General features: G+C 40.6%; 1 long non-coding RNA gene across 1 annotated transcript; it reads right to left on the bottom strand.

Annotated features, from left to right (window-relative positions):
• Positions 1-13,260: 13,260 nt before the first annotated feature.
• Positions 13,261-46,280, bottom strand: LOC132671295 (uncharacterized). Its single transcript, XR_014138024.1, has 6 exons — positions 46,202-46,280; positions 45,803-45,936; positions 21,901-22,018; positions 20,451-20,597; positions 19,004-19,115; positions 13,261-13,810 (listed from the first exon to the last, which is right to left on the bottom strand). It is a non-coding gene; the product is annotated as an uncharacterized LOC132671295 (long non-coding RNA).
• Positions 46,281-72,089: the final 25,809 nt, after the last annotated feature.

Below are 72,089 nucleotides of genomic sequence, written 5' to 3'. Positions count from 1 at the left end.
AATTATTATATATTAGCATCAAGGAAGATAAGTAATTCTCTCTTTTGGAGATTTATTAGAAATAGTACACAGCTAACATTTCTGCATTATATTAGAACCACCTGCCCAAAAGCAGGGAGATGGCTTCTATGACCCTTTAGGGAAATTCCCGTTCAATGAGCCTATCAAAGTTATTTTACTAGCACAGCTGTGTAAGATTAATCATCTTTGTGAATTCTTAATTGCTGTGGTCAGACAACCCCCAGAGAGTAATCATACACCGTGGCAGAATTCACGCTCCTTTTTCATTCTTCCATGATGAAGGAGAAAGAAAGAAGAAGCAGTAGCTCACTACCATTTGCTCATTAATTCATTCAAGAAATAATTATGGGTGTCTCCTGCAGGCTAAGGGCTAGGGATACGAAGATGGCTAAAGGAACTCAGAGTCTAGTGGGGAGAAAGGCAAGTAAACAGGCGAGGCTGCTATCTCTTTAGAGGTATTCAAAGCTGACAGCTCCTATTTTAAAAGAAATAAGTGACCAACATATCATAGCAAGTACTCAGGAGATATAAGCTATGCGTCAGGCGCTGACATGCGCACTTTACTACTGACACAATGATTCCCAGTAACAACTCTGTAAGGTAGGTACTTTTATTATTCCCCATTTTCACAGATGAGAAGACTGAGCCACAGAGAGACTAAGTAACTTGCCTAGGGCCACACAGCCGGTCTCCAGAGCCCACTGATTTACCACAGTGCCACCCTGCCTCAACCTATCTTCCTACTCCCTTCCCTAATCCCTCCATGACTATCAGACCTAATGATTACAAATTAAGTTATCAGAAGTTCAATGATTCATTTTTAAAGTATAATGAATTATTAGTGTTTCGATAAAAATGGCATTTAAAATCTATAGCGGGGTCGAATTTGTAAACTCTTCCACTTATGAATCGAAATACCAACATGGTCTCAAAAGATGAATACAGATTATTCCCTGGGAGGAACCCCAGCCACTGACCATGTCCCATCCCTGTCTGCATCTCTGCTTCTCCCTTTACCTGGGGCTAAACGATGAAGGAGTCCTCCGCTATACCCACCACACAAGTCACCACATTTTGCAGAGGAAAAGGAACAAAGGGCTGTCCAACAACTACACATTAAAATAGTTTCTACTCTTCTCCTTCAGTCCTGGGACTTCCTCTGGCAGAGTCTGCTGAGAAACAGGCTGGCGTCAGCACTGTCCTCAGTGAAAGAGGGAACAAAGCATAGACAAAAAAATGTTCTTTTCATCCTATCAGGAGATGTAAAGAGCCATGAAAAAATCATTTCTTGTTTGATTTCACATTGCAATGGATCAGAATCAGCATCTAGAATCCTCTTGTGGTGGTTCCATTGCACTATCTAGTATATTCCCTCACCTGTCCAGCTCCATTGGTCCACACTGAATGCTATGGAAATGCTATGACATTTCCATGCCCCATTGGGGCAGCAGGAAAGACTTCACAGAAGATGCTGGCCTTGAAGAACATGACATGGTAAATCCACTGGAGAATCCAAGTCGTTTCCTATGACTGAAGGATAGAGTAGTGGGTAAAACAGAGGGTGAGAGTGAGGTGGGGCATTCCTAGAGATGGGCATAAAGACATAACCAGGGGCTAGATCACTGAGGGTGTATAGACTTGACTCCGAAGGGTACGGAGAACTGCTGGAGAAGACCAACCAGGGAAGACTCCTCTGTCAGTAGCAGTACAGAGGACAGATATAAAGCCCTTTCCCTAGAACTTGTGTGGTGACCTCGCATCAGGGAAATAGCCCTGCCTACTTAGTAGAGGTTCCACATTGCCCCTAATAATAATAGATCGAAATAAAAGATAAGAAGGGTCTTTTTTGTGTTTTCCTTTTCTTTAGCAATGATCATAGACTATGTAGGAGCCTAAGGTTCAAATGTTAACAGCAAAACACAGTGGAATTCACAACTTCCAAAAGAGACTGTCTGGGGAAAGATTAATGGGAATTTGAGATCTGGCCATGAGAAATGAAGATTCTTTCTCAACTTTTTTATAAAGGAATAGATGATAGGCTTGAAAAGGGGCCCGACTGATGACAAGAACGTATCAGAAATGCTCAAACGACCTATATTGGGGATTGACTTTAAGATTGGGTAGGAGGACACAGAAATTTACAGGACTGTAGCCTGTCCTCTCTTCACGGTGGCATGAACACAGATACCATGGGAGTACAGTGCATGGATCAACAGCAGCTTATGATCCTTTGTCTCATAACATTTGATCAGAGGAAAAGTTTTTATGATACTTTCCAGTACATAGTAGTTAAATTGAACAAATATTATGACCACAATAAAACACATTCTCATCACTGGAACATAAATCAGTAATTGCTACATTGTGAGGGAGTTTCCCCCACAAGTGCAGGGATGCTGCTAGCATCGATGAAGGGAGACGTTGAAAGGTAAAACCACAGCATCAAGTATCATCTAAAATCAAAACACCACGAAATTAAAACCTGTTTCCTCCAAGGCTTTAATGCAGCTTTCCAAGCTTTTACAAAAAGTTTTCTCCTCTCCAGCCGATCACGAAAAAGCCACCTACATAAAACCTACTAATAAGGACTCCAATGGAGAGACTTGTCATAAAATCAGGAATGTTTTGGAGCTCAGCGGAGATTCACTCCTGCCACACACAGCTTGGCAGCAACAACGCCACAATCCCAGCACACATGTTTTCAATTACAAACTGGAGATTTCTATCAGAGTCAAAATTAATTGTTTTATACCGCTGGTGTGGGAGAAACCCTTTGAGGAGAGAAAATGTCTACGGCTCACGTGCTTGGACTTCTCAAGAAGATGCACCCCCACACATACCATGTCCAATTCAGGGACGGGAAAGTGTTGAGACTCTGGTAAAGTGAAATTTGTTGTGCAACTTTGGTTTGAATTCCTTGAGTTATCATCATACCTTCCTGAAACAGTGAAATCAAAGTTGCATCTCATGACAATCTAACAAGTACTTCTTGTTTATAGACTCTTTGGAGTATGGCAAGTTCTGGACATTTGGGACAACATCGAATGTTCACATTCTGTCCTTTCTAGGGCTTAAGGCAGTCCAAATAAAACAGCTCTGAAGGCAGTTTGGGGAGCTTCTAAGGAAAATGGGCTTGGGGAGTGATGCTTTTTCTAGATTTGGAGCCATATAGGGTTATGAATTTATAAGGTTGTTATCTCCCTTTTAAAAAAGATCTCATTTTTGTGGAATGACCCAAGATTGAGTAGTTTTGGAGAAGAATTTTTTTTTAATTTTTTTTTAATGTTTATTTATTTTTGAGACAGAGAGAGACAGAGCATGAATGGGGGAGGGTCAGAGAGAGAGGGAGACACAGAATCCGAAGCAGGCTCCAGGCTCTGAGCTGTCAGCACAGAGCCCGATACGGGGCTTGAACTCATAGACCGTGAGATCATGACCTGAGCTGAAGTCGGACGCTTAACCGACTGAGCCACACAGGCGCCCCCGGAGAAGAATTTTTTTAATTCAAGGGAACAAATTCCCCCCAAAACATGAAAAGTGGTAATTCACTCTGTAAATTTCTTTTTCTTTTTTTAAGCTAGAAAATACTGAACACTTACCATGTGCTAGCCATTGTCCTAAGAGATCACTCAATCCTTATAGAGCCCAGTAAGGTGTTCTTATTTTATAAGTGAAGAGGTTAAGGCTTAAGCATTTTAATTAAGTTGTTTGATACAACACAGCTAATGAGGCATGGTGGTAGGATTTGAACTCAACACTGTCTGGAAGTTTATTGCTCTGACATGGTGCTGCCTCATCAGAAATAACAATAGAAGACACACTGGTGTGGGACCTCCATTTTCTCTCTATTGATGCATCGGGGAACAAAATTGCCTCATTACACCTAGCAATATCCATAACCATCATGCCTCTACTTTTTACCGATCACTTCAGTTATGTAAGGTACGTATTTCTAAGGGAGAAGTCACGTTATTGCTTTTGCAATAAATATGTATAAATGAATAGATGTGCAAATGAGATCGCTTTGTCTTTCATCGTACCTTCTAAAACCTGACGCACAGATCACACCTGGGAACTTCAGACAACCAATGTGTTTTCTGGTGCTCCAGACAACCACCGGATTTAGTACATATACCAGGAAGGGCAGTGACTTTACTTTCTTACCTTAGCTTTTATAAGTCTACCTTTTTTCATAAAAGCAAACAAGGCATCGTTTCTGATACACACTACAGAAATATTAATCAATTTTCAAGTTTGAAATAAGGAGCAATGAATTCAGCCTCATCCAAGTTAAGGGAGTAGGTGCAAGGAACCAGAGTTGAGGTGTTCTCCTGAGACTGATTGCTAACAATTCACCTTCAACACCAGTGCAAAGAAAACTGTACCTTTTCCAACACCCATTTTCTGGCTCTACCCAATTGCAATAGTTTACCACCTAACACAGAGTTAACCATATATAATACATTTTCATTGCCCCAGTTAATGCAGAAAAAAAGCTAGAAAATTCTCAGGGCAACCTGCAAGAGGAACTCAAGTCAACCTTGTAAAGAGTGCCCGTCTCTGGTTCTGTACTAATTGCCATGTAAATTAACAAAAAGCACAGCCCCAACCAGCAAGGAAAATGTTTTCTTCACAGACCATCAGCAAAGTCACCCCAGAAGCCTAAATAACATCATGCCTGTTTCTTTAGACAATAAAATGCCAAAGTTTTTCTTTTGCTGTCAGCAAATGATGAATACATGTGGTACCGATTATTTAATACCACTAGACCACCAGGGAAGAAGATTTAGGTGAACTGCGGCAGAACTATGCCATTTATTTTTATTACCATGCATTAAAAATTACGTTTACAGATAATTGTTTTTCTCCTTCCAATAAAGCAAGATAAAAAAAATCCAGAAGAATATTTAATAATACTGGACCACCAGGGAGGAATTTTAAAAGTTGATTTTTTATTGAAAAATTAGATTTGCTTTTTTAAAATTTCCAATTATTTTTAAGTGCAATTTGTGAAGAAATTATTTTAAACCAGGGCAGTATGAATTTTCTGCTGGGGGAGTGTCTCACAGATTAAGTTACTCTTTTACAAGGGTAATTTACCTAATCAAATCACCCCTCAGAACCATCCGTTTTAAAATACTTGTGTAACTGACTGAACGTTTTACAATTCTGTTCTGCCACACATTCTCATGGTTTCTATTAGAGTCAGTGTTTCCAAAATCCCCAGATAAAATAAACTCTTGATTTTTTTTTTCCCAGTAGCATTGTACTAGATTGGGAAAAACTTCTATTTACCAGTTTCTTCTGAAAGGAAAATGAGAAGTAAAAGGAGAAGCAGTACCAGCAGCAAACTGAGAGAAGAAAAGGACAAAATAGAGGGAGGGGGAAAGAAAAAAATCAAAAGGAAATTAAGTCAGGCTTCACACAATAGTTGCAATGATAATCTCTCTACACTTCAACTGGCATATTTACAGTTAGGACAGGAAGTAATTGTTTCTCTCTCCCTCTCCCTCCTCATCCTTCTCCTCCCCCCTCCCTCCCATCTCGTCTCCCTGCCCCCCTCTTTCCCCAGAGTGCAGAACCCTACAATTAGAGGGGACTTTAGCAGCCTTCTGAGCTCATCTTCCATCAATATGAGAATGTCCTCCATGCATCCCTCACAGATGCCAGCCTATCATGTCAAAGCATTAGCTGATTTGCTTAAAAGGCAGGTCATTCTGTTGCCAGTGGACACCCCCGAAAGCGAGAGAAGTTCCCGGTCTCTCTGTCACTCTCACTTTGGGTCCTAGGCTGCTCTTTGAAGAAATGAAAATTGAAAGCAATTCTTGAGACAGTACGGCACACCAATCGGCCAGCCCTGCAGACTAGGCACTGCTCTGTCTTTTTACTAACTGTGTGTGACAAAAGCAGTCCCTGTGTTCTGGGTGAAATCAGTCAGAGAGGAAAAGGGACACACACACACACACACGCATGCACGCACACCCCTACCTCATGTCTGGTTTTCCAAAAGGAAAGCTGCTTCCCAATTGTTCTCAGGATAGAAGAGACCAGGGCCAGAACCGGGCAAAATTGTAAAATCATTCAAGGACATCTTTGGCTCCTTCCAGTCCTACTCCAATTTGTAGGTTAAGATGTTAATTCCCTCATGGTATAGTTTGCCAAAATATCCTAATTGTATTAAATAAGTTTGTCAAAGAGTAGTTCAAATCACCCCATTTCTTGTGGAGTTTGTGCCTCGAATTACACAGAGCCTGTTCACATGATAATTTTCAGGATGGGTCTTGGTGACTCAGGTTTGTTACAGAATTACCAACATGCCCACATGTAAACCAGCAAACTCTATTCTGTGCCCAAAGCTGTGTCTGTCTTGAGAGGCCAAGAATGTTGACCTACGAGGTAGGACAACTTCTGATCACACAGTGATTTCTCTTGGTAACCATGCCACCTTAGTATAATTTCCTTTGATTTTAGGGACAACTTTGCTCCAATGGAAGTTAGCTTGCTGTGCTCCGTTCCTTCCAAACCAGAGAAAGTACAGGCTGGCTGGAGATGGATCTGGTCAGGGCTGATCAGAGTCGAACTTGTTCTGGGGCACCTGGCTGGCTCAGTCAGTTGAACATCCAGACTCTTGATTTCGGCTCAGGTCATGATCCCAGGGTCATGGGATCCAGCCTCATGTTGGGCTGCACAGTGAGCGTGGAGCCTACTAAAGATTCTCTCTCTCTCTCTCTCTCTCTCTCTCTCTCTCTCTCTCCCTCTCTCTCCCTCTGCCCTCTCCCCTGCTCTCTCTCTCCCTTAAATTAAAAAAAAAAAAAATTGAACTTGTTCAAACAGTGTGTAGGCCCCAGTCAGTGGGAGCAGCATGTATGTGACCATGGTAAGGTTGTGGAAGACTTTTGGGCATGGCCCCCTCACACCGGGCCCTGACAACAAGCACTTCTGACTTCAGAGTACTTAATCTTCTCTGCTGCCATAAAGCCAAAAATAATGTACCTCTTTATTATTTCTCCCTATCGAGGAAATCACTTACCCTTCTTTTCCACTAGTCTATTCTTCTGGAACATAAGCCTTCAGATATCACTTCTCTGGTTCCCACATGCAGAGACACAGGAGCTCTGTGGCCCTCCAAGCAAAGGTTCCAAGAAGGAGTAGGGGGGTCAAATGCAAACTGATCTTGTCATGTCATTCTTTTGCTTAACACACTTCTGTGGCTCCCTACTGCCCACTGGAACACCCGCAAACTCCTGCCATTGGCTTACAAGGCCAACCTGTTTGACCCTTTGCCCTCTCCTGTCTCAGTGCCTCACAAAATGAATCCCTCAGGTACTTGGATTTCCAAGGACTTAATGACCTACAAACTTCTGCATGTGCAGTTTCCTTGCCAGGCCTCTGCTAAGATTTTCTCCCCATCTTGATCAGCAGAAGCAACATAAAAATCCTCACAAAGGTAGAGCTCTAAGAAGGAAGTGAATAACTATTGGAAGCAGCATTTTATGTCTGGGACAAAAGTTCCCAGATTTTTGTGTTTGTAGGATTTCATTGCCAGAAGAAAGCAAAGAAGGAAGAAGAGGGGGAGGAGGAGAAGAAGAAGGAGAAGAAGGAAGGAGAAGAGGAGGGGGAGGAAGAGAAGAAGAAGAAGAAGAGGAGGAGGAGGAGGAGGAAGAGAAGGAGGAGGAGAAAGAGGAGGAAGAGGAGGAGGGGGAGGGGGAAGAGGGGGAGGAGGAGAAAAGGGGGAGGAAGAGAAGAAAAAGGAGAAGAAGGCGGCAAGAAAGGGGAAGGGGAAGTGGAAGGGGAGGATGAGAAGGAGAGGAGAGGAGGAAGAAGACAACAAGATAAAACCAAGGCAGGATGAGGGTTTCATACTGGCAATGTCATGCATGTGCAGAAGACAGGGAAGTCCCTGTGACTGCTCAGAGACTTCCTGTGACTGCTCAAAGACAGTATTTGCCTTCTTGGCCACCTTACTATGGCCTTGTAGACTTCAGGAGATGAAGGCGATTTGCAGAGAACAAATACCCTAGAGACCAGAGGAGTGTGTTGCTGGTCAGATACGGCTCATCCTTGCTTACTTCCTGGGGAGATCTGAAGCTGCTGAGTGGTCTCCCCCAGCAGGTTGGGGGGTACCCAAAGAAGGTATCCCATCAATTGACAAAGATATTCTGGATCTGCTGGTGTGCTGCTGGATGTCTGGTTCTCAGGTCCCCATCGGAATGTATGGGCCAAACATTTCCTTATAATCAGCCCGACACTGTTTCCATCTAGCATGAAAAACCTAACATACGAGAACACAGCCACTAAACTGGAAATCAACTACAAATGAACTGATACAGCAATAAAGCTACTACAACAATAACAAAAACCAATGTGCTTCACATTTGAATGGTGCCTCCCAAGTTAAAAGACTTTCACAAATATCATCTCACTTGAAGACATAACCTTGCCTCACAGCCCTGCTATGAAGTAAGTGATCTTCTCCCCACATCGCAGATGAGAAAACTGAGATTTGGAAGCGTAAATGACTGCCTGAGGGCCACACAACTCACAAACAGAGTCAGTGCTGGGCGTCAATGTCCTCACATCAGCTCCTATGCCCTTTCTGCTAGACTCTGCTGATTTTCACCAGAAATGAAATCAACAGCAAAGCAATCAAGTAGAGGTTTAATTCTCTGATTCAAACTCAACTCAAACTCAGTTCAATGAATGTTTGCTCAGCTTTAACTCTGTGCCTACACATGGCAACACCCCAAACATCTCTTAAAAAGCATAAGACCCCTGGGCGCCTGGATGGCTTAGTCAGTTAAGCGTCTGACTTCAGCTCAGGTCATGATCCCACGGTTTGTGTATTCGAGCCCCGCATCGGGCTCTGTGCTGACAGCTCAGAACCTGGAGCCGGCTTCAGGTTCTGTGCCTCCCTCTCTGTCTGCCCCTCCCCAGCTCATGCTCTGTCTCTCTCTGTCTCTCAAAAATGAACAAATGTAAAAAAAAAAAAAAAAAAATATATATATATATATATATATATATATATATATATATATATATATAAAATCATGAGACCCCCCCACAGCATTCAATTGTCCAGACTCCTATTTTATTAAAACAAAATTATTACGCAAAATAGTTCCAAAAACTGAGGCTATTCTAATGCTTAGCATTAACAAATTAATGTGCTGAACATACATACACACAATTACAACGACTGGATATAGATAAGATTTGGACAAAATCTTAGTAGGTCAAGGTGAGACCTTCCTGGCCCTTGGGACAGACTCTACCTGTGCCAGGAAATGCCTAATTTGCTAGAGAATCCAAACATTGTTAGACTCTAAAATGGATTTTAAACAAAGAGATAGGACTTCAGAGAACTTTTATTAAATTCCCAAATTGCCTAAGATTCACAATTAATAAATGCCAATGGGCATCAAAGAGCACTAGGTTAGGAGTCTAGGGACATAGGTCCTGGACCCAAATGTCCCGCGGTAGCCAGGAAACCATGATGAAGCCCCTAACCTCCCAGGGCTCAGTTCTCTCGTCTGTCCATCCATTGCTGGACTGTGCTATGGGAGATGTTTATAGCTTCATGTTCTATGATTTGAGTGCCCATCCCTGGAGAAGCTCCTTCCTGGTCCATGAACTAAAACTAACGATCGCTTCAAGCAAGCAAGACCATGAAACTGTGTGAGAAAAAAGAGAATGTGCAACTCCAAAACAAACAAGCCCTGACTTCAGAGACCAAGCTACACCAAATAATGGGAAGCGGCAGTAACTCGTGGGCTCACTGCACCCAAAAGGGCATTTCCTTTTACATGATACGTGGGATATGTGAAAATGGTGAATTTTCATAAACACCCACGCACAGAAATTTCCAAAGCAAACATTCTTTGGAAATAAAAACTGCAGTCCTAGATGTCATCATCTTGCCTGGGCTGTGAGTCACTCAGGTGACTGGGCCCCCACAGGGGGCTTAAGAAATCTTAATTTACCCAAAGATGCTAATCAAGCCTAGAGGCTTAAGAGTCATGAGCTTGTTGATGTGCTGTGTTTGTTTTAAATCAGACCGCCTACTTGGTGTGAGGCTGATCTCTGTTATTAAATCCCCTTTTGTTCTGCGTGTACACCCATCAATCTTATTTTACAAATCAAATAGAGAAGGGATAGCATGTTTATAATTAATCCCTGTAAGCTGTTTCCAAATATCTAGTCAGTTGCCCTATACAAGTGCGCCCATAAATATCCTTTAGTTATAAAGTGAAGCTTATCTTAATGGTATTTATAATCTCTTTTGCAGTAAAACAATGGCCTGTAATCTCTTCTGGTTTTAATATAATTTAGACTATGGAATTTGCTTTGAGTTAGAGTATTATACAGATTATCTTGATTGTATCCAAGACTGGATAGTCTTATCTAAAATAAGGAAAAGAATCACTTATTTTTTTTAAGTTTTTTTTTTAACATTTATTTATTTTTGAGAGACAGAGTGTGAGCAGAAGGGCAGAGAGAGATGGAGGCACAGAATCTGAAGTAGGCTCCAGGCTCCGAGCTGTCAGCACAGAGCCCGACGTGGGGCTCGAACTCACCAACTGCGAGATCATGACCTGAGCTGATGTCAGACACTTAACCGACTTAGCCACCCTGGCACCCCGAAAAGAATCACTTATAACCAATGCCAGCTAACTTTAAAAATTCCAAACTCATAAATATATCATCATTTGTGTTACTAGTTTGGAAATCAGTCAGAGAAATCAGCCAGACTGTCCCCCAGTATTTATCTTCTCCTTCTTCCTTTTAGAGGTAGATGCCCTATTAGGTTCTGGCCAGGCACAAACCCAACCAGATAGAGACTATATCTCTCAGCCTCCTTTGCAGCTATGTGTAGTCATGTGACTAAGTTCTTACAAACAGGACATGAGCAGAAGGGATGTGTGCAACTTCCAGCTCTTGGCATTTTAAGAAGTCTGAATATACACCCTTCTCTCTCCCCTTCCCATTGCTAGGATGTGGACATGATGCCAGCTTCAACCAGGCAGACATGAGCAACACTTTGGGAACAGAAGTAACAGGAGAGTAGAGTCTCAATCCCCAGATGATACTGGACCCCTGCCTTCCCGTAGGCTATTGTATGAAACAGAGATTGGCATCTATCATCTATTTTGACTGAACATTGCATTTTGTTACAGCAGTTTAGTAAATACTCAAATGCAGAAATACTAATTTAACCTTTTACTGTATAGCCCCTTTCCTACAGAAAATTGTACTCTCCCATGTATTTTTCTTACTATGTGGAAATTCAAAAAAGTAAACATTTAAATCTGTATTATATGTACATAGTGCAGCAAAGTGAGGGTTCTGAAGTCAGGGCCCCAGAATTCAAATATTGGCCACTTTCTAAGCTTTATGTAATTTTGGGAAAATTACTCATCCTTTCTAACATCAGATTGGTCATCTATAAACATGTCAGTGATAATGCCTACGTCATAAAGTTGTAGTAAGAATTGAGTGATAATGCACATTGAGAACATGGTAAGTTCTCAGTAGGTGTTAGTTCTTATGATAATGATAATGTTGTTGCTATGTTTAAGTGACCAATTTAAGAAGCCATATAGGAAAAAAAGTATTGTGGAATATAGCTTCAATTTGTCCAGACTCAGATAAGCCAAACCAAAACTGATGATGCAAAATAGAAAACAAACAAACAAACAAAAACAAAAAGTTGGGTTTTTTTACTCATTGCCTTCCTCCTCTTTTCCCCCAATGAAGCACCTCTTCCCCAGAGTTATTGCTTGTTTCTAACCTGTCATTCAAGCAAAAATGGGTATGTTCCCATCAACCCACAAGTTCGCCTAGGTATTTTTATTTAGAGTCTTTGTTCAGGAAACCCCAAGCAATATATTCTAGGTAAGAGAGGTAACTGGTGGGGCCTCTTACTAAATTTATATTGAAACTTATATTGTCATTGGTCCTTCTTTCTGCCCTGCTATTCAGTTATCATGCATTGTCCTCAAACCCTCCAGCCCTCTTGGACACTTGGCTTGAGGCACAGAAACACATATTAGCTGTTCAGGAGCTCAGCACACAAGGAGTGGAAAGTGTTGAAGAGGACAGAGAGAGAAGTGGTATAATGACCAAACACGGGCTATCCCAGCCCTGGGGCATCAGGAAGTTTGGGGGTGGGAGAGGCAAGAGGAAAGAGACAATGCTGGGAACAATGGAAAACTGGTCTTTATAAGATCCATAACACTCAGTTTTAGGTGGGTTGTTGATGACAGTGGTAAAAATGAGGGAAGATACATGCTGTAGAGTATTAGAGTGAATGTTAACATAGATACCAATGACAGACCCTAGAGTAATGAAAGCAGAGGAGAAAATCCAGATTGCAGAGTTTTATAAATCATAAAGTGTAAAAAATGAGGCATTAATTAATAAGAGTGATGATGATGATGATGATGATGATCACTGAGGCAGACATCTTTGACAATAAGTGCCCTGTCCCACTCCTCCCTGGGTCAGCCGGCTGGCTGGGAGCAATGGTGCTCTCTGAGTCCTACATTATCGCTCCCCTCTGGCCACAGTTGATTAAATGAATGGAAACTTCTAATCCAAGATAGGCCCATCAGATTCCTTCTCTAGGATATATTATTCATTTACTCAATATTTGCTTTCCACTTCTGGCTATGATAGAACAGACTTGTATCTAACCAACCCTCTCACCAAGAACAGCCAAACAAGTTAAAATACCAAACCATGGGGCACCTGGGTGGCCCAATCAGTTGAGCCTCTGACTCTTGATTTCTTCTAGTCAGGTCCTGATCCCATGGTCCATGGGATCTAGCCCTGCATCAGGCTCCATGCTAACAGTGCAGATCCTGCTTGGGATTCTCTTTCTTCCTCTCTCTCTGCCCCTCCCCTGCTTGTATGTGCTTGCTCCCACTCTCTCTCTCTGTCTCAAAAAATTAAGACATAAAATAAAATAAAATAAAATAAAATAAAATAAAATAAAAATAAAATAAAATATTAAACCAAAAAAATTAAAGTAAAATAGCCACCAAGGTAGCAAGACCTGAGATCTAAGATCCTAGAGAGCAGGAAAAGAAAGCACACACACATTAGCCTGACATTCAATAACACTTTTCTCCGTGAGACATTTTAAATAGTGGCCAAGAGACTGGAAAGCTGAGAAGAGCTTTCTGCTTTCAGTTTTCTGCTACTGACACACACACATACACACACACACACCCCCACATCAGAGTTCCGGGCCCACCAAGAATAAGGGTCCTGGAAACACCCCTAAACTTTCCACTGGAATCACTGAAGGATGACACCCTAAGAATAAGAGCTTACTAGTACTGGGGGAGATCATCAAGAGCACATGCCCACCACGTGTCCCCTGAGCTGGATCTGGGCATTCAGAGGCTCCTTACCCCCCACCCTGGTCCTTGGAATGTACCCACTGCTGCCTTCCCCATTCTCAGAAGCTTCCCCAAGGATACAGCCTTGAGACAGTGATGTGGTGTTGAGACCATCTGGATAGTCTACATGACAGAACCCAGTTAAGGCTTCGGCATAAACTTTTCAGATTGGGCAGAGAGGTGTGGAGATGCACTCCTCTTGCAGCCACCGAGATGAGCCTCATAAGTTCTCTTCTTATTTGAACCTGCCACCTACCAGTCTGGAGTGGTCTGCTTCTTTCTTCCCCCTCTCTCTGCCCTCAGCATAAGGGAGCTGGTTTCAGATTATACCCAGGAAGCTTCCGAGGAGGTTGTGAACCAATAACTAGAAACAGTCTCTGTAAAGACTGAAACACAAATTTGAATTAGCTCAATCTCAAATTGGATTAAGGTAATTAGCCTCTATCCTGTTAGTTTTGTCCAAGCATCAGCAGCGAAAGTATATCCTCTCTGGGGGATGATAATATCCAGGACTCCAAACGATCTCTTCAATTTTTCATATGCCATGTTCAGCACTCAATAGGAGACCATTTAGTCAACCCAAGAGATGAAAATATCGAAGACAACAGAAAATATAGGAGACAACAGATGAAAATATAGGAGACAACATCAGGAGATCCAGATATTGGAGTTAAGATTTACTCACCAGTTCACATGTCATAAACTGTGCTAGGCAATGAGAATACACTGATGAGCAAAACAGTTATGACTCCTGCCTTCATGAAGCATTAGTCTGCTGGAACAGATCAATAATTATCCCTCATTTGAAGAGGAGAAATAGGGACGCCAGGGTAGCTCAGTCAGTTAAGCGTCTAGACTTCGGCTCAGGTCATGATCTCACAGTTCCTGAGTTCCAGCTCCGCGTTGGGCTCTGTGCCGACAGCTCAGAGCCTGGAGCCTGCTTCGGATTCTTTGTCTCCCTCTTTGTCCCTCCCCCCTCCTCCACTCGCTCTCTCTCTCTCTCTCTCAAAAATAAATAAACATTAAAAAAATTTTTTTGGAGAGGAGAAATGAAAAGTCAGTGAGAGTCCATTTGATGGTCTTAGGCCTGAAATCATGAGATCATCACAAGTGGTGGCCAGACTCTGTGCATGCATAAATTTTGAAGGAGAAAAACCTGAGAGTCTTGCTAAGAAAGCTTGTCCACCACAGAAGAGAATAGCATAAAAGGAAAGCATAGATGCAAAAATATTTAGGCCCAAATAGAGAACCAGAAAGATTGAGAGTGGCTTCCTGATGGCTTTCTAGTTCCCAAAAAGCCCAGCTACGTTTCCCATAACTGGGTTCCATGAGATTAACGCTATACCATTTTAATCAGCACTACTTTGACTTAACCTTCTTTAAGTGGATTTCTGTTCCTTGCAAACAGGATATCTGACAAAGACAGGAGCTGTTTATGTGACCTGGGGACTATTATGCTAATTGCTATGCTGCAAAAAAGGGAAGAGAAATCAGTTAAATGTGTTGGATTAGGTTGTTATGAATTTCATCTGGTTATCCTAGAAAACTGCATAGGTATGATTGCATTTACCCAGTATAGTCATATGATGAGAATGTAAAACAATGAGAAGGAATAGCAGGTACAAAGCAGTTGTGACTGAGCCCCAACATAAAACTCCAAATAAGTCAAGTTACCTTCCGGACAATTGAAAATCTAAATGCAGTATTTAAACAAGTTTTATGATGTTGCATTCACAATATATGTGCACAGCATTTTTAGCCGTGTAGTTGTTCTTTTTCTTTTTTTTTTTCTTTTTTTAAATACTTATTTTTGAGAGAGAGACAGACAGAGCATGAGGAGGGGTGGCCAGAAAGAGACAGAGACACAGAATCCGAAGAAGACTCCAGGCTCTGAGCTCTCAGCACAGAGCCTGATGTAGGGCTCGAACTCATGAAGCATGAGATCATGACCTGAGCCAAAGTTGGTCACTTAACTAACTGAGCCACCCAGGCGCCCAAAATTGCTCTTTTTCTAAAAGCATTTTATTTTGTCTTATCTGTGCAAATTCCTGTCTTTTGCTTCTCTTCCTTCCATTATGGATCCAGGTAGAATGCCCTTCTATCCAAATTGCACATATTCAAAGCAGTCCAGAAAGAGAGTGCAATGCAGAGGCAGACAGAGCAAGGGTACATGAAGGAACAGAATCCATTGGGGAGATGTGCAGGAAGGTGAAATAGTACTTGGGGTTCAGCAGAACAAAACCAAAAACTAATTTAAAAACAATAACTAGAGAACACTAGGCATATTTAAATTCCAAGAGCCAGAACTTCAGTACTCTTTTGAGACTTTGACCAAATATCCTCTGGCGATGGTAATTATGTTTTCTCTTCACTTTTGGCTTGTTTGCAAGTAGGTTAGATGATGTTCACTTACAGGTTCATGTTATTTACGTTTATTTATGGGTTCATCTGTACATCTGCACATACATCCACAAACACCTACAGTATATGAATTTCAATCAAGTGCTTAAAAACAGAAATGTCGTCTGTTGGTGAATTCAGCATAGCACAGCTTAGAATTTCACCCATAGAAATGTCAGGTCCTTCTTTCCTCATCCAAATCCACAAAAACGAAACAAAAGAACCAAGCCTCACTAAGTAAAATGAGCTAAAATTAGCAAGCAGCAAAGATGATGCCAGTTGCCCCGGGCAACAAATGGTTGATGGATGGAATAATTAAGATCGACAGTAAACTAATCTCTGTTCCTTTATTGAAAACGAAGTCCCCTGAATCAATTAGCCTTGTCATGGATACCTTTTATAAAACAGCTATGACATCCCAACCACTTCTCTTTGTTTACGGATTTGCCCATCCTTCAATAAGTGCAAAAACTAATTTCAAAAGCACCAAGAGATAATAATGAAAGATTCCGATACATTAGGCACTGCACAAACAAACATAGCCACAGCCCTTGAAAACTATAAATATCACAGACAAACTAGGCCCAGAAGACTTCATGGACATTCTCAAAGGCACGATACTGTCAAAGTTTTGCCGCTAAGAAGCTTAAAGCCATTCTTTTGCAGACCATGCATGTACCTGTTAGAATGCAGATCCATTGGCCAACCCACGTAATAGGGTTGGGAGGACAAGAGGTGTCAAAAGGAGACTTCTAGCACTCATGCAGTCACTTTGGGGTCAAGAAACAAGAAAGACATGAAGCTGAAAGGATGGTGTTGGGGTTGGGGGCGGGAGCTGGGTGGTGGTCGTGGTAACAGTCTACACCAAATAGATCAACATGCAGCTACTACAATCATTACCCTAAAGTTAGGGGATAAATCAAAATTATCAGAGATGGCCAGAAAGAACTACACTCTGGCTTCTAGTGTTTCTGTGACCTGAATTTAAGCAATGGCTGCTACAGTCCCTTGAGAAGCTGAGGGACTCTGCAGTTAATCAAAGGGCTAGGGGCAGAGGATTATGACTTAAGCATAAAACCCTTCTTGAGTTATTTTTATAGAAAATTCTGCTCATTTTATTTGTCTTCTCTCCTGCTTCTTTTTCAGAACTGCAAAAGAAAGTCAGTTAATATTTCTTTGATGATGTGGGCTCATGTAGTGCTTTGAAAGCAGTACTTCTGAATACCCTGGTTGGATACATTTGAGAAATACTGTTTTAAACAGAGTTTAAGGGATTTCTTAGTTGCAGAACATTTCAAAAACATTTAATGTGAGTCTATGAGTTGAGAATAGAGTTGAAAGTGACATAGTACATAGTGTTTCTAAAACTTTTGAGGCACAGAATCCTTTTATCAAAAATACGTCATGGAACTATTTATTCCTCAAAATACACTTCTAGAATTTCTATTTGAGAACATAAATGTAAATATGAAAGGCTCATGAGAATAGGCAGAATAGATATAACCTAAGGTTATATCTTGTAAAACACCCATTAAAAACATATATGCCACTGTTACTTTAATAAAGAAAGGAAATAGATTGGAGCTATCCCATAAAGAAATTTTCCTTTTCTCCCTATAATAGTCAAATATCAAAAACCAAATCTTGGCAAAAAAATAAAGAAAATGAAATGAAATGAAATAAAAGCTTGGCAACTTAGGCTATCTAATTACCTGATTACTTTTTAAAATAAGATTTTATTATAACAATAATAACAGTGGCAAATTTTTAAATTTTTTTAATGTTTATTTTTGACAGAGAAAGAGAGACAGAGCATGAATGGGGGAAGGCAGAGAGATAGGGAGACAGAGAATCCAAAGCAGGCTCCAGGCTCCAAGCTGTCAGCACAGGGCCAGATGCAGGGCTCCCACTCACAGACTGTGAGATCATGACCTGAGCTGAAGTTGGACACCCAGCTGACTAAGCCACCCAGGCGCCCCTACAATATTCATCTTTAACTTATCATAGTCTACCTTCCACCATTATGCAACTTCTTTTTTTAGGTTTATTTATTTATTTTTGAGAGAGAGAGAAAAAGAGAGCAGGGGAGGGGCAGAAAAAAAAGGAGAGGGAGAATCCCAAGCAGACTCCACACTGTCAGCACAGAGACTGATGCGGGGCTCAAACTCAGGAACGGCAAGATCATGACCTAGGCCAAAGTCGGGACACCTAACCGACTGAGCCACCCATGTGCCCCGTCGCTGGCAAATGTTTATATGTAGATATATGTGTTGTATGTGTGTGTGCTGCAATTTTAGTTTACAGAATTTTATCACTTTGCTCTAAAATGAAAACGTGAAAGTTTTCACATCAAAGCTAAAACCAAGTGGTTCTGACTTGCCCCCCGAAAGTTAGCATCTATCACAAATACACTAACCCAGGGCATAGGTAAAACGTCATTATTTTCGAGGTGAACATAGACACAGTAATCACAAGAGATGGATAAAGTAGGCTGGGGCCATTTTACCTTCCAACAGAGAATAATAAAAGAGAGTAATAATAGATTTTGCCTCATTGTAAAATTAAAACCTTTAAAACCATCACTGATGGGAGTAGGGTGTTACACTTTATTTTTTAAATAAACACTTATTTTATGCAGATTTAAAAAGTGATATATGCTCACTATGGAAAGCCTGGAAATCACTGGATATTATTAATAGACACAAGACTGAAATAGATGCCCAAGCTTGCCACCAACCATGGGCATTTTGGTGTATGTCTAACACCCATTGTTTCACAGGGTTTAAGATCATACTTGTATATTTGACATCATGCTTGTTTCCTTCATTTATTAATGATCTGTGGCATTTTCCCATGCCTTCAAAACATGTTTGAAATGGCTGGCTGTGGTTTCCCAAGACTTTAACATGCCCATTACAAAGAGTGTTAGGCAACAGGGGGCTCTGTTTTCCTCCTCTCCTAAGACCTCACCTTGGAGAAACCTTCCTGGCTAGACAGCCAGGATCCTGCTGTCGGTGGACAGACGAGCTCTGAAGGCCAGGCCACTGAATATTCACTACACACAACAAGCATTTTCTTTTACACAGTCAATTCCAAGGCCCAAAGCTGCATTTTCCTCTCAAATGCAAATGTAAAATGTACCCGTAGGCCTAAAACACTATTTGCTTTTGCCAACTCACCAAATGCAGGAATCATCTGTGCGATGGCCCAAGACAGACATGGCTGAAGTTCCCTTATGAGCACTGTGCTGTTACAGACCCTCCATGTTGCAGGAAGCACAGCCCGAGAAATCTGTGAATCACGGGGAAGAGTTTTACTACCCATAAGTGATATGTGTCTCTGGTGGTTTAAAGTCCCTCTTTGTAAATAAATACATCCAGTGGTGAAAAGAAAACAAGTCTGCTTATATTTTTCCTGTGATTATGGGTCCCATCAGAAGTGATACAAAAATTCTGTTATCAGTATAGGCGGGGGTAGGGAAGCTTCCACCAACCACTCGAAATGCCACCAATTAACTAGAATGGAGCCGTCTCTTGCAGAGAGAGGGCGGTTCAAGCTGACTAGGCTCTCCTCCTGCCTGGTGGGCTGCGGCTGGAGAACTCCAAACACCTTTTCCTGGGGTCAGGAAGAGCCATCAGTAGGAAATAACTTTGAATCACTACTCGTGTGGGCTGGATATGAACCAGCCCCCTTTGAAAGGCCGATCTGGACAGAACAGCACTAAACTCCGGGCCCTGCCAGCCTCCCACAGCCAGGCTGCTGACACTTTTATTTGCTGGCATTTACAATGTTGCAGCAGCTCAACGCTGCTAATGTGGCTGCTTCCAACACAGCACTTAGGCAGGACTTCTGAGAGGAAAGCAAAAGGATGCTTCTCTAGAGTAAAAGGCCTCCACCAGGCCTGTTCACACAAAAGGGTACTGCATTGACTTAAAAGCAAAAGCTTGGGACTGGTTAGTGTTTTCTGCTTCACAAACAATGTGATTACTTGTCACACACACATACACACACACACACACACACACACACACACCCATTAAGGTATTTATCGTTATTTTTTCCTTCTACTTGTAATGAAGAAAAGCAATCTGCCATTTAAAACCACAGCTGCCTCTGAAGGAAAATGGCCGTGTTCAAGGAAGAATGAGCATCTGCTAACGCTGGAGACGGCCCAGTCATTGGAATGAGCACATAGAGGGTGTCGATCCAGTCTGGAAGTCCGCCTGAGGCAGAGGAGAGCTTACGTTTGCTGCAAGAGACAGAGGGAAGAAGGGGGCATTTCCAGCCGCCATGGCACAGAGAAATGCAGAGGTGTGGACCGTGGAAAAGCAAAGGCACAGGGGAGGAAGGGAAGGGCTGGCAAGAGAGCCAAAGGCCAGAGCTCTCTGCTGGAGAGTGCACTGGGGAGAGATCCTGATGGCGGGAGGGAGAAGAGGACTTTTCCCAAAAAGGGATGCCTCATTTCTCTGCTGTGAGGTAACCATGGGACCTGTCAAACTTCACTGCAGACTCTGCTAAATGCAACAGCCTTGTTTATGTAGTTGATCAGGAGGGCTAAGACTTACTGAGACCTACTATGTCTTAGACTCTCTGTACTTCCCAAGTACAAATGAATTGAATCCTTACCAAGGTATCTCGAGGTACATGCTGTGATTATCACGATCCTTCCCACTTAGCAGTTGAGGAAATTCAGGCAGAGAGAAGTTAACAGGCCAGTAAACGGCGGGGGTGGGATTTGCTGTTGCTCTTATTTTATCAACGCCAAAGTTTTATCTGTAAAGAACAAAGTATGAAAAGTCATATTTAAATGTCCTCTGAAACCCAAAACACCCACATCGGTTTCTCTGCTATGTATGTTAAAGTGCTTGACATCACAATACTTTTTATTATTTTTTATTTTTTCATAAAATATGTATTTGTTCTCACATAACAAAAAGAAGAGCTCAAAGAAGACTTTTTGTGTTGATATCATTTAGCATTCTGAATTTGCAAAGTAAAACCGTCACAGACCAAAACCTTTTCTTTTTTCTCCAGCTGAATTGGAACTGTCTAACCAGGAATGCACATGATTCTAATACCCTCAAACACAATTTTAATTTTGTGTATGCCTATGTCTGTATGTTCGTGCATGTAAGCTTGCATCCCAATACTCTTTAAATTTTTATTTTATGTTCAGATGAGGAAAAAAATCCAGTTCTGATGAATTGTTAACAGTACAAAGAAACACAATATAATTTAAATGCAGATGTTGGGGCACCTGGGTGGCTCAGTCGGTTGAGAGTCCAACTCTTGACTTTGTCTCAGGTCATGATCCCAGGGTCATGGGATCAAGCCGCACATTGGGCTCCGCGCTGAATGTGGAACCTGCTTAAGAGCCTCTCTCTCTCTCTCTCCCTTTGCCCCTCTTCCTTGCTCGTGCACTCTCCCTATCTCTCACTCTCAAATAAATAAACAAATGCAGAAATGTTCATTTTTTAAAAAGATACACAGGGTTCAACTATAACACGGAGGACTTTTTTTCTGTGTTTAATACCTTCATTTGACTGATAACAGGAACCCCTTTCCATACCTCTCTACTGTCAACAATATTCTGTTTGGGATAGACTAGAGCCACACACAAATACATTCAGGAAATTGGATCAAGCATGATTTCCTCCCACATAACACAAGAATGCCTTGAATTCCTCAAACGAAGGGAAACCTTTTGATACACTTTTTTTTTTTTTTAATCTGGTGTCAACTGCTGAATGTGATACATTTCTAGAGCTAATCTTCATTCTATCCTTGAAAGGATGATCAACCCAAGGAAGATCAGGGAGGATGAGTTTCTTCTTGCATTCCTCTGATCTCATCATCAGCACAGCATGGCAAGGGTAGGATTTTAGCTTAGATGATGGAGCTACAGGACCACATGCTTAACCACTGCACCATCGTAAATTAAGGGACAAAAAGGAAATTGGGGCTGGAGGTGATAAGCCCTGAGAAACAGTCAAAATGCCTGAGACAAGGGCATTGAGCCAGTCTTCCACAGATCTTTCTGAGTAGGATGGTCAGAGCTGATGTCTGAGTTACATACCCTTCCTTTTATGTTGATTCATTGATTCCACATATATACAATGAAGCTCCTACAAGGTGCTAAGCAATGCATTTCATATGAAGAAAACTATGAACAAGGTAGGTCTGGCTCTTGCTCCCTAGAGTTGACAAGTTAAAGGAGAAAAAAGAAAGATGGTTAGTCCATGGCAATCAATATCATATAAACCTGCTATGATAAGGGCAGAATATATAGGAGGGGCTCCTAACCCAGACTTGGAAGGCCTGGCAAGGCTTCTTAGGGAAAAAAAAAAATCTAAACTGAGTCCCCAAAACCTGATCAGTTATTCAGGAAGAGGACAAAGAGAAATCCAAGCAAAAGAATCAGCATGTGCAAAAGCCCACAAGCAAGGTAGGCCATAGTTTGGTACAGCTGGAACCATTCAGGAGAAAAGTGGAAAGAAATATATTTGGACATTTAAACTGGATCTCGATTGTACATGCCACATAAAGAAGCTACACTTTATCACAAAGCCAATGAAAATGATTATCATGTTTTAGGCAAAAGAAGGATATGATTCAGTCACTCAAAAATATTTATTGAGCACCTACTATGTTCCAGGCATTGCTCTGGATGCTCAAAATAAATTGGTGAATAAATCAAAGATCTAGGCTTGGGAGTACAGGGCTGGCTAAGTCAGTAGGGTGTGACTGTTGATCTTAGGGTCATGAGTTCAAACCTCACGTTGGGCGTGCGGCCTACTGAAAAACAAAACAAAACAAAAGACCCAGGCTTTACATGGCAGAGTGGAGGGGGGGGGGGTGGGGGAAGGCAAACAATTAATACTAAACATAAAAAATAAATTATGCAGAATGTTAGAAGGAGATAGAACAAATAGAACAATTAAAAATTTAAAAACGAAGCCATGCAGGCTAAAATGGATTGAGAGTGGGGGAGAAGGAAGAGAGCATGGCCAGATGCAATTTCATAGTCAAGGATAGGCCTAATACCAGTGATAGCTAGCAAAGACTTGAAGCATCTTATTGCTGGTCACTCTGCAACTCACAATAGACCCATGCAAACAGATTATTACTAATTCAAAATAAAACTTAGGAGTTTTTCATGTTTGCTCGATGTCAACAGTCTTGCTTACCCAACTTAGAGTCACAGTCCCATTTTAATTTAGAAACATAAAATTACCTTAGACTCCAGAGTCTAGAAATTAACTAAAAACCAGAAGTAAACTGAAATTTAGTCCAAACCTCAAGTATTTTCATAAGCTACTAACATCCTACGTACCCCTTGGGTATCTTTACTTAAAACTTTCTATACCCCTTAAGCCTTATGTCCATCGTTTTTTAACGTAAAGCAGATTAAAAATACTTGATATACATCTATTCTTCCTGTGGCCACCCCAAAGACTTGCTTCCCACTGGAAGATAAAAGCAACCATATTTGGTCAATTTGGTTTCTGTCCTCTCTTTTTTTCTTTTCTGAGTTTATAATTGTCAGGAACAGCTGTGTGCATTGCCAATGCCTTCCCCAAAACTAACAGGGCTCTAACATACAAAACATCTATTCTGCTTCTAAATTTGTTTTTAATTATATTACAAGATGGAAAAAGAAATGCCTTAGCTGTTAACACTGGCTCAGTGGGGCCAACAGTAGACATAGAGCAGACACAAGGAAATACTTCAAAAAAAATTTTTTTTAGTTTGCCATGATTTAATAGCAGATATTCCTGGCTTTGAGTGAACTCTGCAATATCCCAGTGCGACAGGATAAATGATCGTCTACCACTATTAATTTTCGGTCATAATGTCTGAAATGCCGCTTCAAAAATAAATGCAGTATTTTCACTTTATTTGGTCAGGTAAATACTAAACTATTTTGTCATAATAACTTTACAACACTGTGTTTCACCTTGTCTTGCCTTGACTGCTGAAGGTAATAGGGACCGTTTTATTATGTCCATAAATTGAGTCAATTGACTTATCCTTATATCCTGTTTCCTGAACTTAACGAGAGATTCTGCATCATTAGGAAAACACACCATCCTGCAGCAGGATCAAAAGCAAAGGAAGCCTGATAATAAGTCATTTTGATTTCAGGGAATGTTCGCCAGGCAAACTTTCAATATTCTGGCAGAATTAAAACAAATAACTGACTTTGCAAAGCATGGTTTGCTCAGAGCGGTACTTACGCTGGAGACATCCCAGAGGGGTCCACATAAAGGGAGAAAAAAATCACTCTCTCTGAATATGAAGTGGCACTTGTAATGAATCTGTAGATTTAGGTGGTTCAACATATCTATCAAAGAGCGCAAATCAAAATACTGTTTTTACCAGGAAACTTTTTAAAAGATTTTTACAGCCCTAGTTTTTAAAATTCAGACTCACAATAACAATCATATTCTTGGATTAGATCTTACTGTGAGAAATAAATGGTGAAGCCAAAGTATTCCTTCTGGCTTGTGAACACTGAAAGCTGTAGAATTTGTTGTTGTTGTTGTTGTTGTTGTTGTTGTTGTTGTTGTTGCTTCACAGGGCCTAAGACATAGCTCAGTAAACCGTTGTATTGTGGCACTGTATTAACCGAGACAATGGCAGAGGTGATAAGGTCCTCCATACTGTGTTCATTGGAGGATCAGGACCCAACCCACAAATACTGATGGTAGAAATGACTAGCAATCGTGAGTTTAGTAATTAATATCATAGACTGAATATCTGCACTGTGCTAAGCCCTCATCATAGATTACTTGCTTTGATTTTCACAACATTTCTAGGAGCTAAGTTCTATCATCATTACCATCTTATAGATGAGTAAATATAATGTGCTCAAGTTCACACAGCTGTTAGGTGGCATCTGCTTCCAAAGCCCGAGCTTTTGGAATCCAGGGCCCAAATCTTATAGGCTAACATCCAGAGAAGGCTCCCCTGCCAGCAGATAGCCAGAGGAGCCTGGTAAGAAATAAGCAAACACCCCACAAGTGCAGAAAAGTCAAAGACGATGGGCAAGCTTGAGCTGAGCAGGCAGGTTTCTTGTCTAATAATTTAGCTTCTTAGAGCCTGTACCCTCAGTAGATATATATTTGGACCTACTACTCCTCTGAGCCTCTCCCACCTGCTGAGATCACAAGGGAACTCTTCTGCAAGAGCCAATGGACTTATTCATCATTACTTGATAGAATTCCCAGATTCTCCCTCAGATCCCTAGACCAAAGAATTTGAATATCTCCAGCTTCATAATAACAAACACAACCAGAGTAACTACTCTCTGAAGTATTGCCCCAAATGCTTATATGTTGAAGATCCAATTCAAGGCCACTGAGACTGGGTAACCTTCAGGCAGTCCCACCAGACAACAGGTCAGGAGCTACAATATAGAAACCACTTCAAGCTATAGTTACATAAGCCAAGTAATTTAGAGAACTGAGCAATTACAAGTGAATTTCATTCATATTGTAAACCATCAAGGTATATAAGTATTCCCACTCTCCACTATACAGAAGTAAAAGTAAGATTCATTCAGCATTCTGTTGGAGTCATTAAAAAAAAGAATTATAAACCTGGATATGCCTGTAAGGAGCTCAAATATAAATTATTAGGTAATGTCCAAGAAGGACAGTGGCATGATCTGACCTCTGCCAACTCTCCAGCTTCATCTTATTCCACTCCTCCTCGCTCACTGCTCTTCAGCCACATGGAACTACTTTCCATTTTTACTTCAGGGCATACACGCTTTGTTTTTCTGTCTGGAGTGGTCTTCCCACTCACACTCATCACCTAGATAATTCTTGTTATCTTTTGAGGTGTAAATAACAGAAACTCGAACTCAGCTGGTTCACATACTGAGAAACACTTCAAAAAATCTAAAGCTAGGGGTGCTCCACAGTTGATTTATTGAGCTCAGAAAGCTAAGAACCAAGATTCTTTCCAACTTCTTGCTCTGCCTTTGGTGAGTGGGATTTGTCCTCAAGTAAGCTTCACTCAAGGTCACCAGACATGACAACATTCAGAGGAAGAAAGGGTTGCCTCTAGGCTCTAACTTAACACATACCTAAACTTAACATATACCTAACTTAACACATACCTAAACTAATCAATGGCAAAACAATCATTATTAACTCAGATCAATCAAGACCTATATTCTGGGGCCATCTTCCCTGAAGAACATGGCTGTATAGAGGAAGTTGGATACATAAAAATTAAAATGGAGGATGGTAGTCCTTTAAGGAAAGAAGAGGAAACAGAAATTGGATATTTGGTAAACAATCTATAAGGTGCGCTACAAACAACCCATTGGGTTTGTTACAGATGTCACTTTCTCAAGGAAAGACTTCCCTGAAACCCACCCCACACCCAGACTCAGACCTCCCCACTATATGCTATCAAAGAACACTCTACTTTTTATCATAGAGTTTATCACAATTGTAATCAAATAATTATGTGCGTCAGTGTATACTTAATGTCTTGCTATCCCACTATACTCTCTTGTTTATTGCTCTAACCGCAGCACCCAGCATGATACCCAGCAGAGGCGTTTGGCCAAAATAGGGTCTCCTTCCACCATTGGAGCTGTACTGCTATCAAGACTCCCCTTCATCCCTTTCCTTCCAGACCTACAATTTTCAGTAGGTCAACTCCATGGACTCTAAGATGTTGACAGCAGTCAACCAGACTAGGAGTTTGTCTGCCTCCATGCCTCAGTGCCAGCAGCACTGTTGGCCGGTGACATGCCCTGCTCCATCTCCCTTATTCATAAAGGCAGTCTATGTCAGCCCCTGCCAAGAGAGCAGATGGCCAGGCTGTGTCCAGCTTAATCTCCTAAGGAGGTATATTTCCTCTTGCAGCTTACAACCTCCAAGAACAAGTACCCTATGAGACAGCAATCTGGCACTGGCTCATCAAAATTTCTCCAAACCAGTTTCTCAGGTGACATCAGAGTCAGATGCATACACTGTGTTTTATTCCCTTTCAGAAAACAACTGAGATACAAACACTGAGTTCTTTAGAGGTAGAAACACTTTGGAAAATTATTTAATCTTTCTGCATATCGTTTTGCTCATCTTTAAAATTGGAGTAAATCATCACTCTCCCATGATGATTATAAAATGTAACAGATAATAGATTTCATCAGTCTTATTGCAGTGACAGCTACCAGAGGGGAGGTGCGGGGGGGGGGGGGGATTGGATGAAATAGGTGACGGAGATTAAGGAGTACACTTGTTGTGATGGGCACTGGGTGATGTATGGAATTGTTGAATCACTATATTGTACACCGGAAACTAACATAACACTGTATGTTAACTGTACTGGAATTACAATTTTTTTAATTAAAAAATTAAAAGTTAAAAAAAAACTGTATAAGGCCACCCACCAATGATGGAAAATAGGGACAGGTGGTGTTATGGGCCTCTGTTCACTAGAGATAAAACGACAACTTTGATTCTGCCTAGACTGGTTGGCCAGGCCTGGACAGTACTTCCTAAGAAGCTAAGAAGCCTTCTGCATTTAGAGTGATTTGAGAAACTTCACCTTTAGAAATTAAATTAAGAGGGGCATCTGAGTGGCTCAGTCAGTTAAGCATCTGGCTTCAGCTCAAGCCATGATCTCACAGTTCATGAGTTCGAGCCCTGCATCAGGCTCTGTGCTGACACCTCAGAGCCTGGAGCCTCCTTCAGATTCTGTGTCTCCATCTCTCTCTGCCCCTCCCCTGTCATGTTCTGTCTCTCTCTCTCAAAAAATAAATAAACATATATTTAAAAAAAAAGAAATTAAATTAAGAGTAAGTAATTTTAGAAATTAAAACTAACGGGGGCCTGGGTGTTTCAGTCTGTTGAGTCTGACTCTTAGTTTCATCTCAGGTCATGATCTCACAGTTTCGTGGGTTCAAGCCCTGCTTTGGGCTCTGTACTGGCAGCACGAAGCCTGCTTGGGATTCTCTGTCTCCTCTCTCTCTGCCCCTCCCCCACTCGCACTGTCTCTGTCTCTCTCAAAATAAATTAATTTAAAAAAAAAAGAAATTAAAACTGAGAGTAATAGTCCAAAAGTCCTTCCAGTTACAGTACTCTAAAGGAACAGTATCTATCCTAGGAACCATGACCATGAGAACTCAGCAACTTTTTTCTGAAAGCTTACACCTTCCTCTTGTTATCCCATACCTTTCTCATTAAGGGTACTGGATGCTTAAACTCAAAGTCAGCTGGGAGTCAGTAGGTTAAGAACACCATATCTCACTCTATAGCTATCTTCTGGAGAAAAGAACAGCAGGGTGAAATGTGGCTGCTGGTTGCTTTTGCAGAGGAAAGCAGCCTGCATCCCAGGGCCTGCACCAAGGAGGGCAGGAAAAAAAGACATCTCAAGGCCAGAGGAGTGTGTATCCCCTCTGAGGGCTTTCAAGACCATTGCTCCCCAATGTCAATACACCCTTCCAGGCAATGCCTTCTCTTGCCCTCAATGGATGTGGTGATACCATACTGTCTCAGGTCAATCTTAAACTGTGCTGGATGAAGAACGGACATTCCTTTTGCAAATAGACTGCTCCTCTCTGCCCATGGATCCTTCATCCCTGTGCCCTACAGACATGCAGTCAACACTGTAAGAGATCACATTCTATGAATGCAGTGATTCCAACCTGAAGAGTTCAAGAAAAGGCATGGTTGGAAGATGTGTTGTTCCACATTTATGCCATAAATTTAAGAATGACAAATTTTAAACTACAAGAAAATAACTGCCTTTTCCCACATACTCTGGGTAAGACTTACATTTGTAGTCATCAAGGAAGCACAGGACAATCTGAGATCATTGGAAGGCAGTATTCAAGGGTGGCAAGGTAGATGATGTCATATCATGAGTAGCGATATAACCAGCATTAAAATAAATGGTATTAGTTACTGCTGCAACAATAAGATGTATACTATTTCAATGCAAAAAGTTATGGAAAGCCATGTCATTGTAATAACAGTATTTCTACTTTTTTATTGCATGGGAAATATGAAATCAGCCAGGAATAACGCAATTAACAATAAAGAACATAAAGAGATGCTTAGACATGTACACTGATTAGACAATACACAAATATGTAAGTATCTCTTCTATACTATACCCATTGTATATCTAAATATCCATGAACAAATCACTTAACTTCACATAGGCCGTGGATTTTGCAACACATTTTTAATCAAATTGCATAAATAGATGGAGTCCCACAAAAACATATTTGCCCAGGTCTCCACATGCCCTCAAGGAAGCCAGAAGCTGTTTCTTGACATTAGTTCTGCCCTCTACCACAGAAATAAAATTTTAGCTGAACATATATATAATCTCATAAAGATAATGTTTCCCAACCTCCTTTGTTGTGAAGTATGGCCATTTGACACTTCTAAGTTATGCCTCTGAAAAAGAAACGTGCAAGTGTTTCTTTGACCCTTTCCCTGCCCTTGCTGGCTGGGACAGGAAGAGAACTGGAGCACGCTTAGAACCGGAAATGGAGTCTTGGGATTAGGAAGGTAGAGTCACACTACAGGCAATGGTTCCCCTATCTCTAGATTGTCCTAGGAGACAGAAATAAAATCCTATTTAATTTAAGCCACTGTATTTTGAGGTCTCCTTAAGATAGCAATTTATCTAGGTGTTGGTGGGGAAGCCTGTGGGAGAATAAATCCAGAGTTCAGTTTTATTTTACTTTTTTTCCAAGTTCATTTATTAATTTTGGGAGAGAGAAAGAGCACATGAGCAGGGGAAGGGCAGAGAGTGAGGGAAAGAGAGAGAATCCCAAGCAGGTTCCACACTGATAGTATGACACAGGGCTCAATTTCGTGAACTGTGAGATCATGACCTGAGCTGAAATCATGAGTTGAACGCTTAACTGACTGAGCTAACCAGGCACCCTGGGGGTTCAGGTTTATACTTGAGTCTGAAATGCCTATGAAATATAAAAATTATGATATCACATGAATACTTGGATCCACAGTCTGAAGCTCATAAGAGAGATCTGTGTTTATAGACAGAAATGCAAGCCTTGTCAGCAGATAGATTTTAGTCAACCTTATTGAGGTATAACTTATAACAAATTGCACCTATTTAATGTGCTCAATTTCCTGAGTTTTGACTACTGTATACCTCTATGAAACCACTGCACAATAAAGATACAAAACATTTCCATCACCCCAAAAGGTTTCCCTATGCTCTTTTGCAGTCCATCCCTCCCTCTGCCCACAGCCTCAAGCAATGCTGATTGGCTTTCTGTCACTACAGATCAGCTTGCATTCTCTAAAATTTTAAATAAATGGAATCATCTAGTATATACTCTTTATTCAGCCTTCTTTTACTTAGCATAATGCATTTGAGACTCATCCATGGTGTGTGTGGCAGTTTTTCATTCTTTTTTGTTGCTGAGTAGTATTCCATTATATAAATAACACATTTGTTTATCCATTTACCCATTGATGGACTTTGGGGTTGTTTCCAGTTTGGGGCTACTGTGAACGAAGCTGCTACGAACATTTATGTACAAGTCTTTCTGTGGACTTGTGTTTTCCAAATAGATGGGTCTTTTGATCTTTAGGATCTTTTGAATGAAATTTCTCAAGAATCTGAGAAAAAAAGAGAGCCCGGGACCAATTTCTGAGATATTCTACATAGAGTTCGGAGAGAAGAAGAGGAGAAGCTCCCAAAATAGAGTTGGAAAGAAAGGAGGGAGTAGAAGTTAAATGTGTTGCTGAAGCCAAAAGAAAAAGTGTTTCAAAATGGCAGTAATTGACAGTTCTGACAAATGCTGCTGTGAGGTAGGATGGTCTGCAGACTAAAAAGTGTCAATTAAATTTGATAACATGAAAGTGATTGACAACCTTAGTAAGATGAATTTTGGTGGGGAGGTGAGGGTGAAACCAAATTGGAACTGGACAGAGAGCAGATAAGAAGTAAGGAAGTGAAATAATTATGTATGTACAAGTCTTCTCGGACTCTTCACTATGAAAGAGGCCATTGATGAGAAGGTGAAGCTAAGGGAGAGCTCTTTTAAGCAGGGGATACAAACGCACATTTGAACAGTGATGGGAAAGATTTTGTTTGGGAATGGACACCGGGAAGGTGAGTGAATGACTGGGGTCATCCAATATAGTTTTATTACGGAATGAGTCAGGCAAGGGGACCAACGGCCTTTGCAAGAAAGAGGTTGAAATGACCATGAAATTTAAGCAGATTGGGAAGAAACTAAAGATAGGAGGAAGTGGAGAAGTTGATGGACTAGAAGTCTTAGCCACGTACTGCTGTAGCAGAAGCAGGAAGGAGAAGGAGTAGGGGTTGAAGAGTAGCACGTTTGAGTAAGGGACTTCAAAGCAGTGCAGTCTATGGCCATGGCGAGTCTAGAGTGTGACCATGGAAATGAGTGACTTCCGAGTGGAAGAGAAAGTCATTATCGATGTGGAGGTCAAGGAACTGAGGGACAGGGTGCTCACTATACAGGTTGCGCACATGGGTGACGAATTTGCCAAAGGCAAAGGCAGGAGCTGGGCTGGGGAAGAATGCCAGTGCCAAACATGCTTGTCTCTATAAAAAGGTCTGATTCCCTCATCAGGATGCACTGATGCACTGGGCATGAGAGGGGAGAATTTCAGCGGGGGCATGAAAGAAAAGCTTAAACACACGAATACAGGCTGTAAGATGGGAGTTCCTCCTCAAATCCAAAAAGTATGACCATCCATGAGTCAGGGGGCAGGGTAGGAATCTGGCTTTTGTGGAAGCTCTTAATTAGTTCGAAAACCATTCTTGTGGCATTTATGTCTTAACGAAAGAATACTAGAGAAAATCTATGTTTCTTCAATTTCCAGTAGAAGATGTTCATGTAGCCAAAGTACCAGTCCTATGAGATACAGCCACCATTATTTTATATTTATTACTGTACTTAATCTTTTAAGAAAACAGGATTAGCTTTCAGATTAAACACCATGTAAATGTTGCACTGTACTCTAATTAAAATGAATAAGCTAATTAAACCAGAAAAAAAGTCCAAATAAACCCTTGGGAGTGTAGCATTAAAGAATATACCCTTTGTTAATGCTTTGTGATGTGAATAAAGATTATAGCACATTAGAAATAAATATTAGTTGCATTTTGTTATATTTAAGGTCCCTGGATCATATATCATACTATTAATGGCTGGATTATATTAATTATGTCTGCAGACCAAAGCAATATTTGACAATACATGATATATAGTATATTATAACATGACTCAATTCTGAATAACACTGTTCACATAGATTTCAACTCTCATTTTCAAGTTAGATTTCTGGGAATTCTTGTGTTTAGTTAATGCCAATAGAAATGAGCCTTTAAAGGAAAAAATAACAACTTTGTAGCAGTAAAGGCAGAAATGCATTCATTTCATCCTGCTTGTTACACTAGGATCCTAAGTACATGTAACGGTTCCACTGGCACTATTACTACCAAGCAAGGGAAAGTGCCTGGGAGCCCTCAATGAGTGTTCAGTCCACAGCTCATTGCCACTGAAGTCAGGCCATGGTCTGCTGTGTAAACGTGCACTGAGGGGCTCCTTAATGCACAGATTATGGGTACAATAGGCCATTGTTGCTCTTCTCTGCATATACACATTCTTGGGGGAATTTAAATATGTATACTATTGCTCAAACTCAGTATAATTTCTGAAATTGTTCTTATCAGCTAAGTCACATAGCTTTAATGAGGACTTTCTCAATTTGCAGATGAGGGATTTCTCCACTAAACTATTGATATTCCAGTCCACTGAGACTGTCTAAACCCATTTCACAGTTTGTCCTTAATGTGGATTAAGACACTTAGTATCCTGAGAAATTTAACAGAAGTCCATGGGGGAGGGGAAGAAAAAAAAAAAGGAAGTTAGAGAGGGAGAGAGCCAAAGCATAAGAGACTCTTAAAAACTGAGAACAAACTGAGAGTTGATGGGGGGTGGGAGGGAGAGGAGGGTGGGTGATGGGTATTGAGGAGGGCACCTGTTGGGATGAGCACTGGGTGTTGTATGGAAACCAATTTGACAATAAATTGCATATTAAAAAAAAAAGACACTTAGTATCTCCTCACTTAATGTGGATTCTTGACAATTCCTGCAACAGTGTCTTGGTTTTTTGTTTTGTTTTGTCCTGTTTTTTGAGAGAGAGAAAGGGCACCAGTATGCAAGGAGCAGAAAGAGAGAGAAGTGGGGCTCACTCGAAACAGGGTTCGTGTTTAATCTGATGTGGGGTTCATGCTTACCTGAAGCGGGGCTCATGCCCACCTGAAGCGAGGCTCCAGGTCACCCAATGTGGGACTCGAACTCATGAACTGTGAGGTCATGACCTGAGCCGAAGTCAGATGCTTAATGACTGAGCCACCCAGGTGCGCTGCAACAGTGTCTTTGAATTCAATTTAATCTGAGATCATAGATGGAAAGATGAGTGGAAGGGTAATAGATAGAGAGAGAGAGAGATAGATAGACAGATAGATAGATACATACATACATGCATACATACATACATAATTCATATGATGGATGGATGCATAAATAGTTAATAGATGGATAGATAAATGTGATAGATAATAGATAATTGATTGATATATATGGATAGACAGATAACAGATGATTGATGGTTAGATAGATAGATAGATAGATAATGGATAGACAGAAATAGATGAGACAGAAATAGACAGATTGGGGTAGAGGCGGCAGTGGATATCAACCACTATCTGGTGGTCTCAGAGTCCTCTTCTCTCTGTAGAACCATTCGTTATTTATAGATAGCTAGCAGTGTCCTGCAGAGTCCCCCTCCAAGGAGCCAGCTGTGTAAATCAGACAGAAGCACATGAGGAACTTAAAGGAAATCTACTCAAATGCCTCCTAGTCACCACCCAGTTGCCTCAATAACACATAACCCACATCCTTACCATTGTCCGCCTTTACAACACCCACTCTTCAGATTAGTATCCTAATAGTCTATGTGCAGAATATTTGTCCCACACAATAGATCATTCACAGTGGAACACATTTTTAATCTATTTACCTAATAAGTCTGTGTCATTTCAAACTTACAAATACATGGGAGAGAAACATTTGATAAAGCCCTCCCCCCCCCAGTCTCAACAATTTTACTGGACTGCAGGGATGCCTTACAACCTGAATTGTGCTCTGCTTCCTACAACTCACTGAACAAACTTGCAGGCTTTCATCAGCCACACCAAAGAACAAAGCCGAGCTGAGTTTGTTTTTGCTGCTTGCAGATTTGACTACATATTATTTTTATTGTTAGCATTATTATATTGCAGTTTTATAGCCTCTTTTTTCTGAGGAGTAGAAAGAATTTCATCTTCTCCCTTCAAGATCACTTTTCATTTCCCAGAGTATGGAAGAGAAATTGAAGATAAGGAGAAGAAAAATCAGCCACAATAAAAAGAAACAAAAAGGAAAATGGAGAGAATGTAATATTTGGAACAAGTCCTTTCTACCAAGTATCGATGGATTCCCACACTCTGAGAAATGCATTTAAAGCCAACTCTTATTTGGGCACTAATAATTATTTACGTTAATTTAGTTCTTTTATTCAAAGCAGTTTTATATTATAACTGTAATTGGAATAGCTAACATATATTGATGCTTGCTATGTGCTAGGCATTGCTCTAAGTGTTTCACATGTAGTGACTCAATCTTCACAACAACCCTATGAGGTAGATATTATGTAATTATCCTCATTTTATAGATGAGAAAACCAAGGCACTGAGAGGTTGAGTAACTTTCCCTCCATCACTTGCCACTAAGAAATGGTGGAGCTGGGATTTCTCTTTCTCGTTACCACTATACCTTAAGGTAGATAGCAGTATCCCCTCCTTACAGGCGAGGCTCAGAGGCCAGGCGATGAGCCCAAGGCTGCAAATAATAGAAGATCTGGGGTAGAAGAACCACAATTGGGACCGGGTCTCTTCACCCAAAATCTGGTGATTTTACTCCAAGAAAGTGCATTATTTTAGAGAACAACATACGTTGCTGTGCTCTTGTCTAAGCCTTTAAAAAAATGTGCAGGGCATGCATAATTGGTGAGAACCGAGAGCTGTAGCACAGTGCCAGACACAAGGAAGAAACAGAACCGTCAGTTTCCCAGAACGTCCTATTTACCGTCATCTTGTTTTACAGAACAGAAGCCAGAAACGGCTTCTGTTTCTCTGAGATGGACTCCAAGGCACCAGCCTCACATGAACAGCTATGACAGAACCTCCCCGCTGTCTCTCCAGCTCTGCCAGAGAAGGCTGAATTCAGGGAGAACTGTAGGGATGGTGGAGCCAGAGGGAAGCCGGATGAGACTATTGAGTAAATGATCTCACCACCCCAGCCTGGACCACCTGCTTTCACCAAGAAATCCCTATTCTTGTCAAAGTCAGGCCACACTGGCATAGAAAAGCACCCCCAGCACCCCTAAAGCTCCGGTGAGCTATGAGACCATAAACAAATCATTTCATCTGAATTTCAGGAACATTATTAGTAAAAATAACACAAAATAAAAATAAAAGCTTATTGTCAGATAAATTCACCTAATTTCTCATTATCTTACATTTGTGATTCTAAAAAATGACACCCTGCATTATAAGTGGAAAATCTGAGGTAAAGGCTAAAATATTTACTTAGGGCCACACAAATCCCAGGACCAAGTTTGCTAAATTTCCAGATATTTTCTAGATACAACCATGCAAGTTTGTATTAATTATCTTCTTGCTACTTATCAGATATTTTTTAAAAAGGAATTTGCATAATGATATTTATTCCAAGTTAGCTATAAATTGTTTTTCTAACAAATGTTGTGCACTGAAATATTATACTTTCCTGGATTTTTTTTGACCATGTTAATGGTTCTACAGGTAAGGTTAATGAGATAATTAGTATTATATTGTAAATCCACCCTGCATAAAGATTGCTTCCTTTTACTGTTCTAATTCCAAAACAATTAATGTCCTAATCTTCTTATAAAGTAGTTCAAATTTGAAATGATTTGAACTAATGCAATTATTGTAATCAATGTAAGTATTGAGATGCCATAATAATAAAATATTTTAAAAGTGCCAGTAATTATACAAAATTCTGTGTGTGTGTGTGTGTGTGTGTGTGTGTGTGTGTGTGTGTGTGAAAAGACAGACAGAGATAGAGACAGAGAGAGGACGAGAATAAATATGTCAGGGTTTCCATAAAGAGAGTCGCTTTGTAGTACATGAGACATTTACAAAATCCATGCCGATTTATGAGTCAGCCATTTTTGTTTCTGCTGTGTTCAACATCTTGCATTTGGTCATGTTGGATTGCCTACCATTAATACACTGACTTTATCTGGTTCCATTACTACTGGGTCCTTCCTAAAGAAAGGTTTTATCAGTGTTAAGGAAAGGGAATTAGGGGTGCCTGGGTGGCTCAGTCAGTTGAGCATCTGGTTCTTGGTTTTCACTCAGGTCATGATCTCACAGTTCATGAGTTCAAGCCCAGTGTCAGGCTCTGCACTGATGGTGCAAGGCCTGCTTGGGATTCTCTCTTCCTCTCTCTCTGCCCCACCCCACTTGTGCTCTCTCTTTCAAAATAAATAAGCTTAAAAATTTTTGTTTAAAGAAAGAAAAGGAATCAATTCCACAGGTTAAAAATTCTGCATCTATGGCACACAAAGCTTTTCATAAATAAGACTTTTTATTCTGTTAAATACATATTTTTTCTAATATTCTATTATTAGAGGCACCTTACAGGAGCCTAAATAGGAGAAAGAAATAGTTTGCTGAATGATAGCAAAATGAAATGAACATTTGTCCACATATACATGCAGTTGCTTTCTATTCGGCTATCCTGAAATAGAAATTTACACAAAATGTTGATTCAAACAATAAGCCACTATTATTGATGATACTCACACCTAATATTCTTTTTTTAAGTTTATTTACTTATTTTGAAAGAGAGAGCCAGTGCATGTGTGCGTGCACACACACAAACACACACAAACACACACACACACACACACACACACACACACACACACACAATAATCAGGGAGAGGCAGAGAAAGTAAGAGAGAGAATCTCAAGCAGGCTCCATGCTATCAGCACAGAGTCCAACTCAGGGCTCTGTCTAACTGTGAGATCATGACCTGAGCCAAAATCAAGAGTTGGACGCTTAACTGACTGAACCAATGAGGCACCCCTAACACCTAATATTTTTATTCATTACCCACAAAATACCTTGAAGCTGAGAGGTTTGATCATATCTGTGCTCCACACTAGTGATCACCGAACTACGGCCCCCCAACAATTCTGACATGATGCTCATTTTTCCAAATAATGTTTTATTGGAACACGGTCATGTCCATTCAGTTACATATTACCTGTAGCTGTAGCTGTTTTCATGCTACAGTGGCAGAAATGAGTAGTTGTAACATTGATAGAGTGACCCACAAAACTGAATACTTACAGAACAAAAGATATGTTGACCCCTTTTCTACACAACAAATATGTTCAATGTTTCTTCTACCAATAATATTCAAGTAATAAATAAGCTAAATGTGTTTTGCTATATCTGCTTTCCTCTGCACCCATTCATTCAACATTTATTTAGTTCCTACTATAAGCCACACACAGTGACCTCTTTGTATGAGATCTCTAATGTACATACACTAAAACTCGGTGAGAGTTCTCTTAGCCACAATATTTAAAGAAGAAATGCTCTCATTCCAAAGTGAATTTTCAATGCTTTATAGCCATTAATATTTGCTTCCTGATCATCCCTTGCCTGACTTTAAAGTTTGGAACTAAATAACTAGATGAAGATTGTATCTCTTCTGGGTTTAGTAGCACATGCCTCACAGAAGAGGCATGTGCCTGTGTCTGACCAGCTCATCCCAGCCTCCACTTGACCTTCTCCCACCCAACCCTGAGAAACCTTTCACTGAGCACAAGTTGAAAAGTACTGCTCTAGGGGCACCTGGGTGGCTCAGCTGGTTAAGCATCTGACTTTTGATTCTGGCTCAGGTCATGATCTTGTGGGTTGTCGGATGGAGCTCCGTGTCGCTCTGCGCTGACAGTGCGGAGCCTTCTTGGGATTCTCTCTTTCCGTCTCTCTCTCTGCCCCTGCCCTGCTCACACTCTCTCTCTAAAAATAAACAAAAAAACTTTAAAAAAAAGCACTGCTCTAGTCCATTCCTTTATGTCTATAAATCAAATAAACTACAGACCAATAGGGATCTATGCCTATTTTTAAAGGTCTTTAAACCAAAAAAATTCCATAGTCTTCTAAAAGTAGCTCATTTCAACGTCCACCAATTTCTCCAATGAGAAAGCCCTTTCCCTTGTCTTGTTCTGTTTAAATTCACTCACTTCTACCTATCTTCAGGGAGCTGACAAGTACTTTGTAGTATTCTCAACTCTGAATAACATGCTTCTGTGATTAGCAAGTGTAGGGAGGTCAAATCTTTTGGTTTCTTTGAGCTAATAAAAGAAACACTTCCGTAATGAACAAATGTGCTATGAGAATTCTTCTCATACTGGGGAATTCTGCTCATTCTCACAAATTAATTCCCACATTAAAGTTCCTCAGAAAAGTCCTTTGAATGTCCTTTTAAAGATACTGAAGGTGTAGTGGTCTAACGAGAAGCTGTTCCATACAGATGACCATACAGGTGACAGTTGGTTTCTTGTTGCCCACTTGTTGTTCACTACTCAGTTTGCCGGTCCCTTGGAAATACAAACACTCCTAGAGACCCAAGAAATCAAGGGAACAGAGCCTGGCTCTTTGAAGCTGCTAGACTGAGTTGAGCCACTGTGTCCCAGATGAATTCACAAACCCCAGCCACTTACTACACAGCATGAAGACAGGTGAAAGAAAATAAGTACATCAATGTAAACTCATCATTGTTTCCGGGAAAGAAACACAACTTACGCTTTGCTTATCTTTATACATAAAACAGGGCCTTCCATTTAAATTTCAGCAATAGGGGCACCTGGGTAGCTCAGTCAGTTAATCGTCTGACCTCGGCTCAGGTCATGGTCTCACGGTTCGTGAGTTTGAGCCCCACGTTGGGCTCTGTGCTGGAAGCTCAGAGCCTGAAGCCTGCTTTGGATTCTGTGTCTCCTTCTCTCTCTGCCTTTCTCTCTCTCTCTCTCTCTCAAAAATAAATAAACACTAAAAATTTGTTTTAATTTCAGCAATAATTACAATGAGAGACTCCACTGTGTCACCATGTTTACAGAGTCAAATTGCTAATTAGAGAAACAGTAAAATAATTTATAATACAATTAGACCCAGATACTATTCCTTCTGCTATAGTCACCAAAAAACTAACCTGGGGTAAGCACTGGCCTAGACATGAAATGATTTTGAGTGAATGACGTGGCTATTTACAATGCACCAGAATTACGGAAATGTTCTGAATTTGATCTGAAGTCCTTGGAAAATAGAATACTCTTAAAATAGCACAATTCAGAAAAGTAAGCCCAGGAGCAACAGAATTGGAACCTACTCAGTAAATACTGTTGGGCTCTGAGAGAGTGGCACCAAGCCACTGGGCCTCACAGCAAGTTTCCTACTCCAAATGGCAAGCCCTTTTAAAGCTATACATCTACTTCAATCCATTCATCCATCAGCAATAAAACTGTTTTGATGGGATTGATTTAATACTTGAGAGAGTCCTGAATTTGATAAATGCATGACAGCTGCTTATTTTGGCCTCTTTTGCAAAGCTGTAGCTAGCATTGTTTGGCCTCTTTTGCATAGCTGTAGCTAGCTCTAGATAGAAAGTCCATTTCTTCCCTTTGTTGCATTTACCAGAATATATTCAGGGTAACTGTTACAAAGAGCAGAAAAGAAATGGTTCCTAGAGTCTTTTTAGCACAGAGGTTGGGTACCATGCTGGAAACAGGCAGAGTCGCTGGACCTGGTGCTTAGAGCATAGTCTCTTTATAGAATAAGGACTAACATACCAATGTCACCATCCACAGACAGACCCTCCCTTCGTTCTCTTCAACCCCCTTCAAGTCATGAGAAGTCTCTTACCTTGTTTCTTCCAGCTACCATGGCTATCATTTTTGGATGACCCTCCCAGGCTACAGGAATGTTTTTGAGTTTCCTCAAGATGGCAAAGGCCTCTCACCCATCCCTAACTGACTGTTCATTCCCAACCACTTACTTGACATTTCCTCCAATCACAAACACCCAGGATGTTGTGTTTCTTTGCAGCAAGTCCAGAACTATCCCTTGGTGGCTTTATATCATCAATTAGAGATTAAACATATTCTTTAGATTAAGTGGCACAAAGTAAACACAGGCATTGCTGAATACCCTCCACTCAAGTTAGGGAGGTGGAGGGTTCCTTGCTGACCACAGATGCAGTGTGGTGAGCTAATGCTCCTTAGCTGAGAAGGTACAGTATAGTTTGCCCTGATAGCTTTCATTGACTAAAAGCACATAATCATACAATCATACTTGGATAAGGAGAAAATATACATTAACAGTATACTCTAAAAGACTACTATATGTACACATTTATACTTTTATATTTATTATACATTTTTATTTGGTTCTATAAACTTCAGGAAAATATTTTCAGAAACACATACTATTATACCAAATCAAGGTGATGTAAATTATGATATGTGTATTCTCCCTGGAAAATGCTTCAGATTTTTGAGAAAGACAGTTTAACTCTTCAACTCTGCCTCTTAAATCTTCATTCCAAATTCAAGGGCAGTTTCAGAGGTCACTTTTTGCAGCAGCAAAGCTCTTACTCTGCCTGTGTTATTTCAGCGGGAAGCCTCTGGAAGACAGCTCTCCTTCACAGCTCAGGGAAGAAGGGTTCATGCCATTGGTGACACAGGTTCACTAAGACAAGGGAGGGCAGGGGGCAGGAGAAATAGTTGGATGGAAGAAGACAGACTGGGGGCTAGACTAGGCCGGGGGGGGTGGGCGGGGAGGCATGCAACGGAGGAGCGGGTGCAGTGGTCTCAGCCCTTATGATGAGGGCACTGAGATGGGTGTGAGGCTGTCTGATCTGATCTGCAGGGCAGGGAACCTCTAGAGAAGCAGATGGCAATCGAGTGTTAGGGGTCTGAGGGCTTCAGCGGCAGCTGTAGGAGATCTGTCTGTACAGTTCTGCACAAGCAGCCAACACCCTGGGTGAGGGACTGCACACAGGTCAGGCAAGCAGTCTTTGGTTTACAGAAGAGCAACTAGGTAGCTAGCCCCTGGACTGACAGAGACGGTGGAGGCAGATAACCCTGTGGCTAGGGGAACCACACCTAGGGCTCCCAGGGCTCAGGTGATGGATAGTCGTGGTCCTGGAAGAAAAGAGATGCACGCAAGAAAGGGAAATGGAGAGTTTCATGAAGAGACTATTTTCAACGGAGGGGACGGGGTTAAAGAAACCTGACCGGGGACCCACTGTGCTGCCAAGTGAGGCTGAGGGAGGAGTTAACACTGGGCCTGCTGGGTCAAGGGCAAGGAGCCTGTGGGAATTGTCTCTCAGGGGGTTTTGACATAGAGAGCTGTCAGGGTGGCTATAAGAGAGGGCCACCAAACAGAAGGTGCGCCCCCTGAAGGAGGAGCAGAGCCACTGCCAACGCAGGCCGGGCAGGGAGTGAGCCCAGGCGCACACAGACACATCCTTGTCTTCTGTGCCGTGGCCAGATGCAGCAGAGGGGATGGGAGGGGATACACTAGACAGCCCTCAGAGCACAGCTCAGGATGCACACGCGTGGCGAATGAATTTGCTGGGACAAACTGAGAACATACAAGCACACCCTGGGAGAGAAGGACACAGAAGCCCAGAAGTCACACTTTGCACCCCTCAATGTGAGTCCGTGGAGATACACCTGCTTCCGGTGGGAGGGAGTTTCTTAATAATCTAGATTATATTCTTTCCCCTCCCCCACCCTCCAGTTGGACCAGGTACTGGAGCTGGTCTGAAGTCACAAGTGGGAATCATCACCGCATTTATAGTGAAGCAGAGGAGACGGAGGCAGGGAAAGTAGGAGAGGGGTGACCAGCCAATACAGCTCTCAGTACCCGACAAATCTCAAAAGTATGTCCATTCTAATACTTGTACTTGATTCTCGGGGCACCTTTTAGCGGGTCAGGTCAGCATTTTCACGTTTTAAGCACCATTCAGAAAGCTGAGGAAATTTAGACTGCCCAATAAGCTGCACCAACTCCCCCACCTGCAGCATATTGGCCACATGAATCACAAAGAAATTTGGTTAGAAGAAAATCTACTACCATTAGAAGAAATTTCTGTTCAAAGGAGCCTGGGGAAGTCTCCTTCACCAGCACAGAGCACACCTCGGCACCTCCCTCCCCCTGGGCTGGAGCCGTTCTCACTGGGGGGGGTCAGGTGCCACTGACTCCAGCAGGTGTCATTACTCTAGACTGTTTCCTCCTGCTGCCCTTCCCTAGTCACCACTGATGCTGGAGAAGAGAACATGTAAACAGCTAGTGCTGGCCACGGCCAAGGCTACTGCCACTTCCCTGGTCTCTTTCTTTTAAAGCTCCCCCAGCCAATGGGTTCCCTTCCAGCTCCCCCAGTTGCAAAAGTTGCTTGCCTGCTTGCTTAATTAGGCTTATTTAGCTTCTAGGCTGTAGAAGTTCAGACCACAGTAAGGGATTCAAGGCTGCCACTCCCCCAGCACAATCAGCAGGGTCCCACCATGGAGCCCCCAGCACCTCAGCTCTCTCCTGCCTTCCTTCTCTACCAGGTACACCTAGAGAGCTGCAAAGAGCCTCTGTCTTCTCTCTTGTTTGATATCGCAGTCCTGGTGCTAAATATCCATCTCTGCTTTTCCCTTCACTACCTTTACCCACTAGGGTTCTTCAGTAAACATAAGTGTCATGAATGCTTTGCAAAGGTGACATGATGTCAAAAGATATTAAATTGGTGGCAACAATCACATCTGTGCTCATAGTCTCACTTCGTCTCATGCTACACAGCTTGATAGGCTCATAAGAGAATCTGGGACCCTCCAAAAGCAGTTTCTGGAATAGCAACACAAATTGTTACCATTATAATAAAAAGTCAGTATTTATTGAGACTAACTAGGTCCCATACATTAAACTGTGTGGTTTATACATTTATCTTTAACCTCCACAGCAGCCCAAAGTACTATGTATTGTTATCTTCATTTGAGAAATTAGGTTAGAGTGTTTAGATAAATATCCCCCAAGATTAACAGCTAGTAAATTGTAAAGACAGGATTTGAATTCGGGTGTCCTGGACAGGGTAATCTTAGTTCCTGAAATGCCTCCTGACCCATTATGAGCCTCTGCTGTAAGGGAGGACCAATGCGTCTTACTATGCAGAGGAACAGGAATATATTCATTTAAAACAATAATAATGTCCTGAAACTAATGTAACATTTGTGTCAACTCTACCTCAGTAAACAGATAAAGAACAATTCCAAATAATGGAATTCATAGCATCATGAATGTGAAAATAAAATGTCTCAGTAAACAAGGCATGTGGGTCTGAGTTTTCACCTCATTCATATCTGTGTATTCTCAGACGCATTTCTCAGATGCATTATTCTCTTGGAATACTACATAATTTACATATTTGCCTTTCACAGCACTTCTGGAACTATTTAAAGTTCAGAAAAATTATTCATCTCACAGCCTCATTGGTACATTAATTATTATAAAAATTATTAATTTAGTATTTGTATTTAAGTTGGAAAAGTCCTTTCCCTAAAGCGCCATTTCCAGTTTCTGATCTTTTTTTAAAAGTTTATTTATTTATTTTGAGGTGGGGGAAGGGGCAGAGAGACAAGGAGAGAAAGAATCTCAAGCAGGCTCAGCACTGTCAGCGTAGAGCCCAACATGGGGCTCGAATTCATGAACCTGGACCATGAGATCATGATCTGAGCAGAAATCAAGAGTTGGATGCTTAACTAACTGAGCCACCCAGATGCCCCTCCAGTTTCTGATCTTAAGCGTGTCCAACAGAGCTCATGGCTGCTGTCCACATGGGCCCTCCAAGATGTCATGACACGTCTTCCTAGCTTTCTAACACCCCACTGTGATGCACACTCTTTGCCTTCTCAGATCCATAGACATCAGCAGCAGCCCTTGACCAACTCAACTGTACTGTGACCTCTTTTTTGAAGACGTTTTTCTAAATGACTACAACTCCATCCCTTTAATGCTCAACAGAACATCTTTCCTGCCTTTCCTCTCCAGTCAATGCAGAGAGTACCCCTGACATTATACTCTATTACTATTCACTGCTTACTCTGATGTTACGTACCATTTGCTTATTTTTCTGTACCCATTAGCATTTTATTAGTTTGTCCCTAATTATGATAATTTAATGGACTAAACATGGAAAGAAAAGCAACACCACAGGAGTATAGAAGATGTAAAGAAGGTGGTGAGGGGTGTCGAGCAGAGGGAGGTACTTGGGGAGTTATAATAACAGGTGTTGACTCAGGCCACCCAGTGCCCTAGAGGCTGACTCCAAAATTGGTTTACATACTGCATAGCAACACAGCCCATGCCCACACCCTCCCTCATTTAAAGGCTCAGCCTTCCAGAGACTCCAGCCCAAGGTTCTGTATTACAGAGCTATGCTTGAAAAAGGTAGCCTGGCCTGGCAGGTCGTGATGAAAGCAAGGCAGAGCAGCCAGTGTCGATGTCCTTTACATTGATGACTTTGACCAGAGGAGTCAACAGGAACATCAGCAGAGACCAGCAATTCCCTCGGGAAGCCAGGCAATGCCCAGTCTCTCTTCCCCCAGCCAAGACAGTCTGAGTCCAGAGCTTACAAACTAAGTGCCACACAGGCAGAGCAGGTGATGTAAATGAGTGAGGTGATCTGGAGTGTGACAATCAGGAGTACACCTGCAAACTGTAGCGTTCCTTCCCAGCAGAAAGAGCCAGCCACTTCTCAGTTTACCCCACTTATTACCACATAGGATTGTGGTCTGTGTTGCCAGCTCCTCTGATTTTCCCAGAGAACTCAGAAACCCAGATTTTCATGTGAAGTCTGCCAGTTTTGAAATGTTATTGGCAATCTTTACCTATTTTTAAACTACATGTGCCCTTGACACGCAGGTGTGACCTAAAGACTGACAGTTTGCAACCCCTGCGTGGTGCCCAAAAATCAAGGTCAGCTTCTTCTTTCTTTACATGCTCTTACTGCTTTTTCTCTGCCTTCTCCTCCTCTGTGCTGGCTCACATCATCCTAATCCTTCCATCCAAACCCTTGCTCCCTTCGCTAATGCTGTCCTTTTAGCAAAATTCCACTTCATGATTATATAAAAAGACCCAACCCCCCGGATCAAACACAGCAATTTATGGAAAATCAAAATGAGTAAAAATTTTTAAACCTGGCATTAAAAACCACCTAGTAGACTCCTCTGTCTCCTGAAGCCACTTTAGATGTATTAATATTTCAAAGGTTCATACTTGAATTTATTTTTTATTCCTATTTGATATTGCCTCATACATATGTGGTCTTTTTCTCTTTAAATTCTTGAGGTGAAAGGGTCGCTTCAGCTTCTCCTGTTCAACCACTTCCCAGAGGCCCCCTAGTTCCTCTCCACAAACGTAAACATGCTAACATTCCAGTCCTCTCTCTTTGGAGTCAGCTGACAGCGGTTCCAGAAGGCCCTTTGGACTTTCTGGGGGTTCTAACCTGTCTGAGGAACCATGACTGTGACTGGAAGCTCTCTGAGGGAATTCTGCAGATATTTACCTAGCACCTCAGCAATGCAACTCTATGCCAACACTGAGAGGTGTTTTCATCCCACATTTCCTGGATTCGTCCTGAGTTCTGGCCATTTCACAGAAAGAAGATGTCAAAAACAGGGCCAATCTTGCATCAAGAGAGAGTAGGTGATCACCTATATGCTGAAGATTTAGTTAAAAAAAAAAAAAAAAAAAAAAATACAATTAAAATGAAAAACTTCCCTACCTGTTCACGATGGCTAAAACCTCAGGCCAAGTTTTTCATTCCACCATGGAAGTGCGGGAGACTGTTCCCCAGGGAAAAGCATCAGCAAACATCAGTCCATCCTGAGGGGTAGATACCAGGTGTCAGGAATTTTCCTGAAAAAGCAAGAGGCAAGTGAGGAAAGATAGGGGCCATGAAGTCAGTGGGAGTCCCCACAAGGAAGGGACGAGGAACCTGAGAAGAGAGACTGGGCGGCCACTGCACAATTTTGCCTGGATTTCTTTCCTACTGTCCTCCCACTTCACTCCTCCAGCAACTCTGGAGCATATTCTGGACCTTTGCCTGCCCGTTGGGGACAATTTGGGGAAATACTTTAATACTTCCTCCAGTCCCTAAGGCAAGATCAAAACCCTAACCCACCTTTCAGCCCCACGACCCCCACACCACCCCAGCATTCAGGCCGCGGACACAGACAACGCAGTAGACAGATGAAATCTGCTGGAGTGTTCTGCTGCTAATTCCTGAGGCAAGCCCTTTCTTGTGGAGGAATTTCACTTTCCTGGTCCAACAGAGATACAACCCAGAGGGCAAACTCCCATGGTGGGTATAATTCTTTGGGTGAAATGTTTAGAAGAGTCCTGCCAACACAAAGCAGCAATTTCCATGCAAATTCATGCCTATGGGGGAAAATGCAATTGGCCCAACAACCACACTGATGGGACCTCCCCTTCCCACTCCAGTGGGGTGTAGAGGCACGGCTTGAAGGAAGAGATCTATCTGTTCAGCTTTTCTCCCTCTGAGCGTGCCAAACATAAACGACTCCTGTGTTTCGAAGGGGTGTTACTCCCCACTGCTGCTCAATGACAAGGACTGCGTGGAAATGGGAAGTCAAGTTCCCCCTCCTTCTCAGCGGGATCACAAGAACAAAGGCAGTGTTTTGTTGGTTTTTTTAAGAAAGAAAGAAAGAGTCAGGGCATTCATGTTTTGTGAAACCAAAAAGGCTGGTTTACCATGTGGAGTTTACAGAGAAAAATCATCACCATCAACATCATCATCATCATCATCATCATTCACTAACTTTGGTTAATTGGAGGGGACGACAGTGCTTGAACCCACCCATATCGATTCTGATAGGCACGCTGGGGCAGTGGCAGATGTAGTGGTGGAAAGAGTTCAGGATCAGTAGATTGTTCTGGTCTCCACCATTAATATCAAGACGAACTGGGGGCAAATTGCAATAAGTGTGATGGAGCTGAACTAGTTCAGGGGTGTTTAAGTTGAGGTACAGGTACACTTGCCCTGGTGCATGAAGACTTTCCAAGGGAAGCGATAACTTTGGGGAATCAACTGCTAAATCTTCAGTCCTCTTTTCTGAAATTAATTTGTCTAAGATCATGCCACAAGGACTTTTTTCCTCCAGTAGTTCTCTTTCTACTTTGCAAGGAAAGCATAGCCTTCGCCCACCACGGTCCTACTCAGGTGCGTTGTCCTGGGGTGTCAGAACATCCATGGCTTCCTTCTGAGGGAGAGTCCTTTGAGAGAAAGGCAAGAAAGATTCAGAAACATATTGAAAGCAGGAGAAAAACTCATTGTGAGCCTCTTTTGTTCCTTCTTCCTTCCCCTCACTTCCTTCTTTTCTTCCTCCACTCTTTTTTTTTTTTTTTAACTTTATATGTTCTATAGTTTATTTGGCATGTAATGAGTGTGAGATGCTCTTCCTTCACTTCTTAAGAGTCAGAATTCAGGAGCAAGATTTCAAAGGGTTGCATGCTAACACCCTTCTCTGAATTAAAAAATGAAGTGAGATTTTTTTTCTGACATAAAGCAAGTCCAATTTGGCAGAACAGTTTGACAATAAGGACTAGCTTTGCCAATTAATTTATGTGATGGACACTCTCCATAAAGTTAATGAGCTAAATCTGCAGCTCCAAAGTTTTGATGAAAATATATTTTAATCACAGATATGATATTCAGGACATTATCTAATATGTACTTTCCAACTACTTAAATTTATGATAAAAAATTTTAGATGTCCACTCAAAAAGAACCTTGCAGAATTCTTTCATGGAGTATATGAGCAAAAAACAAGACTGATGCCAGTAGTCAAGCTGGTTCTTTCCAGGTCAGAGTGCTCGTGAATTTTCTTGGTATCTTCTCTTTCCCCCTCTCTCTGCACCCAGTTCCATACCTCACTCTCCCTACCTTACTTTACTGCCTTCTCAGTCATAGCATTTGAGAGTCCTTGGTCACTAGTGTTCAGTATCCTTTTCAGCCCCCACAAATTAAAACACACCTGAAAAAAACAGAAAAGAAGAGGGAGAAACTGTGGGAGCCGGGCATAAAGTCCCCAAAATATTTCCTAAATAATTCGACCATCTTACAGATGAGGGGACCAGGAAGAACAGACTGGATATCTCAACTGTTTCATAAAAATATAATGAACTCATTCTGTTCCCCATCTCCCCGTTGGACTAATTTAATATTTCCTTCCCACTCAAAAGAGATAGATATGATATTCAAGGCCAAACAAAGTAGCAACTTTTCTTTTTAATTTTAGTACAGTTGACATTTAATATTAGTTTTAGGCATACAACATAGTGGTTCAACATTTACAGACATTACAAAATGATAGCCATAGTCTAGTCACCATTTGTGGCCATACAAAATTCTTACAATATCATTCACTATATTTCTTATGTTGTACTTGTCATCCCCATGACTTATTTATTTTATAACTGGAAGTTTGTACCTCTTAATCCCCTTCACCTATTTTCCCATTCCCTCATCCCCTCCCCCTCTGGAAACTACCCATTTATTCTCTGTATTTATGAGTCTGTTTCTGGTTTTTGTTATTTGTTTGTTTGCTTTGTTTTTTAGATTCCACATATAAGTGAAATCATGCAGTATTTGTCTTCGTCTGACTTATTTCACTTAACATAGCACCCTCTAGGTCCGTTCACGTTATCCTAAATTGCAAGATTTTCTTATTTTTAATGGTTATGTAATATTCCATCATGTAAATACACCACATCTTTATCCAGTCATTCATCAATGGACATCTAGGTTGCTTTCATATCTTGACTATCATGAATAATGCTGCAATGAACACAGGGGTGCATATGTCTTTTCAAATAGTGCTTTCAGTTTCTTTGAGGAAACCCCCAGAAGTGGAATTACTGGATCACATGGTGCTACTATTTTTAGGTTTTTGAGGAAGTTCCTCACTGTTTTCCAGAATGCAACCTTTCTTTTTAACTTTGTTTGTAATGCATTCCAGTGACACATTTCTCTTTTTTTTTTTTTTGTCCACAGTGACCACTGTTGGATGTAAAGATAAGAAAAAAGTACTTAGATGTATAGATAAAGATAGATACATGTAGAAGCAGAGGTAGAGATATCTCCAATTCCCTTTGCTTTGTTTATGGAAGGCTGGAATGATGAGAATGTCTATTGTTATCAACAAACCTCAGAAAAGGAGATAAACTCCTGATGGCTCTGATTAGCTACACTAGCCAGTTGGCTTTTGCTCTAGACAAAATTTAAAAAATTTTCATCCCATGCCCCTTTGGTCATCTGGTGAATCCTTCTTTTTTTTTTTTTTCCCCCCAGTGTGGCTGTATACTTTTTTGTTCATTGTGGTAACACTTAACATGAGATGTACCTTTTAACAAAATTGTTTACATGTACAATACACTTAAAAAGAACATTTGTATTGCATTATACACTTAAAAAGAACATGTAACATAAGGTCTACCCTCTTAGTGAATTTTGATGTATGATGTATGTACAGGACTGTTAGCTATAGGCATTATGCTGTGCAGTAGATCTCAAGGACTTCTTCATCTTGCATAACCAAAACTTTGTGCCTTTTGACCACCATCTCCCATTTCCGTCTCCTCCACTGCCAGCCTCTGTTACCCAGCATTCTACCCTCTGCTTCTGTAACCCTATTTCATATTCCTCATGTGAGATCATATAGTATTTGTCTGTTTCTGGCTTATTTCACTTAGCATAATGCCCTCCCAATCCACCCATCCATTCAATTCAAATGGCAGGATTTTCTTCTTTTTTAAGGCTGAATAATATTCTGTTGCATAAATATACCACATTTTCTTTATCCATTCATCCACCAATAGACATTTTGGTTATTTCCATATCTTGGCTATTGTGTATAGTACTGCAATTAACATGGGAGTGCAAATATCTCTTTAGGATCCCCATTTCAATTCTTTGGGAGGTGATTACATAGACCTCTTCTCAGAATACATAAAACAAATGAGTAACATTGCAAAAGCAGATAAATATCTTAAAAGACTGTTATCAAAATATTTTTAAATGCAATTTTGTGACATAGTAATATATGTGCTTTTTAATTAATGTATTAAATAGCAGGATCAGCATATTATCCTGGAATAATATCTATCATAATTTTAAAGTAGTCATGGGGTGCATGGATGGATCAGTCAGCCAAGCATCAGGCTCTTGATTTCGGCTCAGGTCATGATCTTGCAGTTCATGGGATTGAGCCCTGTGTCGAGCTCTGCACTGATAGAGTGGAGCCTGCTTGGGATTCTTTCTCCCCCTCTCTCTCTGCCCCTCCCCTGCTCACTCTCTCTCTCTCTCTCTCTTTCTAAAAATAAATAAACACTTAAAAATATATAAAGTAGTAATTAGTGTAAATGATATTTTGAAATACCTGCAACAACTGTAATATGTTATAAAATATATATAATTTGGTGATGATTCACAGATATTGCCAATATTGCTGGCGTTTGTTGGCTATATATATAATAAAAGAAAATGTTACATTTCAATTAGAGCTTAGTGTAAATAAAGACTTCTGGTTTTTTTTCCCCATCCAAATTCATGGATACCCTGCTCTAAATAAACTGTGATTCAGGAAATATTTTGAAGGCCTTCCTACCTTCCTTTTACTCCCTCTTTACTATTCTGGTTGACTCTTCCCTCCCAGAGCACCTACCCTAGGGTAGTTTCGATTAGCTGATGTAGTGGCTCATGAACAACAACCACCATTCATTGACTGGCTACCATTTGGCATACATTACTTGTATGCCTTATAACAACCGTCCAAGATATTTTATGAATGAAACAACTGAAGCTCACAGAGGTTAAATAACTTTCCCAAGGCAGCAAAGCAGAAGATTTGGTATTTAAACTCAGGTCTATATGGCTTAAAGCTTCTTCTCATTTCCACTACTTACACTGCCTCCTTTGGACTTAGAAATTTTGCATCTTAATAGGGAGTATAAAAACCAAATACCTTCGGGGCGCCTGGGTGGCGCAGTCGGTTAAGCGTCCGACTTCAGCCAGGTCACGATCTCGCGGTCTGTGAGTTCGAGCCCCGCGTCAGGCTCTGGGCTGATGGCTCGGAGCCTGGAGCCTGTTTCCGATTCTGTGTCTCCCTCTCTCTCTGCCCCTCCCCCGTTCATGCTCTGTCTCTCTCTGTCCCAAAAATAAATAAAAAACGTTGAAAAAAAAAATTAAAAAAATAAAATAAATACCTTCAAGATGCACAAGTTACAGAATGTGTGGGCAGACAGAATGCTTTAATACCTTTGAAAGAAAAAGAGAGATTATGAAAAAGATATTTTTAACCTGGCTGACATTGTCAGCAGAGTTCTAGATGCATTCTGGGTGTTTTGTTTTAATTACTCCAGACATAGTAAAGAAACTATGATCTCTACCTTATAAAGGAAGAACTGTGTGCCAAAAATGATTAAGAAAATGACATGGGGGGCACCTGGGTGGCTCAGTCAGTTAAGTGCCGGACTTTGGCTCAGGTCATGATCTCACAGTTTGTGGGTTTAAGCCCCACATTGGGCTCTGTGCTGAAAACTCAGAGCCTGGAGCCTGCTTTGGTTTCTGTGTCTCCCTCTCTCTCTGCCCCTCTCCCACTTTCTCTCTCTCTCTCTCAAAAATAAATAAACATTAAAAAATTAAAAAAAAAAAAAAAGAAAATGACATGGAGGGCTTTCCACATCTGTGCATCTTCACTGTGGCTTTCTGTTGTTACAAGTAGATTTCCCAAATCCTAAAAGGAAGAAAGTGTTGGGCAGAGGAAGGAGGGCGTCTGAAACACTTTCACAGACTAAGTTCGCAAACAACTTGAAGGCAGCGTCCTCGCATCAGACTATAAGCCTCCCACGGGAAGGGATCGCATCTTTGGCATGTCTATACTCCTGAGCAGCCAGAGCAGGGTCTGGAACAGAAGAGGCTCACAGTGATTGTTTAACTGAACTAGGGCAGTACCAGCCTGGGAACTTCCTGTGTAACCCTTCAGGGCATGCAGGCATTTCCCTGTCAGTAAAGGACACTCAGTGCTTCTAGCAGGTTGGTTTCCAGGCCATAAACATCTGGACAATGCTGTCTTATTAACCATTGAGATGATGCACCTCTTTATGTCTTCCTTTTATCCTTCTCTCCTACCATGCTTCTTTCTACTTTAAGGCAGAACTGGTAAGTATTATACCTACTACAACCTCTGGATGACAGATCTCATCCGACTTTTTACTAATATTTGTCAAGCTCAAACATATGGTATTCTATTGAGTGCATTAGAAAATTAAGATGGATGGGAATGGTTTATCTCTAATGTTTTTTATACCACAAACATTACAAAAAAAAAATCTGCACTAGTGTCCAACTAAATTTTCTCCAGTCTGCCTTATCTAGCATTAAGTCTAAGAAGCCTTACAACAAATATTCATTAAGCACTTATTCTGAGCTTTGTACTATTCTAGGTACAAGGAGTAGGGAATACAGTGTAATAAGTGCTGAGCAGCAGTATCAGTGAAGATCTACAAATGAACAAAGAAGTAATACATTTTTGTAGCGCTTCCTATTTTTTAAATTACTTTCACACATACTAGCTCATGTTTTTCTCAAGGCCACATTTCGTTCCCTAGGTGGTAAGTACAGCAGGTATTATTAGCAAGTATTAACAAGGCCGTAGAACTTGCCCAAGTTCTGGCAGTGTGTCAGTAGGAGACCTAAAACTAGAATCCAAACCACAAAGATCTAGCCCGGTACTTGAGACACAATCTTCACAATCCATTCCTTCTCCAGGCAGATTGCTTTCCCATATAACCAGTGTCATTCCATAAAACTGCATATATTCTGAGATCTCATAATCCCACTCACAATGGAGACCTCTATCGTTCGACATCTTCCCCAAAGTTCCACATGCAATTATTCTGCCAGGTCAATGAATAGAAATGGTTAACAAACTATGAATTCATACTTAGGGATTCCACTTATCTGTTGTTGGTGATTTTGTCTATCAGGAATTTGGGCTGGGTTCAGCTGGGTGATTCACCTATTCCACATGATGTTGATGGTGATCATGCTGCTGCATTCAGCTGACAGATGGCCTCAATCACATGTCTGGCACCTTATAGGGGAAGGCAAGTGGCTGTAACACTGGGACTATCAGCCAGAGCACCTGAACATGACCCTGCCAGTATGGCATCTTCAGGGTAATAGGACTTCTTGCCTAGAGTCTCAGGGCTCAAGAGTGAGAGGTAGAAGTTCCATGTCTTTTGTGACCTAGCCTCAGAAGTGACATAGCATCACTTCCATAATATTCTTTTGGCCAAAGCAGTCACAAGCCTGTCCCAATTCAACAGAAGAGGCATAGACCCCTATGTCTTCATAAGAAGGGCATCAAAGGACTCATGGCCATGTTTTAAAATACATACGGGTTTCTTATAATTCCTTTTCTTGGCCAAGAGTTATTTCCATTTCCATCCCACCCATTTCTTCTTCTCAGTCACCCAAGTTTTCTAGCCTTCCTCTACCTGTTCTGCACACTCTGAATGTTCCTGTCCCTTGTAGTGTTGCATTGGATGGTCACCTCCTGAATTGTACCCTCATTATACAAGATTCTCAGTCACTGGCTATGGCTACATGAGGTATACACAAGGGACTGAGTCCCCATTACGTTTCCTTTTTCTTTTTTTCCTTTAAAAAATTTTTTTTTATTGTCTAATTTACATCCAAGTTAGTTAGCATATGGTGTCCATTACGTTTATTTAAAGGTGCTGTTGCTGGCTGTTTAGTGCCAGGAATGGCTTTTCTCTCCATTGGTGCTGCTTTTGCATTACTCAGTCCCTGAGGCATCCTGCTACTTCCTTGTACACATGTCAGCTCTGAACTGATCTCTGCCAATTGAAAGTGGACTGTCAGAGTTGAGCCTTTACCAAAAGAGGTTTTGTACTTAACAGTACACTTGAGATTGAAGTGCAAAGTGGATAAGAATACAAGCTTTGGGATCAGAAAGATCTGGATCTCTAATCCCTGCATCATCACTCACCGTGTGACCTTGTCAAAGCTACTTAATATTGCTAAGACTTGGTTTCCTAGTCTGTAAAATGGAGACAAAGAGATATACTTCATAGGGTTGTCAAAGGTATTAAAAGGGACTATGTAGAAAGAGCAATTATCACATTGCCTGTTACTCAGTAAATACCCACTAAATGCTAATGTTAGGAGTAGTAGCAGTGGTAATTAACAGTATCTAACTGGTAAAGGACCATGACGATATAAAGTAAAGTACTCATGAACATGCAAATGAGTTTTTAAAGCTCCAGTCCTTTCTCTATAGGTGCATAAACTGGACTTAAAGAAAATCTGTGTACAAATATGGGTATGGACATAATTATACACGTGTTAAGTCAAAATAATTTTTTCTTTCCACCAGGTATATTTTATTTATATTTCTTAAATGTCCAGATAGGTATTTTTCTATCAGTCATTCACACCAGCTTTTTAAGTAACTTTTACTGAGAGAATCTACCTATCTTGGAAAAGCATTCAAATTCAGTGGTTGGTCTCAGCAGATCACAAAGAATATGGCATGATGAAAATGTCTCCAGGGCATCATAAAGTAACACTTCAATATTTAAGATGGCTGGATTTACTCCAAGGACTGAGACAGACTGCCTATCACCAGCTCAGCTTCAAAATATAGTTCTTGGCTCCAGTCTGCAGTTCAATGAATGTGATCAGTGCAAATACAAGGTGAATAAATCTTAAAGATACTGAACTAAGTTCTTTCCCAAGACAAGAACACAAGGGACAAGACCATCTTGATTAATCGATGCCCATGCTAGTATTTCATCTTGGACTAGCTGATGTGAAAGTTCATGTTATTGACTCCCTACTTGAATCTTCCTTGGAAAAAAGCAATATTCTGTGTTGAATTGGTTATTATCACAACACCATCTCCATAGTTAAGATCTGTCAATATTCCTTTATCTGGGAGATGCTTAAGGTTCAAGGTTTTACTGGTCCTGACATGAAGTAATCTGCATTACAATTCATGTCACTTACACAGTTCAACCTTTCTGGACAAGTAAGAATCCTCCCAATGAGGACTATATTTACCTGCCATTCATCTACAGCTGTGCAGAGGAAACTGGGTGGAGGATAGAGTTAAGGACATTTTAGGGAGTCTGAAATTTTACTTCTCAATAGACAGCAAAGGACTGGAGGAAACATGAAAAGTTCCTAGGTTTGGTGTAAGTAGAGTGTATTAATTACCTAGGGCTGCCATAACAAGGTACCATAAACTGAGTGGCCTATCATCTCATAGTTCTGAAGGCTGCAAGTCCAAAATCAAAGTGTCAACAGGATTGGTTCCTTCTAAGAGCTATGAGGAAGAATCTGTTCCATGGCTCTCCTAGTCTCTGGTGGCCCCAGGCATTCCTTGGCTTATGGCTTCCTAACTCCAATTTCTGCCCCCATCTTCACATAGCCATTTTCTCCTGTGTGGATTTACATCATCTTCCCTCCATGCATGCCTATCTCTGTGTCCAAATTTCTTTTACATAGGGACATTTGTCATATTGGATTAGGGCCCAGTCTAATGATCTCATTTTAACTCAGTTACCTCTACAAAGAACCTATTTCCAAATATGCTGAGGACCTGGGGGTTAGGACTTCAACAAATCCTTTTTGGGAGACACTATTTAATCCATAATATATAGTAGGCAAAACTTTGAGCAAAACAGAATAAGGAAATGGTGCAGTCATATAACAGCAATGGGGGGCCCAGGAAAAATGCCAAAGTAATATAAAATATTCCCATTCTACTGTTCTAAAACCATCTCTCCATTTGTTAGTCTCCTTTCCTGCAAGCCACCATGTACATCATTCCACTTTCAATCTCTGTAATTCAAAGCAAAGAAAACAGTTCTCCCAGTTCTGTTCTGGGAAATCTAGCTGAACCAAATAGGTTCATCTGTTAGGTACAAGGTTCCCCTGAGTTTTCTGTATTTGTTATTTCTTTAGCAAGAGAATTTGGAATAACTCGCAGCCCCTTGTTTTTTATCTTATTTTGCTAAGAGTAATACATGTGCATGGTAATTATCATTAGACATGCGTTAGTTGTAAATTGATAAAAACCCTTCCAAATGCTGGAACAGTGACCTCATCCTTCTCAGAAGAATGTTTTTCCTCTCTTCACCTCTAGCCTCTACTTCTTAGAACCAACACCACTCAGGAAAGGTTTATATAAAGAACCTACAGTATTTATGATGTTCTTAGGCCATAAATAATGCCTCTGCCACAGACTAGGCTCCTGGAAATGGACTTCCAGTTTCTCTCAAGTACACTTCAAGGAAGAACACTATGAATCTGGGAATATCTCCTTCTTTTACCAAAAGAACATATTTTAAGCTTTTGAACGTCCTAAAGGACTAGCTGCAAATACTGTGTTAGAAATGAGGGGCAAGAGACCACTTAATAGAAACCATACCTGAATCCAACTTTGGATATACGTGAGACTTTGAGATTGTGCTCCACAGCAGAAACAATAATGTAGAAAGTAAAGCCAATGTAAGAACTGTATAGACTCACCTTTTTAACTGCAATCTTCCTCTTAGATTGGGTGCTGAGTTTTGAATATTCCAAAGTCAAAAGAGGAGCCATGGTTCAAGAGATACATAGGGGCACCTGGCTGGCTCAGTTGGTAGAGCATGCGACTCTTGACCTGGAGGTCGTGAGTTCAAGCCCCATATTGGGCATAGAGCTTACTTTTAAAAAAGAGAGAGAGAGATGTAAAGAAACATTATGGAAAACTGCCTACTCACTAGAATTTATAAATTAGAGTTATAGAATTATAACTAATGGTGATAAATTTGAAAATGAAGTATCAGCATCAAAGCAGCATTTAGTTGCAACATAGTTTTACCTGAGTAATGGATATTACAGAAAATCAAGTTGTGGAAGGTGCATTTACAGCAACAGCAGCCCAAGATTCATGTCCAACATGTAGATTTCTGGATCTTTCAAAAAGTGCCAGCAGGTGCTTGATGAAAGAAAAAGAAATATTAGAATCATCTTCCTCAAACTTGACCTATTAATTTCAGAGATAGAAGTCATTTAGCTTAATTGTTGTTTGGCTACTTGTGCTAGAGTACTAGTTTTAGATATTTTTCTTTCAAGTTCAATTGTAGCTTTATCATACATACATATTTTGTCACATATCATAACATCGATATGTTGTATTAACTGGAATAGTTATGTTGCATGATCTCAAAACTAGGACAGTCCTTTGAGATCATCTAACCTTTCAAAGTGACTTTTACAAACCTATCACTGTATCTCATATAAGCTTCCAACAACTCTGAACGAGAGGTAGAAAAGATGTTATTAACTCAAAAGAATACAGAGGTCCAGAATGGATGTGGGACATGCCCAAACTCACCCGTAAGACAGAGCCAGGCCCTCACACTTCATGCTCTCTGCCATTTCTCATGCCCTTTGCCATTTCTATTTCATGTCTGTATCATCTCCAAACACTTTGCTCACATCTGAGTGACAGTTACTCTCCCCAATCTTTGGCCATAATTCTCAGTAACAGAATCACCCATGATGACAACCACAACCTTTCTCAACTGCTGTCACTTTCAACTCCATCACACTTTAGCCCCAACTTGGGTTTTCCCACCGCTAAGAACTTTTCACCTCTAAGATTTCTAGTCAATTATTTTCTGATACAGTCTCCTCACTTTCTTCTTCCATCCTCACCTCTCTACTCTATCTGCCTTTTGCCATCGTCAGTCAGTCAACAAACACCTATTGAGAACCTACTGCATCCAGGCCTGGGAAATCAGTGGCAGGCTAGTTAACTACCAGCCCAGCCTATACTGAATCTCCCCCATCAGCAGAGTCTACCCTTTGACCTCTTAGTCCTTTGGCAGCTCCCCATACCCAGTCCACACTTGCTCTGAAGGCCTCAACAGTCCCCCGGTAATGTATGGTCATTTCAACTTTACCCTCTCCAGCATCCTAAAATTCTTCAGTTCGCTGATCTTCCAATCCCCATATCTGAGTCGATTCATCATTCATATTCTTTGCTCCCATATTACCTTGCTGCTGGTTAAGATCATAAATCTATGATGACGAGGTCCATCACAAATTCAAGTTCTCCAACTTGACCCAAGACTTTTAAATTACTCCCAGAATTCCAGGAAGAATTTAAAAAAATGGGTGAAAATTTTGAAGATGCAGATTTGGGTTTGAAATAAGATAACAACTTATAATCACATCAGTCAACCAGGAACGAAATAGTAATGAGCTCAGCGTTACTGTTGGTGCTTAAATAAAGTTCAGGAATTCCCAAACATGACTGGCTAGAAGGATCCCTTGGAGAGATTTTTTTGAAATACAGAATCCCAAATCCTACTTCAGATTAGTGAATCAGAACGTCTGGGCGGTGTATTTCTAAAGCTCCCTAGAAAATTCTGATGCAGCCAATCCCCAGACTGACATTAGGGTCCCCTGCGCTATACTATTGACTGTGGTTTTTTTCAGGACACAATGAAAGGGATTTCTTCACTGAAGAGGAGTCTGGGTTGGATGATCAGCCTTTACATTTTATTTCCTCTACTTTTTTTCTCCTCTATCTGAACCCAAAACCTGTTAGTGTTACCTATTGCTTACACTCCTTCTCTGCCCCACATATGGCATTTAGAAGCCCCCCCACACACATTGATGCAGCCTGGAAGCACAATCCCCACGCCCACCCCAGGTCAGCCGTGCCAGTCCAGGATTCGTGCCAGTCTACAAATGGCGGCGATGAATGCACATGTGAATCCTGTTCCTTCCACATCCACAAACATGAAGCACCACAACTTCTCTTAATTTTCCCACTAATAGGGACTGACGGCTTGCTTTACACTCCACTGCTCTCTTGCCTCATTTGTAATGACTTTATGTTAGCCAAAATGAATGTTTCTTCATGTCTGCCCTTACAGCAGAAGTAAAGACAAGATGAACATCATGTCTTTGCTGGACTAAACACTTAAATACACTGCTGCTGCAGTGGCCTTGGTGGGTTCTACTGAGTGCAGCTTATGTCACTGCTTTTGAAACATCTTTATGGTCAGTGACAAGATCAAGCATTACCTCCAGTGATGGTAAGATCCAAACAGCCACTTCCAGTAACATCCCTGAAGATGAGTCATGGTCTGATCAGTTGATTTATAATAAACCTCCCCAACATGTATCTTGATAGAAGCAGACCTTTCAGGAGTTTTTTAAAGTTCCCAACACAGCTTTCCTTTTCATACTTTTCAGTTGCCAAATTATACAAAATTAGAACTTTCCTCATTTACTATGGATTTGATCGATTACATAGTCCTTAAAGATGTTACCTGCAGATATAGTTGCTTGACCCCAATTTCATACACACACACAAAAATAGATAATACTCTAAATGTTATCTCTTCTTGTCTTTTTTCATTAAATTGCAAAAGGTTTCATACAGGTCAGCATAGCTGGTGCCTCCTTACTTTCATTTCTGTAACAATCCTCTTCATTATTAATAACAGTTATGGCAATAAAAGTAATAATAATGTCTACATTTCTTCCCAAGAGCACAAAGGTCTTGGCCCTGGGTGCCAACATGCACTAAAATATACAACAGAGGCTGTGTATCTTTTTTTTTTTAACATCTTGAATGTCTGAAACAATTTTCCCTTAGTTACTATGAAATTTCTAACAATTCCCAGTTACTAAAGGCAAGAGAGTGGTAAATAACAATAATAATAATTTCCTTTTGACCTTTTAACAGAAGCTTCACATTTTCAGTCTTTCAAGTCTCATATACACATCAATCATAAATTCAATGAAATTGAAAAGACACTGGAGAAACACTTCCGTTTTCTTCTTAAGGAAGAATGAAGGCCAGAAATGACATAGGGGTTTTTCTAACAGGGAAAGTACCTAGAGAAGGCAACCATGACTTATCTAGAAGTACACTGTGTTTCTGAGGAAAGATGGGCTTCAGGCCCCCAGTCTGGACTATTCTCACTCTGAATCATTTGCCCTTCCTCTTCCCTTATTAAAACAGGCTTTTGGAAATGCAACTTCTCTTCAATTCATCTGGTAGAACCCTTACTATCAGTGAAATAGACTTTAATATGTTGGTTGTTTTTTTTCCAGGCACCACCCCTACTAATCCACAAGGTGACTGGGTCAAGAGGTGCAGACCAAGTGCTTCTGAAGCACAGAAAGATGAAAATGATTAAACAAAAGCCCCCATTTAGCCCAGACTCTATTTTTTCTTCATTTCAATTTACTAAACACTTACAGAACTTTTACAGTCCTGGAATAAATGCCCTGGAAAATTGAGCCTGGTTGAGGCTTAAATTCTAAGCTTCATAAGGAGATGGAATCCCAGGTGAGGGTGATAACGGAAAAGAGAGCTGAGGCAGGTAAGACTGGGAAGCAAATGCAAGATATTGTCTTTCAAAATTAGCCCCTTCACAAAGAGACAGTCTCCCAGGATAAGCTATAGAGAAAGCTTTCCTCAGAACAGTCCATCAAGGGGTAGAAAGATAAATTACCCATCAGCACCCTCCCATCTATTAGATCCTGGAGCCATACCAAGTCAGTTACCACCCAGCAACTGCAGTGGGAGACGTCCAGAGCTCCAGCAAGACAGGCAAAGCATCTGAGGTGGCACAAAAGAGATTTCTGATACACTTACCATATGCAATGAAATGTCTTGTATACTATTTCCTACTCAAATGTGGCTACCAAAATTACAGTTAAATATGTCTGAACTGTCTTCAAGTCACAACCAAAGAGAAAATACCTCCTGATCACTGGTTTCCTTTGAAAAAAAAAAACATTATCTAATAATAGTATATAATTTTTTAAGGATTTGTTTTCACCTATGAATTTCATTTACAAACAATAAGCATTCATCAAAGAAAGAAACAGCTGATCTTCTGGATAACTTTTGCTTGCTGAAGCGCCTCTAGATTAGCAGAATTAAATAAATATCAAATAAGGGCTTCTAAGGAAACACTAAGAAACCAAGTGAGCTCTCTAGGCAGTCACTGTGCCAGGAAGGCAGTTACACAAACGACTGACTTTCTCAACAGAGTAGTGCGAGCACGATATCCAGTGCTACGAAAGAAGGGGGAGAAATTTAGGAAAAATAAATCACTCTCTTTGTTAGCATGCAAATAAATTATTTATACACAAAGAATATGAGCAAATGAGTTATAATGCAGAAAGTCTCTTACAAAGAAATGTTTTAAATTCATCTGCCTGGAAAAATTAAAAAAACTTTTTCTTCTTATCCTACCATATTTTCCACTAAATTGTTTATGTCAAAATAACTGTGCATCTGATGAAATCTGAACCAAGTGTCATTGGATACATCTTTAATTGTGATTAAAACACTTCAGCTCAGTCTAATTTCTTTCGGTCCCAAGGGTGTCCAAATGTCCTTAAGCACAAATGACTCTACCATTGTTACCACCATCATTAAGTATTTGGATTGAGTTGAAAATTCATTTTGGATAATAATGTCTTATGTTAAAGAAGTCATTTATTTGAAAGCACAGAAGACAACTTAATTCTACTGTGTACCAAGTCTTAACTTGCCATGAATTAGCCATTCAGGGGGGGTCTTACACCATTAGCCCCAAATCCTTGGACTACATTTATTTTCAGTTTGTTCAAAATTCTTGAAAAAAATATCTGTTACTTATATTTGATTATTCTCTACCTACAAGGAAAATAAGAAGTCTGCTCAGGCCCTCCAAAATAGCATTGGGACCTTATCTTCTTGTAGGACTGGTCCATACAAAAGATGTCTTAGCCCCTGTACCAGCCTTCCAGGGTTGCCATAATAATGCACCACACAAAGACTGAGTGGATTAAACAACAGAAATTTATTGCATCCTTTTCTGGAAACTAGAAGACCAAAATCAAGGTGTTAGCAGGTTGTTTCCTTCTAAGGGCTGTGAGAGAAGGATCTGTTCCTGGCATCTTTTCCTTGGGAGGCAGATGGCTGTTTTCTCCCTGTCTCTTCACATCATCTTATGTCTATGGAAGTCTCTCTGTCCAAATTTCCTTTTTTGATAAAGACAACAGTCATACTGGATTAGAGTCCACTATAATGATCTCATTTTCATTTGATTACCTCTAAAAGATGCTATTTCCAAATAAAGTCACATTCTTAGGTACTAGGCATGTGAAGAAATCTTTACATCTTCAACATGTGAATTTGGAAAGGAGCACAATTCAGCCCGTAACTCTAACACTCTTGCATCTTGATTATATAGTCTGCAAAGACGGGTTCCGTGCTGGTAATGGCAGAGGTTAGAATGCAGTTTCCAGTTGTCCAATCAGAGCCCTTGGCTGGCTGTGACAACTCCAATAAGTCATTCAACCTCCTTAAGCTCCTTTTCTTTCTGTAAAATGGGAATGGTAATAGTTTCTACCCGATAGGATTGCAGTGAGGATTAAAGAGTCAATCCATGTGAAGTGTTCAGCTCGGTGTCTGGCACATAGTAAGTGCTCCTGATATGTTGCTTATTATTAGCATGAATTATTATTAACCAAAATGATCAATCTAAAAGCGAAGGTCATAAACCCAGTGGTGAGAGAAAACAGTTTCTACTTTTCCTCTCCAACCACCTTAAAGTCCCCTTTACATAAGGCTGCCTTTCAAATTAAGACAGACTCGCAGATCCACACTGTCAGGAACAGTTGGCTTAGAATTACAATGACAGTGGATGCCTGGATGGCTTAGTAGGTTGAGTGTCTGACTCTTGATCTTGGCTTAGGTCATGATCTCATGGTTTGTGGGATTGAACCCCGCGTCAAGCTCTGTGATGACAGTGTGGAGCTTGCATAAGATTCTCTCTCTACTCCTCCTCCCTTTGCACTCTCTCTCTCAAAATAAGTAAATAGCCTTAAAAAAAAAAAAAACAAACAAAATATAATATTTGGGAAAAAAAAAAAAAAACAGAATTACAGTGACTGGTCTCCACTTTGCCCCACCCTTTAATAACACAAGATTTCTTTTCTTTTCCTTTCTTTTCTTTCCTTTTCTTTTCTTTCCTTTTCCTTTTCTTTTCTTTTCCTTCTCCTTTTCTTTCTCTTTTTTTACATCTGGTTTCTTTTATTCAGCATAATGATTTTTTTCAGTTGAAGTACCATTGATACACAACATTATAACGTTAGTTTCAGTGGTACAACATAGTGATTCAACAACTCTATACATTATGCTATGCTCACCACAAGTGAAGCTACCCTCTATCAACATACAACACTATTACAACACCACTGACTACTGCCAAAAGATCTCTTAAAAGGCAGAGTTGAGGCCAGCTCATTTACTGACCCAACGTCCTACATTACATGAGTCCTCTGCAGGAGATATTATGCCACACAGCTTCCTTCTCACAGTATCTGCTTTTCCATATCTCAGAAGGTCAGTCCTACTCTATGTATCTTATTTGTAAGCAGTTCATATGTTCTTTTATTCAGCCAAAATTAGATTATCAATCTTGGTGTATATGTGTGTGTTTGTTGTTGAATTTTTTTCCCAAAAACTTCCTTTACAAATTTACTAATATTCATAGACTTTATATATTAAATTTATGTAAACCTGGGATAAGAAGGAAGATTCTGTTCTTAAGATTCTAACCTCATATTAGGAGAATCTGAGGCTTGGGATAAATACCTGTTTTTATTGTTTTGTTTTTCTGTTTGGTTTATCTCCTACCTTCATATGGGGCAGGAATAAAAACGGAAAGACCCATGCAGTAGAATGGGTCTCTGAGCACCCCAATGAGACTCCTCTCCTGGTGCAGCTCAGGAAAGGATGAAAATGGCATAGACAAACACTACTCAGCCTGTTCAGAAGATGTGTTTCCTGGGAGAAAATCTAAAACTTCATTACAGCATCCAGGACTATGTTATGACTTTTGTGGTCTCCTTCCTTCATTATACACACACACATACATACTTATTACATTTTTCAATTGATTGGTATAAAGATGTATATATTAATGTTATATATTAAAATAGTTTTTGACCTAAAAGCTCATTTTGTTCTTCTGATTTTATTTTTTTAATGTTTATTTTTATTTTTGAGAAAGCAGAACACGAGCAAGGAAGGGGCAGAGAGACAGGAAGACACAGAATCCGAAGCAGGCTCCAGGCTCCGAGCTGTCAGCACAGAACCGAAAGTGGGGCTCAAACTCACAGACCACGAGATCATGACCTGCGCCAGTCGGACGCTTAACTGACTGAGCCACTCAGGCACCTCTGTTCTTCTGATTTTAAAAGAAATTAAAAGAAATATCATGGGTCCCTAAACTATCGTGGGCCACAGGCATTGTGTCTACTGTGTCCAGCAGATGTCAGTCCTGAAAGTATTTGAGGTACTATCATATTTGATATGACTTACTTAAGCAACTCATTTAATGACATCAAAGAGGCATTCAACTTTTCTAACCCTCCTGTGACTAAAGTCCTATAAGAAAGAAAATAATATGCAGGCCTGTTGCAGCTCTGCAATTCCAGCACACAGTTGGAGGAGGGTTACACAAACTTTGTGCACATATTCATACTTACCACATCTCGGGGTTTTTAAGTTTATTTATTTTTTTTAGTAATCTCTACACCCAAAATGGGGCTCAACCTCACAACCCCAAGATCAAGAGACGCCTGCTCTTCTGACTGAGCCAGCCAGGCACCTCTCCAGACCTCAGTTTTAAAGCACCTACTTCATTCTCTTTGAATTTCCTTTGTAGATACATAAATATATAAAGTAGCATTTGCTGCTTTTTTTAAAAATGTTTGTTTATTTTTGAGAGAAAGCCAGATGGAGTGTGAGCAGGGAGGGGCAGACAGAGGGAGACACAGAATCTGAAGCAGGCTCCAGCTCTGAGCTGTCAGCACAGAGCCCGATGCACCTTTCACACATCAAAGTTACTAATGAAAAAAGAAAGGAAACTAATGTTTCCTGAGAGCATACTGTGTATCAGGAATTGTCTTGGGTACATTCACATGGATAGTTAAGGGAGATAAAGATTATTATCCTCATTTTTATAAATAAGGAAACTGAGATTAAAGAAGTCAAGTGATTTGTCTAAAATAACAGAATTTTGGGGCACCTGGGTGGCTCAGTCGGTTAAGCGTCCGACTTCGGCTCAGGTCATGATCTCGCGGTCCGTGAGTTCAAGCCCCGCGTCGGGCTCTGTGCTGACAGCTCAGAGCCTAGAGCCTGTTTCAGATTCTGTGTCTCCCTCTCTCTCTGACCCTCCCCCGTTCATGCTCTGTCTCTCTCTGTCTCAAAAATAAATAAACGTTAAAAATAAATAAATAAAATAACAGAATTTTGGGGCACCTGGGTGGCTCAGTCGGTTAAGTGTCCAACTTTGGCTCAAGTCATGATGTCACAGTTCGTGGGTTCAAGCCCCGTATCGGGCTCTGTGCTGACAGTTTAGAGCCTGAAGCTTGCTTTAGATTCTGTGTCTCCCTCTCCCTCTGCCCCTCCCCCACTGTGCTCTGTCTGTCTCTCAAAGGTGAATAAATGTTAAAAATAATAAATAAATAAATAAATAAATAAATAAATAAATAAAATAACAGAATTTAGTAATGGTGGAGTTAGGATTCAAATGCAGGTGTTTTGCATTTCAATGTCCTTCCCACCCTATCAAATAGATTACTACTTTGAATTGTCCTATTTAATCTCTTCATATAAAAAGATTTGAAATGACATTTTTTAAGAGAAAGTAACCATTTTCAAATTAAGCCAGTTATCAGGTAAGATCATATCATCTAACAGAATCACATCATCTAATAGATGATGTTAGATCATATCATCTAACAGAATCTTTTTGAACCAGAGATACATTGGAAGATCCCTAATATTCAATCCCTTCATATTCTGGATGAAGAAATCCCGGAAGCACTTGTGACATTTACATCACATAGAAGTCAGTGCACTTGCAATCATTGCCCCTCACTAAACACAAAAAGCAAAAATAAATAACCTTTATATATGAAGCACAAAAAAAAAAAAAATTGTAGAAAAGAGTTAACATGAAGAGAGAGCTATGCTGAACCATTTTTTCATGGTTTAGATTGCTGCTAAACATACCTTTCTTTATCCATCATCATATGCCCCAGACTGAAGATCAAGGAAGTCGATGTCATAGGAATTTAAGTTTGTAGAGACAACTGTGGGTTTCAGCAGGCTTTGCTGAAGACTGAACTGGGCTTTGAAAGATAGGTAGGAGTTGAAGTGTGCACAGAGTGCTTCCTAGGTGATCAGAACAAAGCTAGGGATGGAACCACATTAGCACTTGCCCTGAGCTTTAAAACTTTAGAAAGCAATTTCATAAACCCTACCTCCATTATAGCTTATAACCATGCAAGGTTTTTTTTTTAAACAAATATATACAATTTTATTGCTTTTAAGTTAAAAATAAATGAACACTTGTAAAAATTTTCAAAACCATACAGAAGTATACAGAGTAAAAAGTGAAAGTTTCCCTTAATCCTGTCAATAAATTCTATCCCAGAGCCTTTTCTCATAGGTAAAGTTTGGCATATGTGCCCTTTCAGACCTTACACAATGCATTTATACATGGACATGCACACACACACGAGTACTAGCAAAACCAGAAAAGCTGGGGATGGGGGCAGGAGATTTATTGGAAGAAGAGAACCTTTGGGGACAGCACTGAGAGATTTGAGGATAAATATTTTGTGACAGGCAATGTAACCCATACATTATTGGAGCTGTCGGAGTTATAATTTATGTTTGGTTGAGACAGGGAGGGAGGGAGAGAGTTAAAAATAATTAATGAGGGGCACCTGGGTGGCTCAGTTGGTTAAGCATCCGACTTCAGCTCAGGTCATGATCTAACGGCTAGTGGCTTTAAGCCCCTCGTCAGGCTCTGCAGGCTCTGTGCTGACAGCTTGGAGCCTGGAGCCCACTTCGGATTTTGTGTCTCCCTCTCTCTGCCCCTCCCCACTTGCACTCTGTCTCTCTGTCTCAAAAATAAATGAACATTAGGAATAAAAAAAATAAAATAATTAGTGAAAGTCCTCATGGTGGGCGCTGTGGAAGAGCAGAATCACCCCACAGAGCCTAGTTACTTAGGGTACATAGGTTATAGAAATTGGAAGGAACAAGACTGTCAAGTACTCCAATCTCCAAGCTGAAGAATCCACAGAATTTTTCCTGGAGGCAACAAGAAGTCATTGAGGGCTGAGCATGGGATGGGTGACGTGACTGATGTCTGAGGAAAATTTGTCTTGCAGCAGTAGGCAGGAGAATAGACTCTGAAGTTATGGAGACCAATTAAGAAGTTATTAGATCCTTAAAGCACATATTCTCAAGGAAATAGTCTTAAATAAGGTCAAAGGTTTATACACAAGTATTTTCCCCACAGTGTTATAAAAGCAAAAAAGTTTCTAAACATGGAAACAACCAAAATATCCAAAAATAGAGAAATAGTTAAGTAAATGATGGTATCCCCAATCCAATGAAATTTCATGAAGCCATTAAAAATAATGTTTTTGTAAAACACTTAGTGACATGAAAAATGCTGGTAATGCAACGTTGAGTGAAAACACAGACACAAAACTATATATGAGCTTGACCCCAATTATATAGAGAATTTCCTTAAGAATACTGTTGTGATTATCTTGCCTTAGGAAAAGACCATTAGTCATAATGAACATGTTTTAGTTTATAATGCTCTGCTTTCAGTAAATAAATTACAGAAAACTTTTATGTATCAGCATGACTTGGCTAAAGGAATGTTTTGATTCCTATTATTGGTTCAGGTTTATCTTCCTAAGCATAAGAAAGGAGACGAGCCTATAATAATTAGACTCCACTTCTCTGAGTAGGTCTTAGAAGTAAATAAACCAATGAAATGTAAGACCCATTTCTTTTTTTTTTTTTACAGATTTATTTTTCTTAAATATGAAATTTATTGTCAAATTGGTTTCCATACAACACCCAGGGCTCATCCCAACAGGTGCCTTCCCCAACACACAACACCCACCCCCCATCAACCCTCAGTTTGTTTTCAGTTTTTAAGAGGTAAGACCCATTTCTAATAAAACAACACTGAACCGGTTGGGAGACAGTACCTGCTCATAGATCCCTTACAATACCAATATTTAGAAACAAAACCAAAAGTTGTACATCCACATCGGTCTAGAAAGAAAGAAATCAAAGTCATCGCTCTTATCGCTGGGAAATGGCACTACGGGTGATGTGTTTCACCGTTATGTTAATAAGCATGTATTACTTTGAAAATTAGGGGAATTTTTTTTTGTTTAACTGGGTTTTTTTTGTTTGTTTAAATAAAGGAGCAAGTGCTGAAGACTATAAAATGCAGGAACAGAGAAAAAGAAGATCGAGAAGTGCCTTCTAATTCAGGACATAAAGGCTTGATAAATAACAGTTTACAGTTGTATAGATATTTCATAGACTTTTCAAATAAAGAGGATTATAGACATTAAAGAAACCCAAATAGGGGGACGGCTGGATGGCTTAGTCGGTTAAGTGTCCAACTTCGGCTCAGGTCATGATCTCAGGGTTCATGGGTTCGAGCCCCACATCAGGCTCTGTGCTGACAGCTTGGAGCCTGGAGCCTGCTTCAGATTCTGTGTCTCCCTCTCTCTCTCTGCCCTTCCCCTGCTCGCACTCTGTCTCTGTCTTTCAAAAATGAATAAACGTTAAAAAAATTTTTTAAGAAAAAAAAGAAACCCAAGTAGGTAATTTTCTTGAGCTTTTCCCAAAAAATCTGTGTGGAATAAAGTAGAAAAGTGAAAAGGTACATTCCCTCTACCAAACCTTTCCCAAAACTCCCAACATAGCTTTCAATCAGCACTGTCAGTATGGTAATGCAATACAAGAACATTTCAAAATTGCAATTACTAGTACAAAACAAGAAAAACAATAGAGGAAAACTACACAATATTGCTGTGACATTTTTTGAAGGGCACGGAGTTCAGACCCATCCTTGACTTAGACCAAGTTCTCAAATCATCATGCTATAGATCCTAGCATTGTAACTACTTCATAAATGCTAATAGGACTATAAAGTTACTGTAATGATTTATAATAATGAAGACAGAGTCTCCTAAATTAGCAGTCTATTCTCCATTTTCCACCAAAATAGTCAACAGGTAAATTTCATTTTGTCATAAAATTTCTATTTCTATTATTTCAGTCGTTAACCCAAATGGTAATGAAATAAAAATTTACAGTGTCTGATGGGGCTAGGATTAACCCAATCCTGCCCACAGTCTTCATTAAAATTGACTGTGGCCTTTCTCCCTGCCCCCTGCTTCCCCCAGAAGAAATGGTCACCTCTGGACCACCCAGAGCTTCCTGTCCACTCTCACAAGAATTTCTCTGGGTAATTATGTAAAGCTCAAATAAAATCAAGTAAAATTAAATAGAAATCAGACATGTTCTAATTTCACTAACAAAAACTAATAACTAAGAAAAGTTTATACCACACCTATAGAGCTTTTGTTTCTGCAGTAGCAATGGACGTACAATAAGAATATGGAGGGGGCACCTGGGTGGCTCAGTCAAGTAAGCTCCCACTTCGGTTCAGGTCACGATCTTGGGGTTCTCGAGTTTGAGACCTGTGTCGGGCTCTGTGCTGACAGCTCAGAGCCTGGAGCCTGCTTCGGATTCTGCATCTCCCACTCTCTGCCCCTCCCCCCGCTCTCTCTTGTGCTCTCTCTCTCTCTCTCTGTCTCAAAGGTAAATAAAAAAATTTTTAAAAAAAGAATATGGAGAGAGATTAACAAAAAAATGTCACATGGTATGTTTTTGCAGTCAAGCACATTCATGGTTTTTTCTGATCTCACATTTAGTCTTCTTAACTTGTTTTTATTTTTTTAATTATTTTTTTAATGTTGATTTGTTTTTGAGAGAGAGACAGGGAGTGGAAGTGGGGGAGGAGCCAAGAGAGGGGGAGACACAGAATCCAAAGCAGACTCCAGGCTCTGAGCTGTCAGCACAGAGCCCGATGCAGGGCTTGAATTTACAAAGTGTGATATCATGAGCTGAGCTGAGGTCAATGCTTAACCTACTGAGTCACCCAGTCACCCCTCTTAATTTGTTTTTAAACTTCAGGATTGTTAGGTGACCTGAAAGTTGTAAATTAATGGTTCAGTCAGCAAGCATCCAACTTCGGCTCAGGTCATGATCTCGCAGTCTGTGAGTTCAAGCCCCAGGTCAGGCTCTGTGCTGACAGCTCAGAGCCTGGACCCTGCTTAGGATTCTGTGTCTCCCTCTCTCTCTGCCCCTCCCCTGCTCACTCTCTGTCTCTCTCTCTCTCTCTGTCTCAAAAATAAATAAAACACAAAAAAAAAATTTTTAAAGGAAAGAACTATTTCATCAGTGGAAATTTTAAAACTACTGATTCTTTTTCTTTTTCTTTTTATTTAGAGAGAGAGAGAGCACAAATTAAAGAGAGTGGCAAAGAGAAAGAGAGAAAGAGAAAGAGAGAGAATATTAAGCAGGCTCCACACTCAGCACAGAGGCCCATGCAGGGCTCAATTCCACCACTCTGGGATCATGACCTGAGCCCAAATCAAGAGTTGGACTCTCAACCCACTGAGCAACCCAGGCATCCCATTAATTCTTTTTCTGACTGTTGACGATTAGCCCTTCTTCCTCAAAGCCTTCTCTACCCAACATGAGATGAAAAGTAATAAAATCCAAATATTACAGGATCATTAACATAAAGTCTTTAACTTACTCTTATATTCTGATTCTATTCTCACAAAGCCTAAGAATATATATAACAATGCCACACTTCCAATCAGTGATGTGTCAATTAATGCATGCTTAGAAAGCCCTTTTTTTCTAGTTCTATTGAGATATAACTGACATATGCCACTGTATTAGTTTTAGGTGTGCAACATAATGATTTGATACATGTATATATTGCAAAATAATTACCACCATAGTTTAGTTAACATCTATCACCTTACATAGTTACAAATATTTTTTCATAAGGAGAATTTTTAAGGTCTACTCTCTTCACAACTTCTTTTTTTTTTTTTTTTTTTTTAAAGAAATCGCTATGTCCGACATGGGGCTCAAGCTTACAACCCCAAGATCAAGAGCTGGATGTTCTACCAACTGAGCCAGCGAGGAGCCCCCTTTTTCTTTTTAAGTAAACATCAGCTTTCTACTATACAATACTGTATTGTGGACTATAGTCACCATGCTGTACATGACATCCTGAACTTGCTTATCTTATAACTGGAAGTTTGTAGCTTTTGATCACCTTTGCCTATTTTAGAAAGCTCTTTAAGGATAACAAATCCTATGGCATCCATATGCTCAGCAGCATGACTGTATCTGTTTGGTGGCCTCTAGTTGTGCTGAAAAATTTTCTTGTGAAATAAGACTGCAACCTGAGCTCCCCCAGGCCTCATCAACCTGTGAATATAAACGGAATCACACAAATGATTAGAACTCAAATTCTATGGTCCTTGAGTCCACCCGGCAGGACCTCAACAACCTATACAATTTCTCAAGTGCTTCTGGAAGTACAAGTGTTCCCCAAAGTCAGGTGCTTCTGGAACTCAGGCATGCTCATGAATAATCTGAGAATCTGCTGTGGTCCTCTCTGGCATCTGCCGGGTACTTTCAGGTCACCAGGCACGACTGCCACGTCATCAGGTAAGACTACTATGTCACCAGGCACGACTGCCATGTCACCAGGCTTGCACTCTCTGCCAGACCACACTGCTGCTCTTCTGCCACCAGAGGAACCAGAGATGTGCAGTGGGATCTGGATGATGCCCAACACCTGCGTGATGTTGATGAACGCTGACATTACAACCTGTTCAAAAGTTCCAACATAGTGATGTTTGTGTGACTGAGCCATACAGAATTTTAGGTTTTTCACTATATTGTACACCTGAAACTAATATAATGCTGTATGTTAACAATACTGAAATTAAAATAAAA

This window comes from Panthera onca, chromosome C1, assembly GCF_046562875.1.
Source record: "Panthera onca isolate mPanOnc1 chromosome C1, mPanOnc1 haplotype 2, whole genome shotgun sequence".
In the NCBI taxonomy this organism is placed as follows: Eukaryota; Metazoa; Chordata; class Mammalia; order Carnivora; family Felidae; genus Panthera; species Panthera onca.
This window is presented reverse-complemented; position numbering and strand designations above follow the sequence as displayed.